The 72,089-nt window shown below is 37.4% G+C and overlaps 1 protein-coding gene and 1 pseudogene across 3 annotated transcripts; one reads left to right on the top strand and one right to left on the bottom strand.

Annotated features, from left to right (window-relative positions):
• The first annotated feature begins 20,194 nt into the window (after nt 1-20,194).
• Nucleotides 20,195-21,120, top strand: LOC123394012 (annotated as a pseudogene).
• Nucleotides 21,121-27,085: 5,965 nt separating this feature from the next.
• LOC123394025 (neuronal membrane glycoprotein M6-b-like) lies at nt 27,086-68,842 on the bottom strand. 3 transcript variants are annotated; one of them, XM_045087476.1, is made up of 6 exons: nt 68,404-68,842; nt 54,112-54,298; nt 39,721-39,892; nt 38,426-38,499; nt 37,214-37,279; nt 36,725-36,831 (listed from the first exon to the last, which is right to left on the bottom strand). In XM_045087476.1, the coding sequence occupies exons 1-6, from the start codon at nt 68,462-68,464 to the stop codon at nt 36,828-36,830; spliced, it is 564 nt and encodes a 187-aa protein (XP_044943411.1). In that variant the 5' UTR covers nt 68,465-68,842; the 3' UTR covers nt 36,725-36,827. The 3 variants fall into 3 exon arrangements, with proteins under 3 accessions (XP_044943412.1, XP_044943413.1, XP_044943411.1); XM_045087477.1 differs by lacking the exons at nt 36,725-36,831; nt 37,214-37,279 and adding an exon at nt 27,086-28,948 and having other exon boundaries at nt 68,404-68,839; XM_045087478.1 differs by lacking the exons at nt 54,112-54,298; nt 68,404-68,842 and adding an exon at nt 42,556-42,939 and having other exon boundaries at nt 35,760-36,831.
• Nucleotides 68,843-72,089: the final 3,247 nt, after the last annotated feature.

The raw sequence follows: 72,089 nt of genomic DNA, 5'->3' as shown, positions 1-72,089 counted from the left end.
TAGTCCAGCTTTCTTCTGATGTCCATTATTACCATGATAAATAGTTCTCCACCCCCTCACTTTCTATCTGGAGGTGTCCTCAGGTCTAAATGAGTCTCTTTAAACAGCATACAGGTGGATCTTGCTTTTTATCCAGTCTGATACCTTTTTTCTTTTGTTCAGAGCATTTACCCTATTTACATTCAGAGTAACTATTGAAATATATGAACTCCGTGCCTTTTTATTAACTGTTAAGTCCCTATTTCTGTAGATTGTCTCTGTTTCTGGTCTGTGTAACTTTTGGACTCTCTCTTCACTTAGAGGTTCCCTTTTAATATTTCTTGTAAGACTGGTTTGGTGATCACAAATTCTTTTAGTTTCTGTTTGTCCTGGAAGCTCTTTATCTCTCCTTCCATTCTGAATGACAGCATTGCTGGATAAAGTGTTTTTGGCTGCATGTTTTCCTCATTTAGCACCTTGAATATATCATGCGAGTCCTTTCTGGCCTTCCAGGTCTCTGTGAATATGTCTGCTGAAACTCTAATGTTCCGACCCCTGTAGGTTAAGATCCTCTTGTCGCTAGCTGCTTTTACGATTTTCTCTTTATCTCTGAAATTTGCGAGCTTCATTCTTACATGTCAGGATGTTGATCTATTTTTATTGGTTTTGGGGAGGGTTCTCTCTACTTCTTGGACTTGAATGCCTGTTTCCTTCCTCAGATTAGGGAAGTTCTCAGCTATGATTTGCTCAAATATACCTTCTGTTCCTCTCTTCATATTTCCCTCTTGGACGAATTCTACTATTGTTTCACTTAATGGTATCACTGATTTCTCAAGGCCTTCCCTCTTGATCCATTGTTATTTTTCTCTCTTTTCCTCATCTTCCTCCCTTCCATGGAGGGAACTTGTCTTCTATGTCACTGACTCTCTCTTCTGCCTTGTTTACCCTAGCTGTTAGAGCTTCCATTTTGGACTGCATCTCAGTTCAAGTATTTGAATTTCAGCCAGATTAGATTTTATTTCTGCATGGAGAGATTCTTTAATGTTTTTTAGGCTTTTATCAATCTGAACTATTATCTTTATAATCGTTATCCTGAATTCCAGCTCTGACATTTTACTTATGCCCATATTGATTAGATCTGTAGCAGAGACTCTTACTTCTGGTTCTTTTGTTTGTTGTCAATTCCTTCCTCCTTCTAGTCATTTTCCCCAGAGAGAAATGGATGAATGAGAGAACAAAATAAAAAAAATCAATCACAACCCAAGCAAAATACACACTAGAGATATCTCACTAGGTCAGAAACCAAAAATGAAAAGGGAGGGAAAAAAAAAAGAAACAGAAGATAATGTTCCTGGTGCACAAAACAGGTGAATCTTGGTCCTGGGTATATTTTGGTCTATTTGTTAGAAGACTCTATATCCCAAAATTGTAAAGGAAACTTATAGATGTGTGTGTGTGTGTGTGTGTGTGTGCGCGCTCGTGTTTATGGAGCAAAAAATGAAGAATATGTCTATAAAATGTAAATGTAAAAAGAAAAGTTTTTAAAAAAACACCTTAAAAATGAGGGTTGCTAAATAAGAAATTAGTTGAAAGGAAAGGAAAAATTTAAACTGAAAGGTAAAAAAGAATCATGAGAAAAAACCCTCAAATGCTATATACTATTTTCCACTAGAACTGGCATTTTGCAGTTCTATGTACTTGGTAAGCTTGATATTCATCTGATTGTCTGTCTGTCTTCTGGGGGATGGGTCTTTTGCACTGATTTTCAAGTGTCTTTGTCTGGATGGAGTTGCATTTCTCCTTTCCAGGGGGCAGGCTGAGTGTTGAGTGTAAGCTGCTTTCGGTTGTTCTGTGTGGCTTTTGTTCACTGGATGTTTCACTGAAGCTTTAGAGATGAAAATAAAAATTGCCTGGCCTGGGATCTGCAGCTCTGGAGGTGAACGATGTGACCCCCCTCTCTTCAGCAAACCCCAAAGGAAAAGCAGCCTTCACTTTTGTGTGTGCCAAACTCTGCAGACTCCTGTAGTGCCCAACCCTGCTGATCCTCCTGGGGAAGGGAGAAAGGTGTTTCTGCCCTTTGCAGGGCCCCAAAACAGAAAGGGGCCTGATCCTGCTGTGGTTTGTGGTTTGTGACAAATGTTGCTGAGAACCCCGTCCTCGACCTGTTGACTGCAGTCAATTTCCCCAATCCAATGCTGGGAATCTCTGCTGGCTCAGGTACTCTCATTCTTTTTGTGACCCTGGGGATTCTGAGACCACACTGATTAAGCTGGGATTCTGCCCTGAGCTCTTTTCACCCAGAGACATGTCTCACTGGAATAGATTTCTAAAAGTTCTGATTTTGTGGTCTGGGGCTATATTACTTTCAGTAGCTGGCTGAAGGAGTCTCCCTCCCCTTGCCATTTATCTTCTGATATCTCTCCCCAGATTCTCTTCTCTACACCTTCTACCTTGAAAAAGTGTTCCTATTTCTAGAATTCTAGGAATTCTTTTCTTACATCACAAGATGAATTCATATGTGTTCAAATGACTTGATAGTTATTTATCTAAACTCAAAGGACCAGATGAAATGAAGTCCCCTGCTCTTCTTCCATACTGTCTCCCTCACCCTACATTTTTTTGTTGTTGTTGTTTTGATCTCATATTTACATCTTGCTATTTTGTGTATCCATCAACAAATTATAGGTATAGTTTTTTATTTTTTTTGGTCACTTAAACTTTATACTAAAGGTAAGTGATTAGCATACTGCCATGTTACAGTATTGGAGTGTTCTGAATTTGACAATATATTTCACCAGTGTGAATTTTATTTTCATTTTGCTACTTAGCATCCTTTTATTTTGGCATGAAGGAATTTTCTCAGCATTTATTATGATGCAGTGTAGTAGTTTTGATCTCCCCTTTTCTTTTCTCTGGGAAAATCTGCATCTCTCTTTCATTGCAGAAACACCTTTCTACTGTAAAGTATTCTTATTTGGCAAAGTTTCTCTTTTAGTGCTTTACATATATCATCCTATGCAGCCCTGGGCTATATGATTTCTCCTGAGAAATCTACTTAGTCTTAGGAGGATTCCTTTGTATGTGATTTTTTTTCCCTCATTGCTTTTTATATCCTTTTATTGTCTGTGATTTTAGACAGTTTTATACTGTGTCTTGAAGCAGATCCTTTTGGATTGAATCTTTCTAAGAATCTGAAGTAGCGAATGAAAAGATTACTCTAGACACTTAAATAGGAGAAAGGAGAAGGCATGAGGAGCAGATGCTCTAGTGGCAGAAGTCCCAAGCCAAACTGCCTCCAGTTTTATTGTGAATGTTATCAATATATCAAGGGAATAAGAAACACAAAAAAGAGTGAGAAGCCTTAATACTCGGAGTAGTGACATAGGGAGTATCATGTGATTAGAGCAAGCTCTGCTTGGATGCAGGAGTACATGGAGTACCAGACTATGAAAGATAAATGTTTCTTTGAAACATTTACTCCTCAGATGAATGCATTTAGTTGCAACAATGGTCCAGGTGTTTTCAGTCCAGGAACTGCAAAGGAGGTCCAGTTTTCTGGACACTGCTTCTTTGCTTTTCAATTAGTCTCACTCAGGAAGGCATGTGTTTATTAAATCTTATCTAGCTATGCATTATGAATTCCCACATTTGTCCCTTTTTTATTCTTTGTAGACAGGAGGTCTCATCGTGCTCATACCAGTTATAGGTTCTAGGATTCTCCTGCTTGGCAAGGTGCTGTAACTCTGATTTTGCAGACTATAAAGAGAAGTGACAAATAAATAAGTAAAACAATAGACAGTCCAGTGAGTTTCCATTTGGTAAAGGAAAACCAATTTTTTGATTAAACAATTGTAGATTGTCAGAGACAATAACCCCCTTTATTTTATTGTACTCATTTTATTAATGGTGGTGAGAGAAGCTAAGAATTGTTCCTTTAAGTGGTAAATGTCTAAGGTTTGATGGTCATGAAGGGAGCCTTGAAGATGTTTCTTAGTATTTTCCAAGTTAGAGTACTATTCCAGGGAAGAGGGGTTACACAGATAGCTTTTTGGGCCCACTTACAGTGGAGACTGGCAATATGTCAAAGCTTCCTATTTTTCTTCCAGGTGTTTAACTGTTGCTTCCAACAGTTGGGTTCTCCCCAACAATTTTTGATTGATTGTCTGTTGTGGTTGAAGTTCCTGAGTTACAGTATATGCAATTTGATCAGCATATTGGACAGTTTGGATATAGGTATAGGTGAGGGCAGAGATAGAATGCTAGTGGCTGTCAAAATGGAGACAGTTGCTACAATACCTGTTATATGGAGGCCTAGAAACCTGTATGGTCTTTTTGTATTGTATTTCTGTAAGTTATCCATATCTTAACAGAAAGTTTTCTTAATCTGGAAGACCAAACATTGGGAACCAGCAAGGTTTTAAACAAGAGTTACAAAAAACTTTAACCATTTTTATAAATTCATATAGGCCCATATGACTAAGTTTTGTTTAATTTGAATGCAGCTTTTAGTTAGTTTTGGAAATTTTTACCCACTTTAGTTTCGATCTTAAAGATATTGAATACTTGTATTTATCTGAAACACCTTTTTAGAAAATATTTAAAATTATTTTTATAAACATATAATGTTTATAAAATATTGTAGCCCCAGGAGTACAGGTCTGTGAATTGCCAGGTTTACACACTTCATAGCACTCACCATAGCACATACCCTCCCCAATGTCCATATCCCCACCATCCTCTCCCTCTCCCCCCGGCAACCCTCAGTTTGTTTTGTGAGATTAAGAGTCTCTTATGGTTTGTCTCCCTCCTGATCCCATCTTGTTTCATTTATTCTTTTCCTACCCCCCAAAACCCCCACATCGCATCTCTACTTCCTCATATCAGGGAGCTCATATCATAATTGTCTTTCTTTGACTGACCTATTTTGCTAAGCATAATAACCTCTAGTTCCATCCACATCATCACAAATGGCAAGATTTCACTTCTTTTGATGGCTGCATAGTATTCCATTGTATATATATACCACATCTTCTTATCCATTCATTTGCTGTTGGACATCTAGGTTATTTCTGTAGTTTGGCTATTGTGGACATTGCTGCTATAAACATTTGGGTGCATGTGCCTTTTCAGACCACTACATTTGTATCTTTAGGGTAAATACCAGTTTAAACTCCTTTTTGTGAGTTTCTCTTAAGATGGAACATTAACTATGAATGACAAAAGACTTAAAAAAAAAAAGACTTAAACATCTCCAGATGTTTAAACATCTGATGAGAGGTTACATTATAGCTGGCAAGAAAATCTGGTAATTTTTGTGATATGTAACATTTTAATAATTACAATTTTAAAGAGTGGTCTTATACCAGAACATATTAAAACCTTAAGAATTGCATATCCTCTTTAGGATAGTTATAGCACTTGTCCAGATAATATAACCTAAGGCTTACCATTATTTTTTTCATGGTATTTTTAAAGTAACTTAACATACCAACTAAACAAGCCTAACTGATCAGAAAGACTTCATTTACAATCTAAATATTGTATAAGTTTATTAAAAACCTCAGTAATAAAGCATATGCCTAATAAAGCCCCAAACTTATGTATTTGTCCAAACTGACATCTTCCAAAGACAAATATTAGGGTTATGTAATTGTTAGCAAAACTTAGTTCCTTTAATACTAAGAAGTTTTAACTAAGTAATCAAAGACCTGAAAAGACAAAATATAGAAACTGATTTTTCTGGGCAGACAAAGAGAGAACATTTATTTATATATTTTTATCATGAGCAGACCAACAGTTTAAGAATACTTTGTTTTTTGAACAGAAAGAAAAGCAGAATTTTAATCTTATACCCACATATTTTAACCCCCTTTTTAAAATTTTAGTTAGTCTTGACCACTTGTTAAATCTTTTCCCAAAAATTTCTCTTCATAAACCTTTTACAAACTTTTTTTTCCTTGCATTTAGATTTTGTTCCAAGTAATTTTTTCCCCCTAAACAACCAGTTTATTTTATTTAGGATAAAATTATCTTTTTTTAAAACCTTTAGTAAAAATTCATTACCATTTCTTAAGTTGTTATATGTATTTTCTTTTTTTAATGTTACGTTAGTCACCGTAAAATACATCATTAGTATTTGATGTAGTGTTCCAAGATTCACTGTTTATGCACCACACCCAGTGCTCCAAGCAATAAGTGCCCTCAGTTTGTTTCTCAGAGACCACAGTCTCTCATTCTTTCCTACTTTTTAACATACAGAGTTAAAAAAAAAAATCAGTGCTAATTATATTTAGCAGAATTTTGTACTGTTTAGAAGCCTTAGTCTCCAGTGAAAATAAGCAGTAATCATGAACTGTTACACCAAAACTTTTTAGATAGCAATTTATGAATCAGTTAAGCACCAAGTCTGTTTACCAACAGACTTACATATTTTTAGGTTTTTTTGTAATAAGAAGTCAAAAGCATAAACCTTTGTTTAGTAGTCAATGTTTTAATACTTTATGCTATTTGTAAAAGAAATAAGTGCTCAATGAATTTAATTCCAATTTATTATCCAGGCAAAACTTGAACATTTTACCAAATGTTGAACAGTTACCAAAGACTTTGAAAGATTTTTGTAACAATTTTTTTTATGAAAACTTTGAGACAGACAAGATTAGCCATTATTTCAAGTAATCTTTTTGCCAACAAATTATAACAAAGATAACATGAGTTTATTTGAGCTCCAGTAAATCTTGGCAGAATAAAAGTTTTACTTTCAATGCTGATATGCTTTAAGATATGTTTATCTTAGTTAAACCAATAAACTTAAATTAGTTGAAGTATCAAATGATATTTCACCTGGATTTTCTTTCAGAAATCAATCAGTTTATTTTCCATTGTTAATTTTTAAGGTTTAGCCTTAGCATAAATACAGCCATCTTAACTCTGGAAGCCATCTCAGACCCCTGTGCCAAAGGGCTGAACTTTCCCATACTTTGGTTTCAGAGACCCCCCATCCTGCTTTAAACAGGAATCCCAACCCTGCTTTAGTTCCAGAGACCCCCACCCTGCTTTAGTAACAGGAAGCCCCACCCTTCTTTGGTTCCAGAAACCCCCACCCTGCTTTAGTAACAGGAATCCCCACCCTGCTTTAGTAATAGAAACCTATAAATCCCCCTGCCTTAACTAAGCTTGGGGTCCAAGTACCTACTCCGCTGTGTGTCAGGTATACCTGGGCCCAAGCTTAAGCTTGTTAAATAAACCCTTGTGTGTTTGCATTGGTGTTGGCTCCGGTCTCTCAGACATGAAAACTTGGGTACAACAATAAGGAGACCAGACTTTTTTTTTTTCCCCACCAATGTGGAAGTATATAGGCCATGTCAGGCCCGAGAAGACAGGGGACTTTCCTGAAACAAAGGGAGTTTCTACAGTTGCTTGGGAGTATTCCCTAAAGTCTTTGTCCTGGGTAGACCAACCAGAGATAGTGGTTTCTAATTGTAGCCATTAACCTGGGAAATGAGGAACAAGCCCCCATATCTGTTAGGGGTTGCTTTAGGACCTTAATATATTGTTCTTGTTTATTTGAGAGATGCTGACCCATTATAGAAAAACCCAAGCCTGAAATTTCCTTTGAACTCAGCAAGTCTCAGTGGGCTTAATGACTTCCTGCAGAGTCCTTCCATTTTTTGTTTTTTGAGAGCTCCACTGCCTATCAGTTCCATCTCCTCACACAGGACACCACTTCTGATGTGTGACAAGCAAACCCTGTGGTGGCAAATGAAAGGATTACTCCAGACACTTAAAGAGGAGAAAGCAGAGGGCTTGGGGACAGATGCTCCTCAGGGCAAACTCTGCCTCCACTTTTGCTGTGACTGTTATCAATACATCAAAGGAACAAGAAACACAAAAAGGAGTGAGAAGCCTTAATAATCAGAACAGTGACATGGGGAGTATCATGTGATAAGAGCAAGCTGTGCTCTTGCCGCATATGGAGGCAAGGAGTATGTGGAGTAGAGGATCACCACAGATAAATGTTTATCCTAAGCATTTATTCTCCAGATAATGTATTGAGCTGCAATGAGGGTCCAGGTGTTTTCAGTCCAGAAACTGCAAAGGAGATCCAGTTTTCTGGACACTGTTTCTTTGCTTTCCAATTAATCTCACTGAGGGAGGCATGTGGTTCATTAAATCTTATCTGTGCAGGCATTGCAAATTCCCACAGGAATTTATAAGCTTCATGAATTTAGAAGTCCAAATCTCTCTCCAGATTTGGGAAGTTGTTAGCTTTTAATTTTTAAAATACATTTTCTGCAATTTCTCTCTTCTGGGACTATGCAATAATGTGTAGGTTATTTCTTTTAATTATGTCTCATAAATCCCATAGATTTTCTAGTTTTCTTCACTTTTCATTCTTTATTTTTGTTCTGCTTTTACTGGATAATATTAAATGAGTAACCTTCAATTTCATATTTTTTTTTCTTATGGTCTGTACTTCTTGTCTTAGTCCTATTTTTTTTTTTTTTTACTTCATTCTTCATTCTTTAGTTCTGAAATTTTTGTTTGAATCCTTTTTTATGAACTTTCTCTCTGTGAAACTGGTCATTTTATCATTTTAATTATCATTTTAATGTAATTCATTAGATTGTTTTTCTGTGTTTTCTTCTAGCTCATTGAATTTTACACAAAAAACTATTATGAATTTTTTTTTTAGGAGATTTGTAGATCTCCATTTTTTCTAGAGTTTGTTAGTGAAAATTTATTTTGTTCCTTATGTGTGGTGTTATGTTTCCCTGATTATTCATGTTCCTCATAGTCTTGCATTTCTCTTTACACTGAGGAAGGAGTAACTTCTAGTGTCTTTGGAAGAGAAACAGCTTCTATTGGCTCTGCTAGAGAATCTGAAGCATTTTCAGACCTTGGATTTACCTGCTCCACACTTCTTGTTCTTTACTGAATCATAGGGTAATTCTACCTTTTTAAACTCTTGATTCAAATTCCAGATAGTTAACGTATGATATTATATTAGTTTTAGGTGTACTAGGTGATTAGGCATTTCCATATATCAGCTGGTGCTGATCACAAGAGGTGACTCCCTTCATCCCCATTACCAGTTTCCCCCATCCCCACCAAGCTCCCCTCTAGTAACTATCACTTTGTTCTGTAGAGTCAAGAGTGTCTTGATTTGCCTCTTTTTTCCTCCCTATGATCATTCATTTTGTTTCTTAAATTCCACATATGAATGAAATTGTATGTATTCTACATTTTCTTTATCCAACTTATTCTTTGACTTAGATTGTTTCCATATCTTGGTGTTGTCAACCATGCTGAAATGAACATGAGAATGTGGATATCTCTGTGAGATAGTGATTTTGTCTGATTGCTTTTGTTTTGTTTTTGAATTGCTTCATCTAGAAGTGGAATTGCTATACTGTTTTCCATATAGGCGATATCTATTTATATTTCCACCAACAGTGTACAAAGATTCTATTTCCTCCACAACTTTACCAACATTTGTTACATGTTATCTTTTTAGTAGAGGTTACCCAGACAGACGTGAAATGATAATCTAATTTTGACTTACATTTCCTTAATGATTACTGAAATTGATGCAATCATGTAACTGTTAGACATGTCCACTTTGAAAAAACTCTGTTTCTTTGAGCAATTTTTATTTTAGTTATTTTTTAAATTGTTGAGCTGTAAAAGTTTCTTACATATTTTCAATTTTAGAATATTTTAATTTCCTGTCACCTATGCGGTTTTCAAATATATCCTCCCATTCTGTATATTGCCTTTCCATTTTATTCTTTTTTTTTCTCTTCCTTTCCTTGCTTTTCTTCCTTCCTTCCTTCCTTCCTTTCTTTCTTTTTTCTTTACTTCCTTCCCTTCCCTTCTTTTTCATCTTTCTTTCATCTTTGTTGGTGCTTAGTTTTTTGTTTTTTGTTTTTTAAGACTTTATTTATTTGACAGACAGAGATCACAAGTAGGCAGAGAGGCAGGTGGAGGTGGGGGGAAGCACACTTCCTGCTGAACAGACAGCCCCACTTGGGGCTCAATCTCAGGACTTTGAGATCATGACCCCAGTGAAGGTAGAGGCCCAACCCACTGAGCCACCTAGCGTCTCACTTGGTTTTGTTTGCTATTTTGAGCATTCTGATTTTTTTTTAAGATTTTATTTATTTATTTGACAGAGACAGAGGTCACAAGTAGGCAGAGAGGCAGGCAAAGAGAGAGAGGAGGAAGCAGGCTCCCTGCTGAGTAGAGAGCCCGAAGTGGGACTCGATCCTAGGACCCTGAAATCATGACCTGAACCGAAGGCAGCGGCTTAACCCACTGAGCCACCCCGGCACCCTGAGCATTCTGATTTTTAACTAAGACTTTATTTTGTAGAGCAATTTTGTTTCACAAAAATTGAATGTAGGAACAGAGTATTCTTATATACTCCTTGCACTTATACATGTAATCTCTCCCCCATTTTCAACAACCTCCACAAGAGTGGTATGTTTTTTACAACTGATGAACCTACAGCAATACATCATAAGCAGCCAAATCTCACAATTTACATTAGGCTGCACTCCTAGTACTATAAATTCTATGGATTTGGACAAATACATAATAATGGCATAGATCTATTATACAGTTTTATGCACAGAATTTTCACAGCCCTGCAAATCTCCTGTGCACTATTTACTCCCTTTCTCCTGGCAACTACTGATCTTTTACTGTCTCCATTCTTTTACCTTTTCCAGAATGTCTTACACATAGAATCATACAGTTTTTAGGTTTTTCAGATTTTTTCACTTAGTAATACCTACTTAAGTTTTTTGTGTCTTTCAATAGCTTGATAGCTCATTTATTTGTACTGCTGAATAGTATTTTATTGTCTGGATGGACCATAGATTATCTATTCATCTTCTGAATGATTTATTTATTAATTCCAAGTTTTGACAATTAGGAATAAAGATGTAATAAGTGTGCAGTTTTTCGTGTGGACATATATTTGCAATTCATCTGGATAAATACTAAGGAGCAAAATTGATAAGTAAATGGTAATAGTGTGTTGCAGTCTACTAGAACTTGTTAAACTATTGTATAATGTGCTTGCACCATTTTACAGTCCCACCTCCAGTTCCTATGGCTTCACTACCTCATTAGCATTTGGTATTGTGGGCATTTTGGATTTTGACTCTTCTAGTGGATATTTTTTACCAAGTTGAGAAATTTCTTCTCTATTCCAAGTTGTTTAATGGTTTTTCATTAATACATTAATAAATTAATAATTAATTTTCTTATCATTTATAGATATTGCATTCTACCTGCATCTATTCATATGACCATGCAATTTTTCTTTCTTAGCCTTGGTATATAAGTCTTTTTCTACATTGTTGGATTCTATTGATGAAAATTTGAAGATTTTTCAAATCTTTGTTTATAAATGATATTGGTTTATACTTTTCTTATAACGCCTTTGTCAGTGTTCAGTGATAGGGTAAGGTGGCCTTTGAGAAGCAGTCCTTCTGCTTCTATGATCTGAAGAAGTTTGTACATAATTGCTGAATTCTACTTTATTTATTTTATTGTAGTTTTGTTAGTCACCATATAGTATGCTATTAGTTTCTGATGTAGTGTTCCATGATTCATTCTTTACATATAATACCCAGTGCTCCATGCAATACACACCCTCCTTAATACCCACCACCAGGCTCACTTATCCCCTACTCCTCCTCCCCTCCAAAACCCTCAGTTTGTTTCTCAGAGTCCACAGTCTCTCATGGTTCTTCTCTGCCTCTGATTCCCCCCCTTCATTTTTCCTTTCTTTCTTCTAAAGTCCTTAAAATTTCTACTTTAAATGGCAAATTCACTGGTGAACCAGCCTGGTGCTTTTTGTATTGAAAGGATTTTTGGAGATTATTGATAAATTTCTTGAAGAGATAAACCCATTTTAATCACCTATTTCTTCTTGTGAGGTTTTGGTAGATTGTATCTTTTAAGGAATTAGTCCATTCCACTTAGGTTATTAAGGTTATAGAGTTCACAGTATCTCTCTTTTATCCTTTAATGTCCTTGGGATCTGTAGTGATGTTATATCTTTCATTTCTTGTATTACTGATTTGTGTACTCTCACTCTTTATCCTTTATTCATTCCCTCCCTCTTTAATTAGTCTGGATAGAGACATCATGATTATATTAATCTTTTAAAAGTTTAGCTGATTTGGGGGTGTATGGGTGGCTCAGTGGGTTAAAGCCTCTGCCTTCAGCTCAGGTCATGAGTCAGGATCCTGAGATCAAGAACCACCCTGTCGCCCTCCCCCGCCTGCCTCTCTGCCTACTTGTGATCTCTGTCAAATAAATTTTTAAAAATCTTAAAAAAATAAAGTTTAGGGGCGCCTGAGTGGCTCAGTGGGTTAAGCCGCTGCCTTCGGCTCAGGTCATGATCTCAGGGTCCTGGGATCAAGTCCCGCATCGGGCTCTCTGCTCAACAGGGAGCCTGATTCCTCCTCTCTCTCTCTCTGCCTGCCACTCTGCCTACTTGTGATCTCTCTCTGTCAAATAAATAAAATCTTCAAAAAAAAAAAATAAAGTTTAGCTGATTTTATGAAATTTTTTGCTTCTCACGTGTCAATTGTTTCATTTATTTACTATTGGTTATTGTTTTCAACTTCGTGGATTTCTACTCTAATTCTCATTACATCTTTTTTCTACTTTGATTTTAATTTTCTCTCCTTTTTCTAGCTTCTTCGGGTGGAGGTTTAAGTTATTGATTTTAAATTATTATTCATTTCTAACATACACATTTTATGCTATAAAGTTTCCTTTATGTAGTGTTTTCCCCATCCCACAAATTTTTATAAGTTGTGTTTTTATTTTCATTTAGTACAAACTATTTTTTTAATTTTTATTTTTTAATAAACATATAATGTATTTTTATCCCCAGGGGTACAGGTCTGTGAATCACCAGGTTTACACACATCATAGCACTCACCATAGCACATATCTTCCCCAATGACCATAACCCCACCCCCCTCTCCTGACTTCCCTCCCCCCAGCAACCCTCTGTTTGTTTTGTGAGCTTGTCACTTATGTTTTGTCTCCCTCCAATCCCATCTTGTTTCATTTATTCTTCTCATATTCCCCTAACACCCCATGTTGCATATCCACTTCCTCATATCAGGGAGATCTTGTCTTTCTCTGATTGACTTATTTCACTAAGCATGATACCCTCTAGTTCCATCCATGTTGTCGCAAATGGCAAGATTTCATTTCTTTTGATGGCTGCATAGTATTCCATTGTATATATATCCCACATCTTCTTTATCCATTCATCTGTTGATGGACATCTAGGCTCTTTCAATAGTTTGGCTATTGTGGACGAAGCTGCTGTAAACACTCGGGTGCACAGGCCTCTTCGGATCACTACATTTGTATCTTTGGTAGTAGTATCAATTTGTAAATACTCATAGTGCAATTGCTGGCTCATAGGGTAGCTCTTTTGAACTTTTTGAGGAACCTCCATGCTGTTTTCCAGAGTGGCTGTACCATAAACTGTTGATTCCCATGAACAGTGTAGGAAGGTTTCCCTTTCTTTGCGTCCTCACCTGCATCTGTCATTTCTTGACTTCTTAATTTTAGCCATTCTGACTGGTGAGGTAGTATCTCATTGTAGTTTTGATTTGTATTTCCCTGATTCCGAGTGATGTGGAGCACTTTTTCATGTGTCCGTTGGCCATCTGGATGTCTTCTTTGCAGAAATGTCAGTTCATGTCTTCTGCCCATTTCTTAACTGGATTATTTGTTCTTTGGGTGTTGAATTTGATAAGTTCTTTATAGATTTTGGGCACTAGCCCTTTATCTAATATGTCATTTGCAAATATCCTCTCCTATTCTGTCAGTTGTTTTTTGGTTTTGTTAACTGTTTCCTTTACTTGATCTTGATGAAATCCCAATAGTTCATTTTTTCCCTTGCTTCCCTTGCCTTTGGTGATGTTCCTAAGAAGATGTTGCTGCAGCTGAGGTCAAAGAGGTTGCTGCCTTTGTTCTCCTCAAGGATTTTGATGGATTCCTTTCTCATATTGAGGTCCTTTATCCATTTTGAGTCTATTTTCATGTGTGGTGTAAGGAAATGGTCCAATTTTATTTTTCTGCATGTGGCTGTCCAATTTTCCCAACACCATTTGTTGAAGAGACTGTCTTTTTTCCATTGGACATTCTTTCCTGCTTTGTCGAAGATAGGTTGACCATAGAATTGAGGGTCTATTTCTGAGCTCTCTATTCTGTTCCATTGATCTATTTGTCTGTTTTTGTGCCAGTACCAGGCTGTCTTGATGATGACAGCTTTGTAATGGAGCTTGAAGTCGAGAATTGTGATGCCACAAACTTTTGCTTTCTTTTTCAATATTCCTTTAGCTGTTCGAGGTCTTCTCTGGTTCCATATAAATTTTAGGGTTATTTGTTCCATTTATTTGAAAAAATGGATGGTATTTTGATAGGAATTGCATTAAATATGTAGATTGCTTTAGTTAGCATAGTTTTCACAATATTTGTTCTTCCAATCCATGACCATGGAACATTTCACCATTTCGTTTTGTCTTCCTCAATTTCTATCATGAGTACTTTATAGTTTTCTGAGTATAGATTCTTGCCTTTTTGGTTAGGTTTATTCCTAGGTATCTTACAGTTTGGGCTGCAGTTTGTAAATGGGATTGACTTCTTAATTTCTCCTTCTTCTGTCTTGTTGTTGCTGTATAGAAATGCAACTGATTTCTGCGCATTGATTTTATATCCTGACACGTTACTGAATTCCTGTACAAGTTCTGGCAGATTTGGAGTGGAGTCTTTTGGGTTTTCCATATATAGTATCATATCATCTGCAAAGAGTGAGGGTTTGACTTCTTCTTTGCCGATTTGGATGCCTTTAATTGCTTTTTGTTCTCTCTTGAGGCTAGGACTTCCAGTACTATGTTGAATAGCAGTGGTGATAATGGACATCCCTGCCATATTCCTGACCTTAGCGGAAAAGCTTTCAGTTTTTCTCCATTGAGAAAAATATTTGCTGTGGGTTTTTTTCATAGATGGCTTTGATAATATTGAGGTGTGTGCCCTCTATCCCTACACTTTGAAGAGTTTTGATCAGGAAGGGATGCTGTACTTTGCCAAATGCTTTTTCACATCTATTGAGAGTATCATATGGTTCCTGTTCTTTCTTTTATTAATGTATTGTATCACATTGATTGATTTGCAGATGTTGAGCCAACCTTGCAGCTCTGGGATAAATCCCACTGGGTCGTGGTGAATAATCCTTTTAATGTACTGTTGAATCCTATTGGCTAGTTTTCTGGTGAGAATATTTGCATCTGAGTTCATCAAGGATATTGGTCTGTAATTCTCTTATTTGATGGGATCCCTGTCTGGTTTTGGGATCAAGGTGATGCTGGCCTCATAAAATGAGTTTGGAAGTTTTCCTTCCATTTCTATTTTTTGGAACAGTTTCAGGAGAATAGGGATTAGTTCTTCTTTAAACGTTTGGTAGAATCCCCCTGGGAAGCCGTCTGGCCCTGGGCTGTTGTTTGTTCAGAGATTCTTGATGACTGCTTCAATCTCCTTATGGGTTATGGGTCTGTTCAGGTTTTCTATTTCTTCCTGGTTCAGTTGTGGTAGTTTGTATGTCTCTAGAAATGCATCCATTTCTTCCAGATTGTCAAATTTGTTTGTGTGTAGAGTTGCTCATAGTATGTTCTTATAATTTCTTTGGTGTTAGTTGTGATCTCTCCTCTTTCATTCATGATTTTATTTATTTGGGGTCCTTTCTCTTTTCTTTTTGATAAGCCTGGCCAGGGGGTTATCAATCTTATTAATTCTTTTAAAGAACCAGCTCCTAGTTTTGTTGATTTGTTCTATTGGTTTTTTAGTTTCTATTTCATTGATTTTCCCTCTGGTCTTTATTATTTCTCTTCTCCTGCTGGGTTTAGGCTTTCTTTTTTGTTCTTTCTCCGGCTCCTTTAGGTGTAGGGTTAGGTTGCGTACTTGAGACCTTTTTTGTTTCTTGAGAAAGGCTTGTACCACTATATATTTTCCTCTCAGGACTGACTTCGCTGTGTCCCACAGATTTTGAGCCATTGTCTTTTCATTATCATTTGTCTCCATGAATTTTTTTCAATTGTTCTTTAATTTCCTGGTTGACCCATTCGTTCTTTAGAAGGATGCTATTTAATCTTCATGTATTTGGGTTCTTTCCAAATTTCATCTTGTGATTGAGTTCTAGCTCCAGAGCATTGTGGTCTGAAAATATGCAGGGAATGATCCCAATCTTTTGATACCTGTTGAGTCCTGATTTAGGACCCAGGATGTGATCTATTCTGGAGAATGTTCCATGTGCACTAGAGAAGAATGTGTATTCTGTTGCTTTGGGATGAAATGTTCTGAATATATCTGTGATGTCCATCTGGTTCAGTGTGTCATTTAAGGACAGACCCTTTGAGTATGATATAGTGTCCTTCCTCATCTCTTATTATAGTCTTTGGTTTAAAATCTAATTGATCTGCTATAAGGATTGCCACCCCAGCTTTCTTCTGATGTCCATTGGCATGGTAAATTGTTTTCCACCCCCTCACTTTAAATCTGGAGGTGTCTTCAGGTCTGAACTGAGTTTCTTGTAGGCAACATATAGATGGGTTTTTGTTTGTTTGTTTGTTTGTTTTTATCCATTCTGATACCCTGTGTCTTTTGATTGGGGCATTTAGCCCATAAACATTCAGGGTAACTATTGAGAGATACTAATTTACTGCCATTGTATTGCCTGTAAGGTGACTGTTACTGTATATTGTCTCTGTTCCTTTCTGTTCTACTACTTTTAGGCTCTCTCTTTGCTTAGAGGACCCCTTTCAATATTTCCTGTAGAGCTGGTTTGGTGTTTGCAAATTCTTTCAGTTTTTGTTTGTCCTGGAAGCTTTTTATTTCTCCTTCTATTTTCAATGATAGCCTAGCTGTATATAATATTCTTGGCTGCATGTTTTTCTCATTTAGTGCTCTGAATATATCACGCCAGTTCTTTCTGGCCTGCCAGGTCTCTGTGTATAAGTCTGCTGCCAATATAATATTTTTACCATTGTATGTTACAGACTTCTTTTCCCGGGCTGCTTTCAGGATTTTCTCTTTGTCAGTAAAACTTGCAAATTTTACTATTAGGTGATGGGGTGTGGACCTATTCTTGTTGATTTTGATGGGGGTTCTCTCTGCATCTCCTGAATTTTGATGCTCGTTCCCTTTGCCATATTAGGGAAATTCTCCCCAATAATTCTCTCCTATATACCTTTTGCTCTCCTCTCTCTTTCTTCTTCTTCTGGAATCCCAATTATTCTAATGTTGTTTTCTCTTATGGTGTCACTTATCTCTCGAATTCTCCCCTCATGGTCCCATAGCTGTTTGTCTTTTTTTTTTTTTTCAAACTGATGAAAAGTTTTATTTTTTACACTTAAGGGCTGATGAATAACCATTACTAATCCTATTAAAGAAAACCCAACATCTCATCAGAAAGGATAACTATATTTACTCATTAAATAGCATTTAAGTTTTTTACAACACAACTTGAAAATACCCAGCATGCATGTTTAATCTAGTACAATGGATTCAAGACAAGTATACATGTTACAAGCATCAAGGCTGGATTACAAATTATCATAGTCATCATCGTCATCATCATCGTCATCATCATCATCTCTCATTTTCTTTTCATTGCATTTGGTGATTCATTGGCAGTATTTTGTGATGACACCATGTTAGTGGTAATAAGAAAGTTTTTGGACCCAATTAATGATGGATTAATCAGAACACTGTGTTCCTTCTTCTCCACAGTTGGGAGACCACTCGTCAAACACTCTCCTTATGTTTTTTTTTTTTTTTTTTGCTCTTGATTTATTCCATAGTAGATTCTAGAAATGGTATATACAATGTTGTATCTGGTCTTATGACATCTTCTTCTTGAAAATGAATGCAACCCCTTCTTAGATGGTGATAAAAAGATAAGGTAAGATTTACTGAGCACTTTCTGTGTACCAGGTACTATTTATTTATTTATTATTAATTAATTAATTGTTAAAGGATTTTATTTTTTTATTTGCCAGAGAGAAAGAGAGAGAGCAGCAGAAACCTGCTGAACAGGGAGCCCAATGTGGGCTTGATCCCAGGACCCTAGGAACATGATCTGTGCCAAAGACAGATGCTTAACTGACTGAGCCACCCAGGTGCCCCCAACCAGGTACAATTTTAAAACTTAATTTTTATATTACCCATATGAAGCATATGTACTATGACCATCTGCATTTTACAGATGAGGTAATGAGAGGCATAGATAGGTTGGTGATTTGATTAAGGTCTCATAGCCATCAAGTAGCAGAGCCAGGATATATACCCCAATGGGAGACCAGTGCTGCCTCTATGCTGGGCTGTTCTGGAGCTTCTCCTGTGGAAGACATCCCATAACTTGCAGTAGGTCACCCATTGGAAATCTTTTTCCAGAGTGACCTTTAGAAACCACACAGAGAGGGGGAGGAGTCAAGATGGCAGAGATGTAGCAGGCTGAGGCTACATCAGGTAGCAGGAGATCAGCTAGATAGCTTATCTAAAGATTGCAAACACCTACAAATCCATCAGCAGATCGAAGAGAAGAAGAACAGCAATTCTAGAAACAGAAAATCAAACACTTTCTGAAAGGTAGGACTGGTGGAGAAGTGAATCCAAAGCGATGGAAAGATAGACTGTGGGGGGAGGGTTAGTTCCCAGCAAGTGGCGGAGCAGACTTTTAAAAGTCTGTTCCACTGAGGGACATTGCTCCAGAGGCTAAACCAGGGTGAAGCCCATGTGGGGTCAGTGTGGCTCCAGGTCCCGCAGGGTCAGAGAAGGATTGGGGGTGTCTGAGTGTCGCAGAGCTTGCAGGTATTAAAACGGGAAAGCTGGCTACAGATACACAGCCGAAAAGTGAGCTCTCACCTCGAGGTTACCTTGAACTGGTCACAGCATGGGTGAGCTTGGAGCACGGCCGGAGGCCAGGGAGATGAGAGTTATTGGGCACTATTCTCTGAGGGTTCACTGAGGAGTGGGGCCCTGAGTTCTCCACTCCTCTAGGCCAGAGACTGGGAGGCCGCCTTTTTCATTCCCATCCTCTGGAACTCTACAGAAAGCATTCAGGAAACAAAAGCTCCTGAAAATAAACCTGAACAGATTACTTAGCCCAGCACCTGGTAGGGCGGTGCAATTCCACCTGGAGCAAAGACACTTGAGAATCACTACAATAGACCCCACCCAAGAAGATCAACAAGAAATCCAGCCAGGACCAAGTTCACCTACCAAGGCGTGCAGGTTCAATACCAAGTCGAGCAGTGGAATTCCAGAGGAGGAGAAAGCAAAGCACAGAACTCATGGCTTTCTCCCCATGATTCATTAGTCTTGCAGTTAATTTAATTTAAAAATAATTTTATTTTCTTCCTCTAAATTGTTTTAAACTTTTACCCTTTTCTTTTTTAAAGTTTTAAACTAGTCTATCTAATATATATATATTTTCTTTTTTATATTTTTTGTTTTCTTTTTTTAAATTTTTTTTCCCCTGAACTTCTTTTTATCCCCTTTCTCCCCTCCCTGATTTGGGGGCTCTTCTGATTTGGTTAAAGTGTATTTTCCTTTGACACCCTTTCAGTATTTTACTTGCTCCTTCATACACTCTTATCTGGACAAAAGGACAAGGCGGAAAGATTCACCACACACACACACACACAAAGAACAAAAGGCAGTACTGAAGGCTAGGGACCTAATCAATACAGACATTGGTAATATGTCAGATCTAAAGTTCAGAATGATGATTCTCAAGGTTCTAGCCAGGCTTGAAGAAGGCATGGAAGATATTAGAGAAACCCTCTTGGGAGAGATAAAAGCACTTTCTGGAGAAATAAAAGAACTAAAATTTTTAAAAAGCTATTAATGAGGTGCAATAAAAAATGGAGCCTCTCACTGCTAGGATAAATGAGGCAGAAGAAAGAATTAGTGATATAGAAGACCAAATGACAGAGAATAAAGAAGCTGAGCAAAAGAGAAACAAACAGGCTTCCAAACATCCTGCTCACCGGTACACCAGGGGTTGGAAAAACCACACTAGGCAAGGAACTTGCATCAAGATCAGGACTGAAATACATTAATGTGGGTGATTTAGCTTGAGAAGTCTGATCAACGGATATCATGGAGTCTGGCAAGTTCTCCCAAGAGCATGCTGAAAGATGCACAGATGATGGCACAAATCCTGAAGGATATGGGGATTACAGAATATGAGCCAAGAGTTATAAATCAGATGTTGGAGTTTGCCTTCTGATATGTAACCGCAATTCTAGATGATGCAAAAATTTATTCCAGCCATGCTAAGAAAGCTACTGTTGATGCAGATGATGTGTGATTGGCTATCCAGTGTCGTGCTGATCAGTCTTTTACCTCTCCTCCCCCAAGAGATTTTTTATTAGATATTGCAAGGCAAAGAAATCAAACTCCTTTGCCATTAATCAAGCCATATTCAGGCCCCGGGTTGCAACCTGATAGATACTGCTTGACTGCTCCAAACAATAGACTTAAGTATTTACCAAAAAAGGCATCTACCTCTGTGGGAAGAATAACAGTTCCATGGCTAAGTGTTGGTTCAGTTACTAGCAGACCAAGTACTCCCACTCTTGGCACACCAACCCCACAGACCATGTCTGTGTCAACTAAAGTAGGGACTCCAATGTCCCTCACAGGGCAAAGGTTAACAGTACAGATGCCCACTTCACAGTCCCCAACTGTAAAAGCATCAATTCTTGCAACATCTACAGTTCAGAATGTTCTGATTAATCCATCATTAATTGGTTCCAAAAACTTTCTTATTACCACTAACATGGTGTCATCACAAAATACTGCCAATGAATCACCAAATGCAATGAAAAGAAAATGAGAGATGATGATGATGACGATGATGATGACGATGATGATGACGATGATGACTACGATAATTTGTAATCCAGCCTTGATGCTTGTAACATGTATACTTGTCTTGAATCCATTGTACTAGATTAAACATGCATGCTGGGTATTTTCAAGTTGTGTTGTAAAAAACTTAAATGCTATTTAATGAGTAAATATAGTTATCCTTTCTGATGAGATGTTGGGTTTTCTTTAATAGGATTAGTAATGGTTATTCATCAGCCCTTAAGTGTAAAAAATAAAACTTTTCATCAGTTTGAAAAAAAAAAAAAAAGACAAACAGCTATGGGACCATGAGGGGAGAATTCGAGAGATAAGTGACACCATAAGAGAAAACAACATTAGAATAATTGGGATTCCAGAAGAAGAAGAAAGAGAGAGGAGAGCAAAAGGTATATAGGAGAGAATTATTGGGGAGAATTTCCCTAATATGGCAAAGGGAACGAGCATCAAAATTCAGGAGATGCAGAGAACCCCCATCAAAATCAACAAGAATAGGTCCACACCCCATCACCTAATAGTAAAATTTGCAAGTTTTACTGACAAAGAGAAAATCCTGAAAGCAGCCCGGGAAAAGAAGTCTGTAACATACAATGGTAAAAATATTATATTGGCAGCAGACTTATACACAGAGACCTGGCAGGCCAGAAAGAACTGGCGTGATATATTCAGAGCACTAAATGAGAAAAACATGCAGCCAAGAATATTATATACAGCTAGGCTATCATTGAAAATAGAAGGAGAAATAAAAAGCTTCCAGGACAAACAAAAACTGAAAGAATTTGCAAACACCAAACCAGCTCTACAGGAAATATTGAAAGGGGTCCTCTAAGCAAAGAGAGAGCCTAAAAGTAGTAGAACAGAAAGGAACAGAGACAATATACAGTAACAGTCACCTTACAGGCAATACAATGGCAGTAAATTAGTATCTCTCAATAGTTACCCTGAATGTTTATGGGCTAAATGCCCCAATCAAAAGACACAGGGTATCAGAATGGATAAAAACAAACAAACAAACAAACAAACAAAACCCCATCTATATGTTGCCTACAAGAAACTCAGTTCAGACCTGAAGACACCTCCAGATTTAAAGTGAGGGGGTGGAAAACAATTTACCATGCCAATGGACATCAGAAGAAAGCTGGGGTGGCAATCCTTATAGCAGATCAATTAGATTTTAAACCAAAGACTATAATAAGAGATGAGGAAGGACACTATATCATACTCAAAGGGTCTGTCCTTAAATGACACACTGAACCAGATGGACATCACAGATATATTCAGACATTTCATCCCAAAGCAACAGAATACACATTCTTCTCTAGTGCACATGGAACATTCTCCAGAATAGATCACATCCTGGGTCCTAAATCAGGACTCAACAGGTATCAAAAGATTGGGATCATTCCCTGCATATTTTCAGACCACAATGCTCTGGAGCTAGAACTCAATCACAAGATGAAATTTGGAAAGAACCCAAATACATGAAGATTAAATAGCATCCTTCTAAAGAACGAATGGGTCAACCAGGAAATTAAAGAACAATTGAAAAAAATTCATGGAGACAAATGATAATGAAAAGACAATGGCTCAAAATCTGTGGGACACAGCGAAGTCAGTCCTGAGAGGAAAATATATAGTGGTACAAGCCTTTCTCAAGAAACAAAAAAGGTCTCAAGTACGCAACCTAACCCTACACCTAAAGGAGCCGGAGAAAGAACAAAAAAGAAAGCCTAAACCCAGCAGGAGAAGAGAAATAATAAAGACCAGAGGGAAAATCAATGAAATAGAAACTAAAAAACCAATAGAACAAATCAACAAAACTAGGAGCTGGTTCTTTAAAAGAATTAATAAGATTGATAACCCCCTGGCCAGGCTTATCAAAAAGAAAAGAGAAAGGACCCAAATAAATAAAATCATGAATGAAAGAGGAGAGATCACAACTAACACCAAAGAAATTATAAGAACATACTATGAGCAACTCTACACAAACAAATTTGACAATCTGGAAGAAATGGATGCATTTCTAGAGACATACAAACTACCACAACTGAACCAGGAAGAAATAGAAAACCTGAACAGACCCATAACCCATAAGGAGATTGAAGCAGTCATCAAGAATCTCTGAACAAACAACAGCCCAGGGCCAGACGGCTTCCCAGGGGGATTCTACCAAACGTTTAAAGAAGAACTAATCCCTATTCTCCTGAAACTGTTCCAAAAAATAGAAATGGAAGGAAAACTTCCAAACTCATTTTATGAGGCCAGCATCACCTTGATCCCAAAACCAGACAGGGATCCCATCAAATAAGAGAATTACAGACCAATATCCTTGATGAACTCAGATGCAAATATTCTCACCAGAAAACTAGCCAATAGGATTCAACAGTACATTAAAAGGATTATTCACCACGACCCAGTGGGATTTATCCCAGAGCTGCAAGGTTGGCTCAACATCTGCAAATCAATCAATGTGATACAATACATTAATAAAAGAAAGAACAGGAACCATATGATACTCTCAATAGATGTGAAAAAGCATTTGGCAAAGTACAGCATCCCTTCCTGATCAAAACTCTTCAAAGTGTAGGGATAGAGGGCACACACCTCAATATTATCAAAGCCATCTATGAAAAACCCACAGCAAATATTTTTCTCAATGGAGAAAAACTGAAAGCTTTTCCGCTAAGGTCAGGAATATGGCAGGGATGTCCATTATCACCACTGCTATTCAACATAGTACTGGAAGTCCTAGCCTCAAGAGAGAACAAAAAGCAATTAAAGGCATCCAAATCGGCAAAGAAGAAGTCAAACCCTCACTCTTTGCAGATGATATGATACTATATATGGAAAACCCAAAAGACTCCACTCCAAATCTGCCAGAACTTGTACAGGAATTCAGTAACGTGTCAGGATATAAAATCAATGCGCAGAAATCAGTTGCATTTCTATACAGCAACAACAAGACAGAAGAAGGAGAAATTAAGAAGTCAATCCCATTTACAACTGCAGCCCAAACTGTAAGATACCTAGGAATAAACCTAACCAAAAAGGCAAGAATCTATACTCAGAAAACTATAAAGTACTCATGATAGAAATTGAGGAAGACAAAACGAAATGGTGAAATGTTCCATGGTCATGGATTGGAAGAACAAATATTGTGAAAACTATGCTAACTAAAGCAATCTACATATTTAATGCAATTCCTATCAAAATACCATCCATTTTTTCAAATAAATGGAACAAATAACCCTAAAATTTATATGGAACCAGAGAAGACCTCGAACAGCTAAAGGAATATTGAAAAAGAAAGCAAAAGTTTGTGGCATCACAATTCTCGACTTCAAGCTCCATTACAAAGCTGTCATCATCAAGACAGCCTGGTACTGGCACAAAAACAGACAAATAGATCAATGGAACAGAATAGAGAGCTCAGAAATAGACCCTCAATTCTATGGTCAACCTATCTTCGACAAAGCAGGAAAGAATGTCCAATGGAAAAAAGACAGTCTCTTCAACAAATGGTGTTGGGAAAATTGGACAGCCACATGCAGAAAAATAAAATTGGACCATTTCCTTACACCACACATGAAAATAGACTCAAAATGGATAAAGGACCTCAATATGAGAAAGGAATCCATCAAAATCCTTGAGGAGAACACAGGCAGCAACCTCTTTGACCTCAGCTGCAGCAACATCTTCCTAGGAACATCGCCAAAGTCAAGGGAAGAAAGGGCAAAAAGCAAGGTCAAAAATGTGCATTTTTGCACACAAAATGTCTCTGAGGCTGACCATCCCCCTAGTTTGCCTGGACTGGATTGGTTTCCCAGGCCATTGGGATTTCATCAGATCAAAAGCTTTTGCACAGCAAAAGGAAACAGTTAACAAAACCAAAAGACAACTGACAGAATGGGAGAAGATATTTGCAAACGACATATCAGATAAAGGGTAGTGTCCAAAATCTATAAAGAATTTAGCAAACTCAACACCCAAAGAACAAATAATCCAATCAAGATATGGGCAGAAGACATGAACCAACATTTCTGCAAAGAAGACATCCAGATGGCCAACGGACACATGAAAAAGTGCTCCACATCACTCAGCATCAGGGAAATACAACTCAAAACCACAATGAGATATCACCTCATACGAGTCAGAATGGGTAAAATTAACAAGTCAGGAAATGACAGATGCTGGTGAGGATGTGGAGAAAGGGGAACCCTCCTACATTGTTGGTGGGAATGCAAGCTGGTGCAACCACTCTGGAAAACAGCTTGGAGGTTTTTCAAAATGCTTAAAATAGAACTACCCTATGACCCAGCAATTGCACTACTGGGTATTTACCCTAAAGATACAAATGTAGTGATCCGAAGGGGCACATGCACCCGAATTTTTATAGCAGCAATGTCTACAATAGCCAAACTGTGGAAAGAACCTAAATGTTCATCAACAGATGAATGGATCAAGAAGATGTGGTATATATAAACAATGGAATACTATGCAGCCATCAAAAGAAATGAAATCTTCCCATTTGTGATGACATAGATGGAACTAGTGGGTATCATGCTTGCACAAAATAAGTCAAGCAGAGAAAGACAACTATCAAATGATCTCCCTGATATGAGGAAGTGGAGATGCAACATGGGGGTTTAAGGGGTAGGAGAAGAAAGAATGAAACAAGATGGGATTGGGAGGGAGACAAACCATATGTGACTCTTAATTTCAGGAAACAAACTGAGGATTGCTGGAGGGAGGGGGTTTGGGAGAGAGTGTTGGGGTTATGGACATTGGGGAGGGTATGTGCTATGGTGAGTGCTGTGAAGTGTGTAAACCTGGTGATTCACAGACCTATACCACTGGGGATAAAAATACATTATATGTTTATAAAAAAAAAACAAAACACACATTATAAATAGTGTAAATGCACTCCTATGCAGCACCCACAGAGCTTCTAGAAAGGGAGGAGGAAGTGCATTTGCTGTTCCCATTTCTTCATCTTTGCACACCTGTACCTCACAGTCCATCGTTTTGTTTGTGGAGCATCCTGGAAAAGTTCTTCAATGACACTGCCAGTATAGTCACCAAAAAGTGCACACAAAATGTCCCTGAGGCTGACCATAATTTGCCTGGACTGGATTGGTTTCCCAGGCCATGAGACTAACCCATGGTCCTCTACCTCCTAACATGGGATGGGTTTGTCTGGTCTGTATTTTCAGTGAGGTCCCAGAGATCATTTCCCTGTACAAATACAGACTGGGGTAAATGGGTTTGTCCATCGTACTTATTAGGTCACTAATATCCATAGCAAGGTGGCAGGGGATTTCTTTGTTTTGTTATTGCTTAGGCTTCTAAGGAATTTTTCATTGCAGTATCCCTTTATTTTTTTTTTTTTTTATTTTTTTTTTTTTTAAAGATTTTATTTATTTATTTGTAAGAGAGAGAGAGTGAGAGCGAGCACAGGCAGACAGAGTGGAAGGCAGAGTCAGAGGGAGAAGCAGGCTCCCTGTGGAGCAAGGAGCCCGATGTGGGACTCGATCCCAGGACGCTGGGATCATGACCTGAGCCGAAGGCAGCTGCTTAACCAACTGAGCCACCCAGGCGTCCCGCAGTATCCCTTTAAAAGTGAAGAAATGAGGTGTCCAGGCATCATCTTTATCACATCTAGCATATCAAACATTGAGTCCTACTGCCACCAAGAACTTGACATCTTCACTTTCAACACCACCTCATAACATCTTAGCACTCTAAATTCACTTTCTCCTCATGTTGTATTTATATGGACTTATTTAAAAGACTTCTATTTTTAGTTTCCTCAATTAGTGGCAGATATTAAGTTTCTCTTCATTTCTATGGGCAAATAACTTTTGTGGGAAAAGTTAGTCAGAATTTTTTTTTAACTTTTATATAAATCTATAAAGTACTACTAGTATTTATGTAAAATACAGCCTGATGAATTATATTTTGTCAGATCTTGATTATGCATATTATTTAAAAGTGACAGCATTCTAAGACAAAGAAAGGTAGTATTTATGTATCATAAAAGCCAAGTAAATGAAGTATTCCATAATTGTTACTACATTTGCAACCTATTTCATCTAAGATGTTTGAAATAAGCATACACTAGTATTGACTGTTATCTGTAATATTTATTGTAACACTTAAATAGAAATCCTTAAACAGGAATCCCTAGGCACTGACAGAAGATACTGATTCAGTATCTTCAGTTAGGTTAGAAAAATTTACACATAGCAAAATTTAGTGCTTTTTACAAAAAAAAAAGTTAGACTACTTCAGAAAACTTTAAAATATTCTTAGTAATAGTTACCAGAATTAGAAAAGTAAAATTAGACTTGAGAGAGCGTGTCTTCTAGAACACTGGACTCTAACAGCACCTCCACTGCTGGAAAAAAAAAGTTAAGTCTGTCATGCAACCTGAAAACAAAACAAGGCTTTCTGGAACAATTGTTCTACATTGAAGAGAGCTTCTCCCAGTTAAAAAGAAAACAAAAAGATCCAAGTACACATTTTTAGTCATTTACCAACCAAACGAAATGATGAAATGTTGTAACAGGATTTTTCAATTTTAATAGGATGTTGATAAAAATATGCTTTTAAAAATTAAGACATCTCTATACACATATGTTTTAAAATCAGGGGAACAGCCAAATCACAACTCACTGTTATATATATATATAGTTAACCCTATATTATGCAGTCCTTTTTAAAAAGCACTAATGCATCCAACAGGTTTATATATAATTTCATAAAGAACAACACAAAGTTTACTGTCAGTAATACCCAGTACTTAGTCACTTACTGGTCTGGAACACAATGAATTAAAAACTACATTTTTTTTTAAATGGCCTAAACTTAAAGAGTTTTCTTGCTGGAAATAAAACATGATTATTCTAGAAAATGAAGGTTTGATAAGAAAAAGTGAAATGAATACTCTAAATTAAATTACTAAAGCATGATGAGCAGAAAGTCTGTAGTCTATTGGTAATTAGATTTTAGTTGGTTGATATGAAACCGTAAACTCACTATCCAGACTATGTATGAATGGATTAGAATAGTGATTATTTTAAGGTAATATTTCTTAATGAAGAAAAGCATTTATAATACAAACTTGTAAAGGCTTAGGGTTTACTATTGCAAATTAAATGCTCAGAAATTTAAAGCAAATACTTATTAAGGCAGAAATGATGTGGGTTTTTTTTTTCCAAAAGGACTAATGACATTGGGTTCTTTCCACCTTATTAAAATGAAATTTATATAAAATTGATTCCTGACAGCTTGTTAATGTGTAAAATTCCAGCTTATTTAGTTGTGTAGGTTTCAATAGGAGGAATAGGTTTCTAGTTTGCTGAAGAAATTTATGTATTCTGGATTTGAGAGAAACTCAGCTAAAAATTTTTTTTTTTGATTTAACATAAGCCACATTAAAAGGCAAGGCTTAATTCATGCCGCTGTCAGAGTTCCAGTTTATTCTCCATATAAATATAGAAAATTTAGCAGAGCACAGATAGCATACATGAGCTTATAGTTTATATCCCTGATAGTGATATATCAGAGCACCTCACAAAAGCAATGATACATTTGTATTGCTTGTCTTGGTAAGATTGTGAATATGCCCTGTATTTCAAAAAGGCTAACATGAAACCTCCAACATCTGCTCTAAAGAAAAAGATTGACCTGCTGGAAGGTGTTCCCAGAAATACATCCCAGCAGCTGAAGCCAGACAGTGAAGTGAATAGGCTGTTTGGTGGGGTACACATCTTTACTGCAGAGCAGCTGTCTCCTCAGTGGGCAGGGTTGTCAACGCGTCAGCCCGTAACACTCTGGCAAACACTTATGTGTACGAATTGAGTTGTTCTTTTGACCGAGACTGGATATCTTGCAGTTCCTGTTCTTCCTTTGCTTTGACATCCTGGTAAGCCTGCATTTTGCTTGCATCCTTTAAGAAAGCCCAGTTAGAAGACAGTATCATGAGGAAGTGGATCTGGAAAAGAAGGATGAGCATGATGGCTAGTGAGCATGTCAGAAGGCAAAGCAAGCTGCTAGGCAGTTAGACGGTCTGTGTTGTCAAAGGGGAGAGGGTTATTCAGATTAATACTCATTCCTCTGTCAGAGCCCTCAGACCTGGAAGCATGCTCTACTAGCATGCTTAAGAGTGAGAGGCTGAAGAAAAGTTAGTATACAAACACAATGAACTGAAGAAAAATGGCCGAAGTTGTTAAGAAAAAGCAAAAATGTAATAAATATGAGAGTGCTATTTACAATTTTAAGAATACTTTTTAAAAATTTTTTTATTTTTTATAAACATATATTTTTATCCCCAGGGGTACAGGTCTGTGAATCACCAGATTTACACACTTCACAGCACTCACCAAAGCACATACCCTCCCCAATGTCCATAATCCCACCCCCTTCTCCCAAACCCCCTCCCCCAAGCAACCCTCAGTTTGTTTTGTGAGATTAAGAGTCACTTATGGTTTGTCTCCCTCCCAATCCCATCTTGTCTCATTGATTCTTCTCCTACCCACTTAAGCCCCCATGTTGCATCACCACTTCCTCATATCAGGGAGATCATATGATAGTTGTCTTTCTCTGCTTGACTTATTTCGCTAAGCATGATATGCTCTAGTTCCATCCGTGTTGTCGCAAATGGCAAGATTCCATTTCTTTTGATGGCTGCATAGTATTCCATTGTGTATATATACCACATCTTCTTGATCCATTCATCTGTTGATGGACATCTAGGTTCTTTCCATAGTTTGGCTATTGTGGACATTGCTGCTATAAACATTCGGGTGCACGTGCCCCTTTGGATCACTATGTTTGTATCTTTAGGATAAATACCCAATAGTGCAATTGCTGGGTCCTAGGGCAGTTCTATTTTCAACATTTTGAGGAACCTCCATGCTGTTTTCCAGAGTGGCTGCACCAGCCTGCATTCCCCTTTCTCTGCATCCTCGCCAGCATCTGTCATTTCCTGACTTGTTGATTTTAGCCATTCTGACTGGTATGAGATGATATCTCATTGTGGTTTTGATTTGTATTTCACTGATGCCGAGTGATATGGAGCACTTTTTCATGTGTCTGTTGGCCATCTGGATGTCTTCTTTGCAGAAATGTCTGTTCATGTCCTCTGCCCATTTCCTGATTGGATTATTTGTTCTTTGGGTGTTGAGTTTGCTAATTTCTTTATAGATTTTGGACACTAGTCCTTTATCTGATATGTCGTTTGCAAATATCTTCTCCCATTCTGTCAGTTGTCTTTTGATTTTGTTAACTGTTTCCTTTGCTATGCAAAAGCTTTTGATCTTGATGAAATCCCAATAGTTCATTTTTCCCCTTGCTTCCCTTGCCTTTGGCGATGTTCCTAGGAAGATGTTGCTGCGGCTGAGGTCGAAGAGGTTGCTGCTTGTGTTCTCCTCAAGGATTTTGATGGATTCCTTTCGCACATTGAGGTCCTTCATCCATTTTGAGTCTATTTTTGTGTGTGGTGTAAGGAAATGGTCCAATTTTATTTTTCTGCATGTGGCTGTCCAATTTTCCCAGCACCATTTATTGAAGAGGCTGTCTTTTTTCCATTGGACATTCTTTCCTGCTTTGTCAAAGATTAGTTGACTGTAGAGTTGAGGGTCTATTTCTGGGCTCTCTATTCTGTTCCATTGATCTATGTGTCTGTTTTTGTGCCAGTACCATCCTGTCTTGATGATGACAGCTTTGTAATAGAGCTTGAAGTCCGGAATTGTGATGCCACCAACATTGGCTTTCTTTTTCAATATCCCTTTGGCTATTCGAGGTCTTTTCTGGTTCCATATAAATTTTAGAATTATTTGTTCCATTTCTTTGAAAAAATGGATGGTATTTTGATAGGAATTGCATTAAATATGTAGATTGCTTTAGGTAGCATAGAATTTTCACAATATTTATTCTTCCAATCCAGGAGCATGGAACATTTTCCCATTTCTTTGTGTCTTCCTCAATTTCTTTCATAAGTATTTTTTGGTTTTATGAGTATAGATTCTGTGCCTCTTTGGTTAGGTTTATTCCTAGGTATCTTATGGTTTGGGGTGCAATTGTAAATGGGATTGACTCCTTAATTTCTCTTTCTTCTGTCTTGTTGTTTGTGTAGAGAAATGCAACTGATTTCTGTGCATTGATTTTATATCCTGACACTTTACTGAATTCCTGTATAAGTTCTAGCAGTTTTGGAGTGGAGTCTTCTGGGTTTTCCACATATAGTATCATATCATCTGCGAAGAGTGATAATTTGACTTCTTCTTTGCCGATTTGGATGCCTTTAATTTCCTTTTGTTGTCTGATTGCTGAGGCTAGGACCTCTAGTACTATGTTGAATAGCAGTGGTGATAATGGACATCCCTGCCCTGTTCCTGACTTTAGCGGAAAAGCTTTCAGTTTTTCTCCATTGAGAAAAATATTTGTGGTGGGTTTTTCATAGATGGCTTTGATAATATTGAGGTGTGTGCCCTCTATCCCTACACTTTGAAGAGTTTTGATCAGGAAGGGATGCTGTACTTTGTCAAATGCTTTTTCAGCATCTATTGAGAGTATCATTTGGTTCTTGTTCTTTCTTTTATTGATGTGTTGTATCACATTGACTGATTTGCAGATGTTGAACCAACCTTGCAGCCCTGGAATAAATCCCACTGGGTCGTGGTGAATAATCCTTTTAATGTACTGTTGAATCCTATTGGCTAGAATTTGTTGAGTATTTTCGCATCTGTGTTCATCAAGGATATTGGTCTATAGCTCTCTTTTTGTATGGGATCCTTGTCTGGTTTTGGGATCAAGGTGATGCTGGCCTCATAAAATGAGTTTGGAAGTTTTCCTTCCATTTCTATTTTTTGGAACAGTTTCAGGAGAATAGGGATTAGTTCTTCTTTAAATGTTTGGTAGAATTCCCCCGGGAAGCCATCTGGCCCTGGGCTTTTGTTTGTTTGGAGATTTTTAATGACTGTTTCAATCTCCTTACTGGTTATGGGTCTGTCAGCTTTCTATTTCTTCCTGGTTCAGTTGTGGCAGTTTATATGTTTCTAGGAATGCATCCATTCCTTCCAGATTGTCAAATTTATTGGCATAGAGTTGCTCATAGTATGTTCTTATAATAGTTTGTATTTCTTTGGTGTTAGTTGTGATCTCTCCTCTTTCGTTCATGATTTTATTTATTTGGGTCCTTTCTCTTTTCTTTTTGATAAGTCGGGCCAGCGGTTTATCAATTTTATTAATTCTTTCAAAGAACCAGCACCTAGTTTCGTTGATTTGTTCTATTGTTTTCTTGTTTTTTTTTTTCATTGATTTCTGCTCTGATCTTTATGATTTCTCTTCTCCTGCTGGGCTTAGGGTTTCTTTCTTGTTCTTTCTCAAGCTCCTTTAGGTGTAGGGTTAGGTTGTGTACCTGAGACCTTTCTAGTTTCTTGAGAAAGGCTTGTACCGCTATATATTTTCCTCTCAGGACTGCCTTTGTTGTGTCCCACAGATTTTGAACCGTTGTATTTTCATTATCATTTGTTTCCATGATTTTTTTCAATTCTTCTTTAATTTCCCAGTTGACCCATTCATTCTTTAGAAGGATGTGTTTAGTCTCCATGTATTTGGGTTCTTTCCAAACTTCCTTTTGTGGTTGAGTTCTAGCTTTAGAGCATTGTGGTCTGAAAATATGCAGGGAATGATCCCAATCTTTTGATACCGGTGGAGTCCTGATTTAGGACCGAGGATGTGATCTATTCTGGAGAATGTTCCATGTGCACTAGAGAAGAATGTGTATTCTGTTGCTTTGGGATGAAATGTTCTGAATATATCTGTGATGTCCATCTGGTTCAGTGTGTCATTTAAGGCCTTTATTTCCTTGCTGATATTTTGCTTGGATGACCTGTCCATTTCAGTGAAGGGAGTGTTAAAGTCCTCTACTATTATTGTATTATTGTTGATGTGTTTCTTTGATTTTGTTATTAATTGGTTTATATAGTTGGCTGCTCCCACGTTAGGGGCATAGATATTTAAAATTGTTAGATCTTCCTGTTGGACAGACCCTTAGAGTGATATAGTGTCCTTCCTCATCTCTTATTATAGTCTTTGGCTTAAAATGTAATTGATCTGATATAAGGATTGCCACTCCTGCTTTCTTCTGATGTCCATTAGCATGGTAAATTCTTTTCCACCCCCTCACTTTAAATCTGGAGGTGTCTTTGGGCTTAAAATAAGTTTCTTGGAGGCAACATATAGATGGGTTTTGTTTTTTTATGCATTCTGATACCCTGTGTCTTTTGACAGGGGCATTTAGCCCATAAACATTCAGGGTAACTATTGAGAGATATGAATTTAGTGCCATTGTATTGCCTGTAAGGTGATTGTTACTGTATATGGTCTCTGTTCCTTTGTGATCTACCACTTGTAGGCTCTCTCTTTGCTTAGAGGACCCCTTTCAATATTTCCTGTAGAGCTGGTTTGGTGTTTGCAAATTCTTTCAGTTTTTGTTTGTCCTGGAAGCTTTTAATCTCTCCTTCTATTTTCAATGATAGCCTGGCTGCATATAGTATTCTTGGCTGCATGTTTTTCTCATTTAGTGCTCTGAAAATATCATGCCAGTTCTTTCTGGCCTGCCAGGTCTCTGTGGATAAGTCAGCTGCCAATCTAATATTTTTACCATTGTATGTTACAGACTTCTTTTCCCAGGCTGCTTTCAGGATTTTCTCTTTGTCACTGAGACTTGTAAATGTTACTATTAGGTGACAGGGTGTGGGCCTATTCTTATTGATTTTGAGGGGCGTTCTCTGAACCTCCTGAATTTTGATGCTTGTTCCCTTTGCCATATTAGGGAAATTCTCCCCAATAATTCTCTCCAGTATACCTTGTGCTACCCTCTCTCTTTCTTCTTGTGGAATCCCAATTATTCTAATGTTGTTTCGTCTTATGGTGCCACTTATCTCTCGAATTCTCCCCTCGTGGTCCAGTAGCTGTTTGTCCCTCTTTTGCTCAGCTTCTTTATTCTCTGTCATTTGGTCTTCTATATCACTAATTCTTTCTTCTGCCTCATTTATCCTAGCAATGAGAGCCTCCATTTTTTATTGCACCTCATTAATAGCTCTTTTGATTTCAACTTGGTTAGATTTTAGTTCTTTTATTTCTCCAGAAAGGGCTTTTATATCTCTCTAGAAGGTTTCTCTAATATCTTCCATGCCTTTTTCGAGCCCGGCTGGAACCTTGAGAATTGTTATTCTGAACTCTAGATCTGACATATTACCAATGTCTGTATTGATTAGGTCCCTAGCCTTTGGTACTGCCTCTTGATCTTTTTTTTTGTGTTGAATTTTTCCTTCTTGTATATGAAGGGGCAAGTAAAATACTAAAAGGGTGGCAACAACCCCAGGAAAATATGCTTTAACCAAATTAGAAGAGATCCCAAATCGTGAGGGCAGAGAAAGGGGATAAAAAGAGGTTCAAAAAGGAAGAAAGAAAAAAAAAGAAAAAGGAAAAAAAAAGATAAGAATTTTAAAAAAAAGAAAACACATAAGAAAAATATAAAAAATAAAAAATATATATATTAGATAAACTGGTTAAAAAACGTTAAAAAAGAAAAAGGTAAAAGTTAAAAAAAATTTTATCAGAAGGCGAGAAAAAAAAAACAAAAAATGAAAAAGAAAAAAATTAAATTAACCGCAAGACTAAAAAAAATCACAGGGAGAAAGCCATGAGTTCCGTGCTTTGCTTTCTCTTCCTCTAGAATTCTGCTGCTCTCCTTGGTATTGAAACCACACTCCTTGGTAGGGGAACTTGGTCTTGGCTGGATTTCTTGTTGATCTTCTGGGGGAGGGGCCTTGGCTGGATTTCTTGTTGATCTTCTGGGGGAGGGGCCTGTTGTAGTGATTCTCAAGTGTCTTTGCCCCAGGCGGAATTGCACCGCCCTTACCAGGGGCTGGGGTGAGTAATCGCTCGGGTTTGCTTTCAGGAGCTTTTGTTCCCTGAGCACTTTCCATAGAGTTCTGGAGGACGGGAATACAAATGGTGGCCTCCTGGTCTCCGCCCGGAGGAGCCGAGAGCCCAGGGCCCCACTCCTCAGTGCGCCCTCAGAGAACAGTGCCCAGTTACTCCCGTCTGCCTGACCTCCGGCCACGCTCTGAGCTCACCGAGCCTGCGACCGGTTCAAGGTAACACCCGAGCCACGAGCTTACTGTCGCCTCTGTCTCTGTAGCCAGCTTTCCCGTTCCAATACCCGCAAGCTCTGCGACACTCAGACACCCCCGATCCTTCTGTGACCCTGCGGGACCTGAGGCCACGCTGACCCCGCGTGTGCTTCGCCCCGGTTTAGCCTCTGGAGCGATGTCCCTCAGCGGAACAGACTTTTAAAAGTCCTGATTTTGTGCGCCATTGCTCCGCCGCTTGCCGGGAGCTGGCCCCTCCCCCTGGGGTCTATCTTCCCGTCGCTTTGGATTCACTTCTCCGCCAGTCCTACCTTTCAGAAAGTGGTTGTTTTTCTGTTTCCAGAATTGCTGTTCTTCTTCTCTTCAATCTGCCGATGGATTTGCAGGTGTTTGCAATCTTTAGATAAGCTATCTAGCTGATCTCCGGCTAGCTGAAGTAGTCTCAGCCTGCTACTTCTCCGCCATCTTGACTCCTCCCCCTTCAGAATACTTTTAAAGAACAATGTAGAAGTTAAGAAACACACTATGTTTTAGTTTTAAATAACTGTATTGCAAAGACATTTTCTCCTTAAAGACAAAAATCCATTTCTCCTAAAGATTTAAAAGTATGAACAATGTTTATTTTGAGTAAATAATGAAAAAACTACATGTTGAATATGGAAAAAATAGATGAATGTAAAAACAAGAAAATAACTTATAAGTGCAACATGCAGTCTCTATGTTAACAGATAGAGTGCAACTATGTATTACAATGTATAAAAATCCTTATGATTGTTTACAGTCGGTGTGGCAAACATTTTTTCATGTTTATTTTATTAAAAAATAAATAGGTACCTCATATATGTTATTTGTCATGTTTACTTTTTGACATCTTTTTGACATCTGAGAGTTTCAGATCCAGGCACAATTTCTCTTTCTATTAAAATGTTGTGTACAGTTTGGGAATGGGCTACTGAGGAGGAATGTTTCATTAAACACAGCAGTTTAAAGTTCTTGGTTTCGGGACTGTAAGAGGAATCACAGAATTATGCCCCCTAAAATCACACATTAATTAATTCTATTTTTGAAGGAAACATACTCATGCTTTTTTCCTTCAAATTCTTATATGATTCTTTAGCAGTATTTGTTATGGTAATGAGGCATATGATCACAAAGTATTTGAAATCAAAATATATCTGCCGAACGTTTTGCAGAAAAAGAGTCTGATAAAAGAAAATGCAGAGTTAAACAATTCCCTTTCTCTTTCATCTTTAACACTATATTTTTGTTACTGAAACTGGTTACTAAGTGAGCAAAAAAAATGGAAAATGCAGGTATTATAAAATTTTAATACTTCATTTAGAAATACTGCTTGAAAGTTAAGTTTCAGGAAATTACTCTTTAACATATGCTCACCAAGGTAGGTTCATAACTGAATCCTTTTCACAACATGGAAAGGGGATTATAGCCAGATCTCATTATTTTGTAATTCACTCAGAGTAAGTCATCTTATTAATCTACAATGCAAAATGAGTGGAATAAAGCTATTTACATATTCCTGTCACCAGACTACAGCAAACTGGCCTCAGCTTTAGGGAGATTTCAGGCTCCTAAAGAGCGCTCCCTATGGGGCTCCTCGTTGGCCTTAAGGAATTTAGAATTTAGTGCAGCAATCTTCCCGACTCTTAAACTTCAAGACGGCATAGTTATAGGTAATAGCCATCAGGTAGATCAGCTGGTGGAAGAGAACAGAACGGATAGTAAGATAATGGCAGTCAGGGGGGCTGCCCGCTTGGGACCCATGCATGGCTTCTTTCCCCTTTATAATCACAGCAGAAGCTAGGTTAACTGCTATTCCTGGTGAACACCTATTCCAGGTATTGATATCTCTCTTTTTCCAAAAGAAATTGAATTCTTTCCAAAAGAATTCAAATTCCACTCTATATCCTCAGGACAGGCAAGAAGGTCTGCCTGCACCCCAACGAGGGGGAAGTTTACATGGGTGAGATGGAACCAGGGCTCTGTCCTGGTGTTGGACTGGGGGAAGATAAGTCTGGCAGGAGAGCCGGGAGGGAGGAGAGCAGCACTAGGCCAGATGTGGAACTGTGGTTACTCACCAGGGCAATGACAGTGGCACCAGCTCCGGCACAGGCCACAATGAACAAGATATAGGACATGTAGAACTAGGAAAGAACAGCGCACTGGGTGAGCATTGATGGGCCTACACCTGTTATTTCTTCTCCAGAGCTGCTTTCTGTGAGGTTGTGTGCCAGTGTGCACTCCTTTCAAGTCTCTGTCTGAAGCCTGGCTTGCTGCAGAAAAGCATAACCTAGGCGTTTTCTAAAACTTTCTGATGCCTGGGTTATACCTTACACCAATTAAATCTGCCAATTTGGGGACTGGACCTCAGTCATAAGTATAATTCTCTTCTGTGACTATAGTGTGCAGCCAACTTTGGGAGCCCCTGCTTTAGTATGGATATACAAACTACATAATGAAGGAGGCAGTGACTGATTATTTCAGTGATAAATGAATCACACGCTTTGCAAAAGCATGCTAGGATTCTCTTAAATTTGCAAACTCTCACTAGTATATTTAGGACTTTTCCTTCACAAACACTTAAAAACTGATGTTTAAAAATATTCTAGAACTGTGATATTTTAAACAAGGATTTTAAATCTAATTAAAAACAAAGAGACATACCAGTGAATCACTATGGAAAAAATAATGAACAGTAATGGACTTAAAAATTAGTTTATGCACGGGTGCTGAGTGGTTCAGTGAGTTAAGTCTGCCTGGGATCAAGCCTTGCATTGCATGGGGCTCTTTGCTCAGTGGGGAGTCTGCTTCTCCCTCTCCGATTCCCCCTACTTGTGTTCCCTCTCTTACTGTCTCTGTCTTTGTCAAATAAGTACATAAAGTCTTTAAAAAATGAGTTTATACACAAATTCAGGGAAATCTTTTTAAGAAAATTAGTTTATATTTAATATTCTGTGACAAATGTCTTACTTTCAAAAAATATGTGGCAGTCAAAGAGAAGAAGCTACATGTGTTTTCAGATGTGCAGAATTGATATCAGTACATATTATTGCCAAAAGAATAAGATTTCTGATTGCTAAATATCCTTAATCAATAGCTGGACCAAATGGTCAAATGGCCATTTGCTAGATAAAAAATGGCTGAGTATTGATGATTACATACAATCTGGCACAAAGACCCGCTTTTCCTAGCATTTGTACCACCTTCTGCTCTTTCTACCTCAGAGAGCCCTTTCCACAGCCGGCTCTGCCAAGCACCCGTGTCCAGACACTGACAGGAGAAGGGTTTACCTCATTGGTGTTGCAGATGTTCCCGAGGGCTGAGCCATAGATTTTCCCCAGTAAAGCGTTCCAAGGGATGATACCTGTGAGATGAAGCCCAACAGAACGTTAGTTATTAGTACACACTGCAGAGCTCCATGCTCTCACTGGTCCTCACCACTTCAGGATCCAGTTACACTGTAATTGTACACTGTTCATCAACAGTTGACAGGTCGGCCCTCTGCAGACCAGGCCTTTTGAAATAAAAAGTAAGCCCCATCAAGACAACAGGGTAAGAGCAAAATAGAATAAGAAATTCAAACAATATGACTTTTTTCCTTTTACAAATAAAGCTTTATTTACTAAATATTTACCAATTTAGAAAACTAAAATTTCCCTAAACTGAATTTATGAACAATTAATTACAAATAAATAACTATAGTATGTATGACTCTCTTACAAAGCTATTTTTTACATCATATGTTATTATATTATACTCAGGTCAAATACCTTTCTATACAAATATCTTGGTTTGTCACCTTGCAAGTGAAAAAGAGGTGTTCACAACAAGATCTTTTTAGTCTACCATGAGATAAGTACCGAAATTGAGAGCATACACTCACAAAGTTTCATAAAAATTAGAGTAATTACAAATTACAAATACAAATCTGAATTTGTATTTTGTATGTATTTTACAATACATTTTATTATGTTTAAGTATTGGAAATAATTTTGGATTAAAAGACTAAGTGTAAATGTATTAGAAATCATTTTGAATTGAAAGTCTAATTGTAAATATTTAAAAAGAAAAACACCATTTTCATCCCAGAGGATGGACAAGCACAGTCTATAATGTGTCTCTCATGGTTACCCTGAGTTCTCTCTATACTTAACAATTGTTCATAGGCGGTTTTTCTTTTCCACTTAATTTAAAGGTAAGTGCATGATTTCTGCATACATGTGTACTTAAAAATTAAAAATAGCTCAAATTACAGTTTTCTCAGTATATAAAGAAGAAAGATCAAAAAATAAAATCTGCATATCCTTCCATCCTCCATATTCTTCCAGCCTGTTTGGCTCAAGTCATGATCTCAGGATGGTGAGACTGAGCCCCAGGTAGGAATCCCACTGGACATGCAGTCTGCTTGAGATTCTCTCTCTTTCCCTCTTTCTCTGCCCCTCTTCCTACTCACTCTATCTCTAATTTTTTTTTCAAAGAATATATGAAACTGATCACAATGATTAAAAAAACACCCTATTATAACTAAGGTGTGGACCTATACACAAGAGGATAAAAGTTCACTGGGTAGAATACAGGGAGGTACCATATTGTCGGATGTCCACGCAGATCTGCTCCACATTGGCTGTGCCATTGGTCTGCGGTGACTTGATGACCTCACAGGTTGACCAGATGTTGTAGAACATAAACACAGGCACCGCAGAGAAACCAAACACACCCAGCCAGGCCACTCCCAGCATGTAGGTGAGGAACACGAACTGAGCAGAAAAGGAGAAGGAGAAAGAATCATTACTGAAGGGGTGGGCAGGGTTACAGCACCTGGGGACAAAATGGTCACACAGCTCTGGCTGGATGGTGAACCTGGGGGCTGTATTCCCAGCACCGCGGACCACAGGAGTGACAGGCTTAGCCACAAGGGAAAGGGGAAGCAGGGCTGGTCCAGGGCAGGCATGCTCTCTAGATCTATATGATGGACAATGTGATTGCCCAAAGCCACTTAAGGGACTTTGTGCAGGTCCCTCTCTCAACTAACAAAGCCAGGAGACCCCACGTGGTAATTTCCCTTGTCCACAGTTGCAGACTGAATTAGAAAGGGAGGCAGCAATTACTAAATACTTACCATGGTGATTATAATGTATTGGGATTCTTTCACAGCACTGAATGATAACTTCATATCAGTTTCTCAAAAACTGCCTTTATTTTACACAACATATGGATAGTACAATAACAAATACTTCAGAAAGCTCTTTCTCAAAAGGAACTTGGCTAGTTTCATTGCCTTGTGAAATTAGTAAAAGCATTGGATGCTTGAGTCTTTATTAGAAGTTGAAAATTTGTATAATTTTCACATTTCAATTTCCAACATGCCTTGGCGGCTTGGTTGGGCAGCTGCCTTCGGCTCAGGTCATGATCCCAGCGTCCTGGGATTGAGTCCCACATCGGGCTCCTTGCTCGGCAGGGAGCCTGCTTCTCCCTCTGCTTCTGCCTGCCACTCTGTCTGCCTGTGTTCGCTCTCTCCCCTCTGTCTCTGATAAATAAATAAAATCTTTAAAAAGAAAAAAAAAAGAAGCTGAAAATTACTTTGAATAGAGCTTAATGAACACAGAAGAGAGAAATATCTCATTTCCTTTTAGTTTTCTTTCACACTCAGCATTCATAGCAGTTTTACAAACACAGCAATGGCTTAGGAAAAAATCCTCATTGTGTTCTTCTACACATTGCTATGAGCAATTTCAGGAAAATCATAATGATACCACTTCACTTTATTCATAACTTTCTGCCCGAATACTAATTTAAGAGAACTCTTAAAGACTATCCATAAACTGTTGTGGTATTTATATTCCCAGAATATATATCCTCAGAATGTGTGGCAAGTGTTTGGATTTCTTTTGGCTTGACTTTTATTTCTTCAACTGATCCTGAAGACCAAATATTTGAACCATAGGAGTTCCATTTGGTGTCAGACAGATCACTTCCTGTTGGTCACCCCAGAAAACTCTAGAAACAGATCACTTGTACTTGCAGGACATCGACACTTTCAAAAGTATTTCCATTGAAAATATCCAAAGAAGTAGATTTCATTACTTTCACATACCCTTTGTCGCGAGTGCTTATGGATACACTACTGCAAACTGGGGCTTCTTTTTCTAACTCTTTAAAAGAAAAGTTCACTTACTTTTCAATAACACCATAGAAAATTGAAGAAGAACTGGGTAGCTCCTTTATTGGTCAGCCCTGCCTTTCAATGATGGTCAGAATTCCAAAGTATAGGCCAGGGTCCAGTAGAAAGTGCTCCCCTTGCAGACTGTTCCTGTCATGGTGGCCTTAAGCATGCAGAGTTACTTCGTAGTGTCTTCCCAGGTAGAAGAATCCCATAAAGGACCAGAGAGTACCAGGGATTCTGGTGACAAAACTGAGTTTTGCTGTCCATGGTGGGCAAAGCTCATTTATATTTTAAACTTTATACAACTTCCTGTATTAGCATGTTCCTCTGTCAACGCCCTCCCTGTCACTTCTATCTTCCTAACATCCTCCAGAGCAGGTTTATTCAATGATCTTCTTGAATGTATCAACAAAAATAGTGTTAAGGATAAGTTACCAATGAGAAAATGAATAAAGCTAGTCCTGCACAGCAGTCTTTTGAACTTTTTAAAACAGAACTTTTTATATAAATAAATTAATGTAACAGATTCAACAGATAAAAATGACAGTGCTGGTTAAGAGGAAGTATTCCAGAAGCCCACTGGGCACACACATGCCTTCTGAGGGGAACCACTCGAAATATAGGCCTACATGTGAAAACTATACAAACTCTTGAAACTGTGCTGTATGACAACAAAACTCAAATATGACTTTGTATAATTTTCACATGTCTTAAAATGATCATCACATTTCCCCTCAAACATTTAAAAATGTGAGAACCGTTCTTAGCTATACAAAAACAAGATTTGGCCTGCAGGTTGCAGTTTGAAAGCCCTATCTTAGCTTATAAACTTTTTGAGCAGATGTATTTTAATCTTTGCACACTAGCAATCAGCAAAATTCCCAGCTGTATGCTTGATACAGTACATGCTTGATATATACTTCCAGAACAGTTATCATAAGTAATCATAGTACATGTATGGCTTTAGGTCCAATATGAATATTCAAAGACAGGACAGCACTGACAATAAGAAAAATTTTCAGTATTCTTACTTCCCATACATTGATAGGAGAAAGGTTCCGTACTACTAGCAATAGATTTTAATTTATTATCAATACTATGTTGAAAGTCTTTATTATGTCCCTGACTATAAAGTGGTAAGAACAATATTTGTGTCATGGACTTCATCCACCTTTGATTATCTCATAGCTTTCACCAAATACAAAAATACCCAGATATGTGGCTCTGGTTGTATATCAGACAGAGATTTGTACTAACCATTGCACTAATGCATTGGCCACAGGCACTTGTTTTAAATTCACCATGCAGCACCTTCACTTCACTTGTGGTATAGAAGCCTTCTGCCAACAGAATGATTCCATACAAGAAAAAGAAGGATGCAATCCCGTAGATGACATACTGCATCAGTTGTATTCTATGGAAAGGAACACAAGGTCCGGAAAACGGACATTGTCCACATGGTAAAGAGAAGATGTTTTCAGCCCCAGGAAGGAAGACATGAGCGATAGTGATATCCTGTAATACCTGCCACCCTGCTAATGGCTTCAGTGGCTAATGGGGCATTCCAGGAAGTCATCCCTGCCCCTGTACAGCAACGTGGTCAGGGGCAGAGAGGCTCAGTTGTCATCTTTCAATACTCACCTGCATCCTTTGCCATGACTGCTAGAATCCTTATTTTGCATGCAAGTAAACACAAACATTGAGAAGTTAAGTTACTTAAAGGTACAGAGTCACTGGCAGAACTACCATTTGAATTCTGGTCTAAGGACAACATGTTTTTTCTGCCATAGCAAAATGCTTTCCAACTAGGCTTACTAATTGTTATCCTTTTAGAACCCTCTACATAAGCACTTAGGACTTCTTTAAGGAGTTAGCTTGGGAAGATGCTTTTGCATTGAGATTTTCACTACACAAATGATAATATGTCAAAATACAGAAAGTTAATTCACACCTAACTTTGTCCTAATGAATATCTACAAAGACCCAGGTGACCATTCCATACCCTTTGGTCACCCATGAGAATCAGTAGAAGCTTTAGAAATTACAGATAGAAATTTCTATCTTCAGAGATTATGATTTAATTAGTTAGGTGAAGCATGGCATGGGGATTATAGAGCTTCCTAGAACCTTCCCAGATTTAACCTTGGTAAATATTTCTTGGTCTTCTTTGTACATTGTCCTCTTTACCACTCAGTAAATGTCTTCTGTCCATGATATTTCTCCCTTCTCACATCACTTATTTCCTTGGGTGACATTAATGGACAAATAAAAAGGAATGACATTTTTTCCCTAAGGACTCATCCAATGTTTTTCCAGTATAGTTCCAAAAATATTCATTCATATCTCTTTCTATCTAGTAAAATTACGTACAATTACAAAACAAAACAAAACAACCCAAAAAACAAAAACAAGCATTGTTAAACTCTGGGATTCAAAAAGAGAAAAAGAAAACTCTGAAGGAAATGGAGAAAAGGGAGAACCTATTAAACCTGGGTTTATATAGTTAGAGAATCAATGCATGGTAGTAGTTAAGACTCCACCGAGAATATTTTTAGAATGAGAAGGCAAAGATTTGGGACTAAACCCCTGAAACATCCTTCAGGTAAGGATGCCCAAGGAATTATTCTTCTGCCAGAGAGTGCTTAATATATTCTTGTAGACTTTGACTTGGGCTAAGTCTTCAATGGATTTCCAAACATCCCAGGAATGATTTCCTATGAGAAAACTAGAAGGTGTTATATCGATATGAAGATTGGCAACATCAATTTAACCTTCCTACATTCTTCCATGTCCACAGTTACTGTATACAGAATGACTTATCTGTACACTTGGCTATTAACAGATGAAATTCCACTGCTAGTCCAATACACCCCAGATTCCAAATAACAATCAGTGCCTTACTTTAATTTTTTCCCTCTTTCATAAACTTTTTTGTTATCTGCACACAGTGAACTTTACTTAAAACATCAATTTTTATGATACTGTTATGCTGAAAATAAATAAATTTAAAAAAATTTAAAAAAACCAAACATCAAATTTTTTTGTTGGCAGAAAAAGAAGTTTTTTCCTATTATTTTTATTATACTAATTATTATTTTTATTATACTAATATATTCATATTATAACTTGCTATCTAAATTATTTATAAGTAGATAGTTAGAGGTATTAATTACATTCATATTGTGCAGCCATCACCCTATCATTCTCCACATTTTTCAGTATAGAACTGAAACATTCTACTCTTAAAACAATAATTCCCATTTCCTCTCCCTCTAACTTCTGACAACCACCATTCTATTTCTGTATCTATAATTCTGTTTATAGGAACAAATTTCAGCTTGTCACCACTGAATATGGTGTGAGCTTTGGGTAATAGATGACTTTCTTATGTTGACAGATATTCCTGTTAAACCAATTTATTGAGAGTTTTTATGTTTGTGTATGTAATTTTGTACATTTATGTTTGTTGGATTATGTCAAATGCTTCTTCTACATCTATTGAGGTAATCATATACATTTTGTCCTTTGTTTGTTAATCTGCTGTCATATTGATTTGTGACTATTTAATTATACTTTCATACCTGAAATATATACCACTTAATTATGGTGACTAATCCTTTTAATGTATTATTAATTTCCATTTACTAATATTTTGTTGAGAATTTTTGTATGTTTGTTCACAAGAGATAGGTTTGTAATTTTCTTTGTTTGTAGTGTCTTTGTCTGATTTTGGTATAATAATACTGGCTTCATAGAATTAATTTGCAAGAATTTTATTTCAGGAATACTTTAATAAGGGTAGATGTTGACTCGTCTTTAAATGTTTGGTAGAATCACCTATGAAGTCATCTGGTCCCTCATTTTGTTTATTGGATTTTTTGAGTACTGATTCAGTTTTGTAACTAGCAGTCAGTCTATTCAAATTTTCTATTTATTCCTGATTCAGTTTTAGAAAATTATTTCTAGGAATTTGTCCATTTCTTCTAGGTTGTCCAGTTTGTTGGCTTATAATTTTGCATCATTGTCTATGTATTTATAATCCTTTGTATTTCTGTAGTACCAGTTATTAATTCTCCTTCATTCCTGATTTTATTTTTTGGAGTCCTCTCTCTTTTTTTCTTGATAACTATGGCTAAAGATGATCAATTTTTGTTATCTTTTCAAAGTACCAGCTCTTAGTTTATTTATTTGCAAGTCTCTTTTTATATCTTTATTATTTCCTTCTAATAACTTTAAGCTTTGTTTGTTCTTCTGTCCCTTGTTTCTTGGGTGTGAAGTTAGAATGCTTGAAATTCCTCTTGTTTCTTAAAGTAGGTTGGTATCACTAAACTTCCTCTTACAACTGCTTTCACTGATTCCTAAGGATTTTAAATCAGGTTGTGTCTATTTCAAGGATGTATTTTTTTCAATGTATTTTTTTCCCTCTTTGATTTCTTCATTGACCCACTGTTTTTTAGTAGCATGTTCTTTAGTCCCCATGTTTTTGTGTATTTTCCAGTTTTTTTTTTTCCTGGTAATTGATTTCTAGTATTGTCAATTATGTTGGAAGAGATGCTTGATGTGACGTCAACATTATTTAGATTAATTTTGTGTCCCTTTCTTTCTTTCTCTCTCTCTCTCTTTCTCCTTCCTTCCTTCCTTCCTTCTTCCTTTCCTTTCCTTTCCTTCTTCCTTTCCTTTCCTTTCCTTCTCCTTTCCTTCTCCTTTCCATTTTCCTTTCCATTTTCCTTTCCATTTTCCTTTCCATTTTCCTTTCCATTTTCCTTTCCTTTCCTTTCCTTTCCCTCTCTCTCTCTCTCTTTCTTTCTTTCTTTCTTCTTTCTTTTCACTATTTTTAGCCCCAAGGGTACAGGTCTGTTAATCATCAGGCCTAGACATTTCATAGCACTCACCACAGCACATACCCTCTCCAATGTCCATCACCCAGTTACCCAGCAATCCTGTTTGTTTCCTGAGATTAAAAGTCTCTATGGTTTGTCTCCCTCTTGATCCCATCTTTTTTCATTTTTTTTCCTTCCCTGACCCAGACAACCCTCTGTCCTGCCTCTCAAATTCGTCATATCAGAGAGACCGTGTGATAATTGTCTTTCTCTAATTTATTTTGCTCAGCATAATACCCTCTAGTTCCATCCATGTTGTCGCAAATGGCAAGATTTCATTTCTTATGATAGCTGCATAGTATTCCATTATATGTATACACCACATCTTCTTTATCTATTCATCTGTTGATGGACATTTAAGTTTTTTTCATAGTTTGGCTAGCATGCTAAACTTATACTGAAAAATTAGCTGATAGTCTTGTGGACTTTCCTTTGTACATAAATATTTGCTTCTCTCTTCCTTCTTTAAAATTTCTTTTTGTTTCTTTAGAAGTTTTTGTTATTTTAATTACTGTGTGTCTTGGTATGGAGTTCCTTTGATTGATTTTGCTGGAGGCTACCTCTGTGTCTAATAGATCTAGATACCTGTTTTTTCCCCGGATTAGGGAATTTTTCAGCTATTATGTTTTCAAGGAGGTTTTCTGCTATTTTCTCTCTCTCTTTGCCTTTTTTATGGAGATCTTCATAATGCAAATGTTACCATGCTTGACATTGTCCAAGACTTCCCTTAACTGATTCTCATTTATCATTTCTTTTCTTTTTGCTGGGTGATTTGATTGGGTGATTTCTATTACACTGTCTTTCAGGTCACTTATTTGTTTTTCTCCATCTTCTAATCTGCAGTCAATTCCCTTTAGTGTATGTGTGTGTATTTTGTGTGTGTGGGTGTGTGTATATTTTTAATTTCAGTTACTGAGTTTTTGATCTCTGACTGATTTTTTTAATACTTTATTGAATTTCTCACTGAGTTCATCCACTCTTCTCTCAAGTGTTATTAGTATTTTTTATGACCATAACTTTGAATTCTTCAATATGTTGATTATTTTTCACCATTTTACTTAGCTCTTTTTCTATGCTTTTGTCTTGTTCTTTCATTTGGAGCATATTTCTCTGTTTCCTCATTTTGTCTGACCCTTTATATTTGTTCCTCTGTTTTATGAAAGTTAAGCTACATTCCCTAGACTTGAAAGTAGTGGTGTTGTTTAGGAGACATCTTTTAGGGCTTAGGACTCAATCTCCCCTGGTCGCCAGAACAAAGCACTCCAGAGCTGCCTCCTATATGTGTATGAGTAACGCTATTGTTTTTAAGAGGCAGTGACTCCTCTGGTATGTACTCTGGCTCCAAGCCTGGGTGGTTGCAATGACCAGCTGTTACTGCTGTAGTGCACAGGTAAGGTCTGGCCTCTGGTATGGTTGACTAAGAGGCCTGGCTATAGTTGGTGTAGGTTGGATCCAGGCAGACCTGGTTGACAGGACAGGCTGTATCTATGGTGGGCATACAGGTGCATGGAGTTGACCACTCCACTTCTTGGAGCCATAGTTGCTTTGGAGGGCTACTATCTTCACTGGAGCTCCCCACTAAGTGTCGTTGTGTATAGATTACTTTAGAGAAACACCTCATGTAGGGGCATGTTAGGTGGGACAGATTTGTTTGGGAATGCCATAGCAGGACAAGAACTGTTCTCATAAGTGCTTTGCTAAAAGAGTAAAAAAAAAAATGGCATTCACCAGCACTTCTATTTCTGGATAAAACTTCTATAGATCCCCACCCAACAGATGCATGCCCTAAAATTAGTCAGTAATTCCCCTTCACATATAATCCTGGCAATTTTCAAATTATTGCCTTTGTGCTAAGTCTTGGACTGAGTGATATAGTGCTCTGGCCCTTTAAGAGTGGAGTCTCAATGTTCCACAACCATTTGGCTCTTCTGAAGTTAAACCTGCTGATTTTTTTACAGCTCCCAAAGTTAAGTCCTGTTGTTTTTCAAAGACAGATGCTATAAAGGCTTTCATATTCTGTCTAAATCCCTAGAGTTGCAAATGCCCAGTCTGGGGCATAATTCCATTGCTCCTCAGGGAGGGGTTCCCTTCCTTTAATATTCATCTCTTTTGTGGGTCCTCATGCTGGAGGTTTGGTCCCCAACTAGGTCTCTGCCCCTCCTCTTCTTCATAAAAAAAAAAAAAAATTGCGGGGCGCCTGGGTGGCTCAGTGGTTTGGGCTGCTGCGTTTGGCTCGGGTCATGATCTCAGGGTCCTGGGATCGAGCCCCGCATTGGGCTCTCTGCTCCGCAGGAAGCCTGCTTCCCTCTCTCTCTCTCTGTCTACCTCTCTGCCTACTTGTGATTTCTCTCTGTCAAATAAATAAATAAAATCTTTAAAAAAAAAATTGCTGTAGAAGATGTGTTCTGCTAGTCCTCAGATTGTTTTCATAATTAGCTCTATTATATGTAATTGTAGTTTCAGTGTCCGTAAGAGGAGGTGAGATCAGGATTTTCCTAATCTATTATTTTCCCAGAATTTCACTGTAGTTTAGATTTGCATTTCCCTACTAATGTTGAATAATGAATTACATTTTTATTGGCTACTAGCATATCTTCTTTAAATAAATGTCTGTTCAAGCCCTTTGCCCACTTTAAGAAAGAATTACTAAGTAAGTAAGTAAGTAAGTAACTTGAGACAGAGAGAGCAAGTGAGCAGGGGGAGGGGCAAACAGAGAGGAAGAAGCAAATTCCCCACTGAGTATGGAACCCAAATCAGGGCTCAATGTAGGTCTTGATCTTAAGACCTTGAGATCTGCTCTGAGCTGAAACCAAGAGTTGGATGCTCAACCAACTGAGCCATCCAGGTGTCCCAAGTCCTTTGCCCATTTTTGAATCAGGTTGTTTTTCAGTTGAACTTTAACAGTTCTCTGTATACTCTGGACATTAATCCCTTTACAGATATTATTTAAAAATACATTCTCCTATTTTGTGTTTTGTTTTTTCACTCTGTTGATAATACCTTTTTATATTTTCATGAAGTCCAGTTTGTCTCTTGGTTGCCTGCCTTTGGTTTCATATATGAAACATCATTGCCAAATCCAATGTAAAACTTCTGCCCTATGTATTTTTCTAAAAGTTTTATAGTTTTAGGTCTTATGGTGAAGGAATGGATCCATTTTGTGTTAAATTTTGCATATGATGTTAGGTGAGAGTCCAGTTTCACTCCTTTGTATGTGGATATCCAATTTTATCAGCAAAATTCATTGAAAAGACTGTCTTTTCCCAATTGAATAAATGATCTTGGCACATTTGGAAATCTTTTGATCATATATGCAAGAGTTTATATCTGAGTTCTCTATTCTGTTGTAGTCCATCAGTTTATATGTCTATCTTTATGCCAGTACTATTTTGTTTACTGTATCTTTGTAATCAGAAAGTGTGAGTCCTCCAGTTTTTTCTTTTTTTTAAAGGATTATTATGGTTACTTGGCACCTTGGAAATTCCAATAAATTTTAGGGTCAGTGTTTCTATTTCTGCAAAAATATCATCTTAGGGCACCTGAGTGGCTCAGTGGGTTAAGCCACTGCCTTTGGCTTAGGTCATGATCCCGGAGTCATGGGATCAAGTCCTGCGTCTGGCTCCCGGCTCTACAGGGAGTCTGGTTCTCCCTCTGACCTTCTCCCCTCTTATGCCCTCTCTCATTCTCTCTCTCTCTCTCAAAAAAAAAAAATCATCTTTCAGATTTTGGTATGGATGGCTTAAATTTGTAGATCATTTTGGGTATTACTGACAATAATGAATTTTCCACATCCTGAACATGAATGGCTTTCCATTTATGTACTTTTAAATTTCTTTCAGAACTGTTTCATAGTTTTCCTTGTACAAAGCTTTTACTTCCTTGGTTAAATTAATTCTCAAGTATTTTATTTGTTTGTTTTGATAGCACTGTAATTGGAACTATTTTCTTAATTTCATTTTCAAATTAATAACTAATATTCTATAGAAATCAATTAATTTTTAAGTGATAATTTTGAATCCTGCTACTTCACTGAATTTAAGTTCTAACTTTTGTGTATGGTGTTCCTTAGGGTTTTATATATTTATAGTATTTATATATATATAAAGATAATACCATCTGTGAGCAGAAATAAATTTACTTGTTACTTTCCAATTTTGATGCATTTTGTTTCTTTACTCACTTAATTGCTAGACAGGCCTTGTAGTAGCATGTTGAATAAAAGTGATATGAGTAGACATTCTTGCCTTTTCTTCATCTTGGAGGAAAAACTGCCAGTACTTCAGCATTGAGTATGTTTGGTGTTGAGTTTTCATTAAGTTTCATTTAAATTTTTTATAATGTAATGTCGTTCTATTCCTAGTTTGTTGACTGTTTTTATTAAAGAGTATTGAATTTTATCAAATGTTTTTGCATCACTTGAAATAATTATGCTTCCTCCTTTCCCCACCCTTTTTATGTCAATATGGTGAATTTTGTTAATAGATTTTCTTATGCTGAATAATGGTTGAATAAATCCTTGGTCATGGCATATGCAACTTATACAGCTGAATTCAGTTTGCTAGAATTTTGTTGTGGATTTTTGCTTCAATGTTTATAGAGATTAATTTGTATTTTTCTTGTAGTGTTTTTATCTGTCTTTGGTATCAGGGTATGCAGATCTCACAGAATGAGTTAGGAAGTGTTCCTTTCTGGTCAATTTTTTGAGAAAGTTTGATAAGGATTGATGTTAGTATTTAAAATGCTTTGAAGTGAGGTGCCTGCGTGGCTCAGTTGTTAAGTATCTGCCTTCAGCTCAGGTCATGGTCCCAGGGGCCTGGGATCGAGCTCTGCATCAGGCTCCCTGCTCAGTGGGGAGACTGCTTCTCCCTCTTACACCACCCCAGCTTGTGTTTCCTCTCTCACTCTCTCCATCAAATAAATAAATAAAATCTTTAAAAAAAACTTTGAAGAATTCACCAGTGAAACCATCAGGTCCAGTGCTTTTCTTTGTTGGAACATTTTTGATTACTGATTCAGTCTCCCTGATAATTTAAGTCTACTCAGACTTTCTATTTTATTTTTTGTGGGTGTGTGCTTTAGTCTCGGTAATTTTTGTGTTTCTAGGAATTTGTCCATTTCATCTAAGGTATCGAACTTGTTATCAGATGTTCGTAGTAGCTCTTTTATAGTACTCTTTATTTCTATAGAATTGGTAATATCTTCACTTACATCTTTGATTTTTTAAATCATTTTGTTCTTTTTCTTAGTTTCTCTAGTGAAAGGTTTGTCAATTATGTATCGCTGATTTCTCTATTATTTTTCTATTCCCTATTTCATTTATATAATCAAAAAATCTTTATTACTCCCTTCTTTATGCTAGTTTTGGGTTTAATTTGTTCTTGTTTTTCTAATTCTTTTTTTAAAAGATCATTTATTTATTTATTTGTTTGTTTGTTTTTGAGAGAGAGAGAGCAAATGAGCATGGGCACGTGCGAGCATGTATGAGCTGGAGGAGGGGCAGAGGAAGAAGGAGACTCCCCGCTAAGCAGGGAGTCCAATGTGGGATTGATCTCATGATCCTGAGATCATGACCGTGAGATCATGACCTGAGCAGAAGGTAGATGCTTAACCAGCTGAGCCAGCCAGGTGCCCCTCTAATTCTTTAATTTGTAAAGTTAGGTAATTGATTTTTCTTGTATTTCTTGTTTGTATAAGCATTTGTAGCTATAAATTTCTTCCTCAGTACTATTCAGACTGCATTCCCTAGGTTTTAGTATGCTGTGTTTTTACTGTCATTTGTCCAATTTCTCATATAATTTCTTCTTTGATCCATTGGTTGCTTGAGTGTATTAATTTTCACAATTTCTGAATTTTTCAGGTTCCTTTTGTTATTAATCTCTAACTTTATCCATCGTGCTTGGAAAAGATATTATGATACCTGAATTTTCAAATCGTTGAGACTTAATTTGTGATCTAACATATAGTCTATCATAGGAAATGTCCCCTGTCATTAGGTCTATCATAAGAAATGCAGGAGATCTGTGCACTTGAGTAGGGTGTACATTCAACTGTTGGATAGAATATCTAGAATACATTGGGCAGGTCTAGTTTGGATTTTTTGTATGGATTAAATCCTCTATTTCTATACTTATGTATATGGGATTACTCTATCTATTATTGAGAGTGTGGTATTCAGTCTCGAACTATTATTGTAAGACTTTTTCTACCTTCAATTCTATTTTTGATTTATATTAATGATAGATGGTTATAATTGTTTTAACCTTAGAATTCACCCTACTTAGAATTTGTTGAGTTTCCTGAATGTCTTTCATCAAATTTGGGAACTTTTTGGACATTATTTTTTTGAATTATTTGAATATTTGAATATTCATTACTTGAATATTCTCTTTGCCCCCTTTTCTCTCTTTTCCTTCCAGGACTCCCTGGTGTCTCATGAGCCCCTTAAAGTGTTCATCTTTGTTCATTTTTTTATTTTTGTTAAAAAAAAACTCAATTTCTTTTGTCCTTAGTTCATGTTTCCTGATTGTTTCTTCTATCAATTCAAATCTGCCTTTGATCCCTTTAGCAAATGTTTTCACTTATTGTTGTACTTTTCAGTTACAGAATTTTTTTTTTTTTTAGATTTTCTATCTCTTTATTGGTACTTTCATGTGTTCCAGACATTGTTTTCTTAACTTCCTCCAGATCTTCCTTTAAGACTTTGAACATTTTTAGGACCACTGATTTAAAGTCTGTGTAGCAGACCTGTCACTAGAACTTTTTAAGGAACAGTTTGTATTTTTCTTTCCTTTCCATGGAAACGATGCTTTCTTTATTTTGTATACCTTATATTTTTTGTTGAAAACTGTATATGTTAATCTAATGATGTGGTAACTTTAGAAATCAGATTTTTGTTCCATATGCTTCACTATGTTTTTGTTCATTGCTTTTGATTTTTGCAGAATATCTATGCTGAGGATCACCCTAAGATGTAAATTTAAGATCTTCTGATGTCTTTTCTAATCCTGTGTCTTCACCTGGGCATATGGAGTTACTTTCTACTTTCTCTCACATACATGGTTGTAGTCCTCAATATCTTGCTCCCAACAAAGAAAAGAGGAAAATAAAGGAGGGGGAAGATAAGCATTGGCCCTGGAAGTCATTTAGCCAGAGTGGGAAGGACTTAGAAAACTGACAAGAGCAACAGTGGCTGCCTGACCCTGTAATCAAAAGCAACACTCTGTAATTACAGAGTGGGCAGAGTTTTTGCCCACTCTGGTTGTGCCAGCAATGTGCAAGCTACTCAAGGTCTGTGAGGGTGAAAGGTATGGTATCAATAGATGCTACAATTATGAGGGCTATAACTGCATAAAATTAACCATCCAAGACTCTTCCTGTTAGTTGTAAGTCTTAAATAGAATCTAGAAGTCTAAAATAGTTGTATCAGACAGATCCTGCCAGTACAATTATTGTATGCATTGGAAGACAGTTGCCTCCATTTCATATTTAACCACGTTTCAATGACCTTTACTACACTATAGTTTTTAAGAAATGCCATGAGATTGTTGTATTTTATTTTTTTAATTTTTAAAAGATTTGATTTATATATTTGACAGAGAGATCACAAGTAGGCAGAAGGGCAGATGTAGAGAGAGGAGGAAACAGGCTCTCTGTCAAGCAGAGAGCCCAATGAAGGATTCAATCCCAGGACCTTGGGATTATGACCTGAACTGAAGGCAGAAGCTTTAACCCACTGAGCCACCCAGGTGCCCCAGATTGTTGCATTTTTAAATACATTTTTTTTTAAATTTTCAACTTTTATTTTTATTTAAGTTAATGTCTATACCAAACATGGGGATTGAACTCACAACCATAAGATCAAGAGTTACCTGCTCTACTAAGTGAGCAAGTCAGGCACCCCTTAAAAACACTTTAAAAGGTAATTAATACTTACACTTCACTGAACAAGGTGTGGTCACTGGTGTTGGTGCAGAAGTGTTGCTCAAGGATTGCCACAGTGCCCGCCAGGGCCACGTGCCCGCAGCCACAGAACAGGGCGACCCCAGAGAAGCAGAGGATAGTGGCGACCAGAGAGGCATAGGGGACCCCTCCCAGACACTTGATGCAGCATTCAAAGCAGCCTGGACCCAAAGAAGACAAAATGCAGCGGTTATGGGCAAGACCTCTCCGTCTTCATCAACACAACAGCTTTGCAGAGAGGGCTCGCCCTTGCCAGCTCCCATTTCATGTTCTGTGGATAACAGCTCAATATGCCAGTTTTGTGTAGCCCTTATCACTCTGTGGGTAGGACCCTGGCACTCCAAGAGGGAACATAAGTTAATTTACTTGGGATTAGTAGCACACCAACCAAGTGACAAAAAATTAATGGAGTAAGTCACAATTCTACAGCTTCCTCATTGACCTGGGGCTGGAATGGGAGGCTGCTCCAGCAACAGTGAGGAGCAATTGTTCACTAACAAAGTCAAAAGAGAGGACAGCAGTGAAGCTGCAGTTCCAGGAATAGTGACACTTCAACTTTATCTTGAGGGATTTCAAATACCTCTATTTCTTAGCAACCAATAACTTTCTCCCACTCTTGACCTCCTGGGCAATCAAAAGAAGCAGACATAGTAATCATACTGTTGTTGGGTTCAAAAAATATCAAAATAGTTATTTTGGAAAAATGAAGGGTCTTTTGGTCCATACAAGTATAAGGTCACCAAAATCCACTCAAGTTTCATTCATGTTAACATCAAATTCCCTCAACTTTTTAATAAAAAGGTCTCTCCAGTCTTGCCAACACCACAGTTTATTCCTGTCTCCTCATCCTCCCCAATTTCTACCTGTCTTCTCTGATATGAGTGTTCAGATTAAGAACCCATAACTAATAGGTGAAGTTAAAGGAATAGAAGAAAAAGAAAAGACAAAATGAACATCAATAAAGTGAAATGAAAAAGTTGAAATTCAAGCCAAATCTTGAGAAATACAGATGATCATTTTCAAAATAAATCTTTTACTTAAGATTTTATAAAGCTCTCTACCCTCTCAAAAGGATAGGGTCAGGTTATATTTTCAGTTAAGAGACATTTATGTTTCAGTTGAAGTGGCATTGGCTTTGGGGCAATGTCAGTACCTCTCCTGACTTCCATCCCTTGTTTAGGATTATCCAAACTTTTAATTGTTGTCAGAGAACCCAGCTGAATTCATTATGCTATTTAACTGTGATGAAGAATTGTTCAATACTTCAAGACAAGCACATTATGTAGCTAAATTTACTTTTCCTAAATGGTCTTTACAGTAGACAGGGAATGACTACCCAGCATAAAGCAGAGGTGACATAAACCAGATTTCTCTTCAATTCACTGGAAAACAAAATATCTTAGGCCTTCATATGAAAGTGTGCTTTGTTTTATTTCAAAAGATGGTTGACTGTTGTCATGAAGACCAACCTACCTAAAACGGATATATGAAACTACATATAATGCGAACCAGTGTACAATACAATTCAATTTTACCATCAGGTCCCTACCTTCAAGATCTTTGGAACTTGAGAACTAACATCATGGAAGATGGACTTCCATCTTATCCTGTCATACAAATTTCTTGGAAACAAGGTGAGTGGAGAAGGCAATCGAAAGTCCAAATTCTCCCCACACTCCCAAAGCAAGAAAAACTGTAACTCTTAGCCTTATGTTCCGCTACATAAAAAACCTGTTGATTTGGTGTTGTTCACCCTCTCACCCATTGTAGAATGGTGTGAAGAACTAGATATTGCCTGCTTTCCTAGCTAATGAAGTTACAGCTGGTCTTCATTGGACAGAGATGTGTGGCCTCGGGACTGTGCTATTCAGTATTATAGGCACTAGCATATGTAGTTATTTAAATTATATAAAATTAAATTTAAAAAATCAATTTAGTGGTGCTGGTCATATTCCATAGGTGCAATATCAGAGAGCATTCCATGACTGCCAAACAGTACTTTGTAAAATCACATTTTTGACTTGTAAAATAATTCAATTTTCATTGATGTGAGTTAAATAATAACTGGGTTCTCCTTTGAACAATACAATTCACACTTTTTAACAGAATTGGTGGATGCCCAGCACTGTGCTTGGCACTGAGGATACACTATGAAATAAGACATCTTTGTGTTAAAGGAGATCAGTGTAACACTAGAGGCAGGCAAACAACAATTATTACAGTAGCGTGATAAGGGCCAAAATACAGACTGCTGGAGAGCCAGTGATGGTGAGCAGAGAAGGAAGAAGATGAGGGATGATGATTTATACTGGAGGAGGTCAGAAAGAATTTTATGCAGAAAGATCTAGTATGCAGGATATATATAGAGCTGACATACCAGGACTGCCATATAATCTGATAGAATGCTCATTACTTCCTGCATATTTTTGGTGCACACACACTATAGTAAGCCCACTTCCTTCCTCATTGTTCTGAGTTAGGGTGAGGTGAGGTGGCATGCCATGCTTGCCCATTAACAACAGAACTCAGCCTTCCAAATGCACAGCTGCCACTTCAAAACAGTCTTTCATCCAAAGCTTTAGAGAATAAGATTGGAGCTGCTCCCCGGCTCAGAAAGACAAATGGAGTTATAAAAATGATGACATTCAGTCCCAGATTTAGCACTAGAAAAAGGTTCATATTTTCCTTTGATTTATCTCTCTCAGGATTTTAGATACCCCATTCCATGGATCTAGTTTTGGCAGAGAAAACCAGGGACTGAAGAATTTGGGATATCTCTTCTAAGACTCATACCTTCTCAGCTGATACAAAGCACTTCCAAAACTCTTGCATTTTTAGTAGATGATTTTATTTATAACTATAGGAATTCTGGCTCCCAGAAGTCAATATATTGATCATCTTATTGCAACAAATACAGAAAAAACTCTCATGGATCCTAACTGCAAATAAGACAAGAAACTTCTGTTATAATAAAGGGAAATATATGAAATAATATAGCAAAATGGAGAGCTTCTTTTTATTTTGTTGATCAGTTCTCTGCAGGTTTAAAATTGCTTCTGTAGTTCATATCTGAGCAGCCACATACCCCCGCTTTTAAGTTGTGAGTCTAGAAAGTATCTCTATCTGTAGTGTGTTAAGATATGTTTGAACCCAGGAGAATCTGGCTATATGCTACACCTCATTCCAAAAAAATCAAAATTGATGCACAGAGGTAACAAGAAAACGTTAAAGATATTGTCTAAATCTGATATTGATACTAGGAATGCTTCTAAATTTATAGAATTTTTGAACAGAAATTCATGTATTCATGTGTATCATATGTATGTTATAGACATGGTGCTAGAGTCCATGATGGTGTTCTTTTTTTAGGCTGGCCTCATGTGCATGTACATGTGCTTGTGGCCTGTTTATTCACATAGGACATATTTTCGTTTAACAACTGAGCCATTGAACGAGTCTTTGTTTTCTCAGTTTAATTATGTAAAATATTAAATAAGTTTTTAAAATTTTAATTTTTTAGAAGCCCTGAACATTATGTAGACATTCCTGGGTGTATCCTGGGACGGAGATGTAGGTTTTTATTTTAATTTTTTAGAAGCCCTGAACATTATGTAGACATTCCTGGGTGTATCCTGGGACGGAGATGTAGGTTTTCTTATAACGTATGTACATAGTAGTGTTCTGTTTCATAGTGTTAGAAATACAAGCCTAGAAATGCAAACATAATCTTCCCTACCATGTCATTCTGAGTACAGTGACCATCAGACTCTGTGAAAGTATTCCCCATGTGCTACAATTAATGATTTGTCCTTTGCTCTGAAAGTTGGCAACAAGTACTATTGTTACTCCTGACAGAATCAATGTTAAGTTTCTCCTAAAACAGTGGTAGTCAAACTGTAGCCTATATTTTTGTAAATAAAGTTTTATTGGAACAGAGGTATGCCTACTTACTTACAAATTGTGACTCTTTTTTCACATGGCAGAGTTGAATAGTCAAAAGAGAGTTCATGTCTTATAAAGCCTAAGACTCTATCTCTATAGTAAAAATTTGCAGACCCATATCTGGAAGCAGTGGTACTCAGAGTATGAACCACACACTAAAAGTGGGAAATCTTGGGCCCCACTCAAAAACAACTAAATCAGAAACTGGGAGTTAATCCAGTAGTCTGTTTTTTAATAAACCTTCTGTGTACTTTTGGTGGTGCTTAATTTTGAGAACCTCTGTTTCTGGTTTCTGACCAAAGTGGAATAACAGGGACCACATTTCCTCTCCTTCTTGAATCAGGTAAAAAACTGCACAGAATATATGAAAAGCATGGAAAGGGCACAAGCGGTCTACTGGAGCTTGATCACTCAGGGCTTTCTAAGTGGCATTAAGGATTCTGGTTTTAGCCTCAGAAGCAGGTGAAGCCTTGGAACATTTTTATGCACAGTGAATACTTTGTGTTGTACAAGAGCAGTCTGGCTGCTGTGAAAGGGACAGAGTAGATGTGTAGAGGACCAGGAGCACACTGTAATAATTCAGGTGAAAGATGGCAGGAGCCTGGACTGGGGTAGCGGCAAGGGAAGCTGAAGAAATGGAGAGTCTGAGAGATGTTTAACATGTCAAATGGGCACAACTTGGTATGGATTTGCTGGTGAGGCTGAGGATGGACTGGTGAGTACCAAGGAGGATTCTTAATTGTCTCGTGTGGGTAACTGGATGGGTGCTGTTCTCTTCCTTAAGCTAGGGTTGATCAGAAGAGGGCTAGGTTTGGAGAACCAAAATGATGAGTTCAGTTTTAGACACGTTGAGATTGAGGACACTGCACGTCATCTTAAGGGAAGGTTTCCAGTGGGTAACTGGATTCCTGTGTTTATAGCCCCAAAGAGTTAAAGTTGGATGCTGTCAGCTGCTGTTGGATGGCAACGAGAACTTTCAGAGACCAAGACAAGACATGAGTGGACCACTTATCACTTGAAAGTGACTCAGACCCTTTGCTTTGCAAAGCATAGTTTTTGGATGAGGAACATCAACTTCATCAGGGAACTTGAGAATAATGCAGTCTTGGGCCCTACCCTGGGTCAGCTGAATCAAAGTCAGCATTCTAATAAGGCATCAGGGGATTTGTGTCTGTAGGAGAGTTTGAGAAGCCCATTTTGGTCAAAATTCCCATCTCCCCAGTTCTTGGCGGGGGAGGAGGCATGTCCTGAGTCTATTTGAAAGGCTTTTGTGCTGAAGCCTGTTTTCAGTTTTCTCCTTAAGAGGCAGCCCACTGGACTTGCCACAATTTTCTACCCATTTGCCAATCAAATGGCAAGTTCCAAGATCTGCAAAGAAGACAACCAAATTGTTTAGCTATGTGAAAAGAATGTAACTGGTGCCATCTCTGAGCCACACATATATTGCTCCTCTCAGAAGAGCAAAGATGCTTTAGTGCTTTACCAGAGTAGGTCCTGAGAAAGGCAGCCTCACTGTCCCCTCCTCCATGGTGCTAAGGGTGCCTCTAGAAAGTAAATGGACTTGTGACTCAGGCTTTTCCCACTATGAAGAGTCATGGGTAGGGCTAATGTTTTCAAATGTGAAGGTGGTACTAAATATCAGCAGAGCAGCCTACTGTTCAAAGTTAATCCTAGCTAGGAACATCAATGCTTTCTTGGGTACACTTAGAAATCCACAGATGGAGTTTTCCCAAGCATCAAAGCAGCAATGGCAATATTAGTTAACATGAAATAGAAAAAGTAAGGAAAGCAGTTTTGATGATTATCTCTTCTTCATTTAAAATAAAACAAATATCAGTCTACTATATTTTAATATAAATTCTCAGTACGTCTCACCAAATATTAAAAATCTACATTGGGCTAATAATATCATAAGCCTTCATTTACCTAGTTTCTGGCTAAAGAGAATTTTAGGTTTGAATTCACACAAAAACTTCAGTGTGCATTAGCCTAACACAGTTCAAATATAAACTACATAGTAGGGAGAAAAAACATGGATCAGTGCCTCTAACTCTCAATGGCTACTTTGTCTCCAGCATTCCTGAGACTTTTTGTGCAGAACAACAAAATAAAACACATTTTGTCCTCAGGCTTGCAGATAGTTGTTGCCATGGCTATAAATTCACAAAGGCCTAATGATCTGCCCTAAGTGTCTCTAATCCTGGCAGCAGATTTAATGCTGGCTCAAAAGGAGGTCCAGGAGTTAACAACGGCTATATTCTTCCTTAGGGAACGAATGTCATACACACACACACACGCACACACGCACACACACACATCCCGATAAACAGCATTCCTATCTACTTTACTGATTTATAATGAGCCACAAAATTAAAAAGAAAACACGCCAAGTTTACATCTTTTAGACAACCAGCAACAGGAAAATAGAGGTGGAAAGAATTTGACATACAGAAGCAAAAGTGAATGTACATAGGCCTCCCTGATTCAAAATGGTCTACATGGCAGTTCTCAGTAGGGGTGAGTATGGCTCAGAGGACATTAAATAATATCTGAAGATATTTTTGTTTGTTACTTTGTGGCAGGGAATGGTGTTACTGGATGCCAGTGGATAAAGGTCAGGCATGCTGCTAACACTGTACAATGCACAGTATGGCCCCTACAAAAGAGAAGGTATCTCTAGAAAGGAACAGCATTCGTGACTCAGGCTGTCCCTGTGAAGAGTCACAGGCAGAGCTAATGTCAGTAGTGCCCAAGGGTGAGAAACTTTGCTCTGTTCATTCTGTACAATCCTTGTCTGAGATATTTGGCAGCACTGCCAAATGCTAATTTTTAAATAAAAAAAATGCTTATAACAAAATTAATTTCAAATAAAATGTATTAAAAATCAGTTCATTAGAATCATCTGGAGAATATTTTAAAAATCCTAAAGCTCAGGCTTCACCTTATCAATTACCTCAGAAGTTCTATGGACAGAATGTATGAGTTTGTTTTTTAAAGCTCTTCATATGGTTTCAATGACCAGTCATAATTAAGAAGTATTATAGAGCAGGAAGTGGCAAACTGTGATGCAGGGATCAAAACAACCCTGTCAAGAATGGTATTTGCATTTGTAAAATGTTGGAAGAAAAGGAAGGAAGAAAGAGAGGGAAAATGAAAGAAAAGAAAAAGAAAACATAAAAAAAAAAAAAGAAAAAAATTAAACTCGAGTAAGGAGAAAAATTCAAAAGAAGATCTTGTGAAACATGAAGAGTTTTATTGGCAGATAGTCACTCGTTTTTTTTTTTTTTTTTAATTGTCAATTGGTGCAGTTAAAAGGCAGAGAACTACCATAGATATTTACTATCTGGCCCTTTGTAAGAAAATTCTACAGGCCCCTCTGAAAGAACAGTGGTTCTCAAATTTCAATGTGAATATATATCCCTTTGGGATCTCATTAAAATGCTGATTCTATAAAAAAAGGCAGGTCTGGGATGCCTGGGTGGCTCAGTTGGTTGGACAACTGTTTTGGCTCAGGTCATGATCCCAGAGTCTCCGGATCGAGTCCTGCATTGGGCTCCCAGCTCCACGGGGAATCTGCTTCTCTCTCTGACCTTCTTCTCGCTCATGTTCTCTCTCACTGTCTCTCTCTCTCAAATAAATAAAATCTTAAAAAAAAAAAAAAAAGCAGGTCTGCATTTCTTACCTTTTCCAGGTGCTTAGATCCTGCCAGTTCCAACAACTCCAATTGGAGTCATGGGGTGAATTATACATTTTATCAAGACTGGGTCTCTGCAGCCCTATGAAATAGGTCTGTAACATCAAAACTCTTCATCAAAGTACTGGCATGCCCTCAGGGCGCCTGTGTGGCTAAGTGGGTTAGCCTCTTGCCTTCAGCTCAGGTCATGATTTCATGGTCCTTGGATCGAGACCCACATTGTGCTCTCTGCTTGGCAGGGAGCCTGCTTCCCCCTCTCTCTCTGCCTGCTTCTCTGCCTACTTGTGATCTCTCTCTGTCAAATAAATAAATAAAACCTTAAAAAATATTGTCATGTTCTCAATTTTTTCACTGTATTGCTTTTGTATAATAAAATTAGTTATGCTAATCTGAAGGGGCACATGCACTGCAATATTCATGCAGAAATGTCCACAATAGGCAAACTATGGAAAGAACATAGATGTCCATCAACAGGTGAATGGATAAAGAAGATATGGTATATATAGACAATGGAATACTATGCAGCCATTAAAAGAAATGAAGTCTTGCCATTTGCAAAGACATGGATGGAACTGGAGGGTATTATGCTGAGCAAAATAAGTCAATTGGAGAAAGACAACTATCATATGGTCTCCCTGATATGAGGAATTTGAGAGGCAGGGTTAGGGGTTGTGGGAAGTAGGGAAGGGAAAACTGAAACAAGATGGGATCAGGAGGGAGACAAACCAGACCCGAGTAGACAAGAAAGAGGCTATTTATTGGCTTTGATTCTTTCCTTCTCAAAAGTATCTACTGATGTTAAAACAGAGAAATATAAATCAGAAGGGCCAGAAAGACATTTGGAAGTACCCACTGTATTCTCAGAGGTAAGGTTACTGCTGGCACAGTTCTCAGCCCTGTGACATACATGTGTTAATACCCTTCTTCATTATTTCTTTGGACATTGGAAATACTCTGGTCAACTCAAAGACAAATCTCACTGTACACTGTTCCTTTAAGGTGACAAAAAAGGGAAAAGGGAGAAGATAGGTAAAAGATGAGGTGAAATGGAGAAGGAGAGAGAAAAAAAGTTCACTAAAATCCTTTAAGGGCCACTTCTGTCCAAACCCATATGAAATAGTTAATACATCAAGAAAAACATAAATGTGTTTATGTGCCATCCCAAATAACATTATAGCTATATAATATCTATGTTATATATAGATATATACAATGTTTGAAGCTAGCATTGTATCCCAGATAGGCATAGACTGTACTGGTCGTTCTTTGAACCTAAGTACATCCAGTGATTCCTGCACATTTCCATTTCAGCCCTGCTGTTCACTGCTAATTTCAGGTGGTAAAGAGTCAGTGTCTTTATATCCAGGAAATGTTGTATATTAGCAGTTTTATTTATTGTTTTGCCATAGAGTTAAACTAATACTGGCATAGATACATACGTTTGCTATCAAAATGCAGTCCTTTATATGAAGTTTCTTAACTCAGCATGGTAAATGGAAAATTTATTGAATCTCAACCTCTGATTTTGAATTTAAATTTATATAAACCATCAAAATGTTTTTATTTCATTTTTCCCACCATGCTTTCTCTCCTCTACTCCTAAAATTGTCATTTTAGGCAGACACTAATTCTATACTAAAAATTTCGTTTCTCACAATATTTTTCTTTATGCCTACTTCATTTTCAAACCAAAAGTACAATATAATTGCTAACTGATAAGAAAAAAATGAATAAAGGTGCACACTTCATAATGGTACTCAGCCCAAGTCCTGAAGAATGTGACAAATAATCCTGAAGTTTTCTGATTCTATGGTGAAATTGCTGCCTTCTTATCGATGTCTGCAATATTCTGTCACACCATCTGTCATACCCAGCACTTTGGAGAAATAAATATTCTGTCACACCCAGCACTTTGGAGAAATAAATGTACCTTACAGTCCTAGAATGTTATAGATTACATCCTGCTCCAGTTGCCTTTCAGTGTTATAGAAAAAAGGTTGCTGGTTTAGGGTTACACCATTACTTACTGAGATACACAGTGGCTTTGTGGAGTCAGGTCCCTATGTGATAATATTGTATTTCTCAATATTCAATGAAGATCAGGGAAGAAAATATTCTCTAAATTTGTTTAGGACAAAGTAGGTATATAGTAACTTGTTGATTCAAATCTTGAAATCCCTAAAAAACCATAAAGTTGATATGGCCAATTTATGTCTGAGAATCCCATAAATTCTGTAAGGGGTTATGTTCCTCTGCAGTGCTACAAATAGTAAAGATAAAAAAGATAATTCTGACATTGAAATGGGTAATTATTTCACGTATGGGTGAGCATATAACCCTCTACTGTGCACATAAGATCACTAAGAATAAGGACCTAACAATCAAGTGTCCTGACTCGGTATACTTAAAATCTCACAAAGCCTTTATCATCATGTTAAATGCACTGTACCTGTTTTTTTAGCTGTCATAACCACAGAAAGATATAGGTATGTCTATCATTCTATTTTTTACAAATGAAGAAACCAAGGGCAATGAGATGGTAAATCACTTGACCACAAGCATTCAGCAAAAGGGTAGAGAATCCTCGGTATGGACCTGGGAAATTTTGACTCCATAGTGCACACTTCTGAAAATACCATATTATATTACTGTGATTTGGACATTTGGTTCCTTTTTTGGGGTCAATAGTGGTTAGCTCAGCAAGAGTTTCTTTTGAGTTCCCTCAGATATGTTCTATGCTTCTGTGCCTCCTAAAGAAATAATCTAGATTCTAGTTCAGTAATGTCAATTCAGAATTCTAAAAACTTCGTAAGCCTCAACCTTCCCTAGATTTAAAAAAAATTTCTTGCTCAAGACATCTCTCAGATATAAGTTATGTAACATTTTCTAAAAATTAAGAAGTGGGCTAGTGCAAAGAACCAGAAGATTAAATTACCTTATGGTTTGATCTGACTTTCACTTCTTATAGTGGCTGTGAACCTCTCACACTGACCCTAACCAAAACGATTCCAAGTAACTGAATAGTTATTTTATCTGTAAAACTTTACCCTCATCTTAACAAGGTATTCTTACATACCCAGAACAAATAGATCTCTAATAAATATTAAGTAAATATTAGGTTAAAAGCAAAAAAGCAATAGTCTTATGATTGAATGTTACTGTCCTCCCTGAATTTATATGTGAAGCCCCAGCACCATAGTGATGGTATTTGGAGATAGGGTCTTTGTGTTTGGGGTTAGATGAAGTCATCAGGATGAGGCCTGGCGATGGGATTTATAGTCTTATAGTAAAAGACCAGACTGATTGTGTTATCTTTGCTTGACTGATCTGGGACTTCTCTACTGAAAATGGAACCATAAAACTCACTCTTTTTGGTGAGTTTGCTGACTATGGACTTGTTTCTACAATGTGCTACTGTTCCTGTTTATCTAAAGAAGACCATGACAATACTGATTCTGAGAAGTGAAAGTGCTACTGTAACAAATACCTAAAAGTGTGGAAGTGGCTTTGGAAATGGGGGAGATTCTGGTGAAGTTTTTGAGGTACATGTTTAAAAAAAAAAAGCACAGATTGCCATGAATGAATGAAATATGAACACTTGAAGACAATTCTGAAGAAAGCTCAGAAGGAAAAAAAGAAGAGCTATAAAGAAAGCTTCCATATTCTTAACCAATACCAGAGTATTGGTAGAAATATGTCAATAAGAGACTATTCTAGTAAGATCTCAGATGGAAATGAGGAACATGCTATTGAACAATACAGAAAAGACAATTCTTCTTTATGATATGCAAAGAACTTGACTGAATAATACTTATGTCCAGTGTTTGAGGAAGGTATATTTGATTCCTCCTGACTGCTTATAATAAAATGTGAGAGAAAAGAAATTGAAGGAGTTGTTAAATAAACAGGAACCAGAACTTTAAAATGTAGAAAATGTCCATTTTCTGTCCATTGTAAAAAAAAAAAAAAAGAGAGAGAGAGAGAGAAAGGACAAGTTTTCAAAAAAGAAGAGCAAGATTATGGAAAACATCTTGATAAGGAGGTGAGTATGTATATAAAGCACAGATCTAATAAACCATGTCAATGAACTCAGGAATACAGATAGGACCAAAGCCCCAGAAACACTACTGGTGAGAACTGAGGCTACAAAGTTGTTACCCTTCAAAAAAGGGAAAAAAGACCCCAAAGCAATTGATAGATCATCAGAGCTGTTATTTCACATTTAAATTTTCTAAACAGTAAAAGAAGATGGTATTACAACTCCTACTTATAACTGGTAACATCTGTCCAGCCACAGTTTTCTCTATGAGTCCATTGTTTAGATATTTTCTCTTTAGATGTCTTCCTTGGCATATGCTTACACAGTGAATATTATCAATCATTACTCAACCATCACATTTTGATTTAATTTAAAGTTATCAATTTTAAAACTGCCAGTTTCTTAGGGCGATCCCTAAGAAACCTTGTATCCTTTCCTTTCTTTTAAAATCCCTGAGTATCAACTAAGTAGTTACAAATTTTGGTCACCTACTTGTGTTCTGTGATGGATATAAAATTGTTTCAAACACAGTCTTTCTTCAGGACTTGGTACAGTTTTGGATTACAACAGGAAGTCATTCTGATGTATTTTAAAGAAACAGTTGTCTTAAATAGGTATCAGTGAACCACAGCAGTTAAGATATGTTGTTCAGACTAAATTCTTCAGAAAGGATACTAACTTGAAAAGCTGAGGCCAATTTATATCCAAAAGTTTAAATTATATCCTTATATATATTATATTCTAATAACTATCAAATGCTATTTATTTATAGGCTACAGAGTATTGCAATAACACCCCAAATTAAGAGAGTGGCATTGAATCTAATGCCAACAACTGAAAGAAAATGAGAAAAGAGGAGAGGGGAGTACATATAAAATTATGTGAGGTGATAAAATGTATAGGATTAAATTTAGTAGTAAAATTCCTTGCTGAAAGAAAAAAAAAAGAATATGAGTTGGGATTTATTTTAATGATCTGCAACAACACAGGTTGTAATCACAATGTGACCTACCAAAAATGCTGCTCTAGAGATTGGCTTATCTAATTGTCACGAAAACAAGTGTTTGAGTATGCTTGTCATTCCACCATCACTTCAGATTTAAAGTTTAAAATAAATGTTTATTCCATTGAAATTATCATACAAAGACTGTAACTGACATACTTTGATTTATTTTTAAATTTAAGATTAAAAATTAAATCTGAAGGAATAGTGAAGTGATAAGTCTAATGCCTACTATATGTACTGGTAATGAAAATGGGCTAGGAAACTGGGAAACCACAAAGATGATGATGGTGATGATTTTCTGCAATTACCATATTTGCTTGTCTGTATTTTTCAGTTTTGGTAGCTTTTAAAATTCTTTTTCCAGGAATTGCCTTTAACTTCTTCTTTTCGTGTTTTGCAGTAGATAGGTTTGATGCAAGAACTGGAATAAACTAACAATTTATAAATAAAATTGCTGTTTATAAGACATAAAGTCTTATGTACAGAAGAAATCCCATACAAAACAGTCTCTATAATGACATGCCAATTTGAGATCTATGTGAAATTGCTGTTTTTATAGGTGTAAAACTGTTGACTAACAGCAATTTCAGACAGTACAATGTACAGATTCATAAGTAAAACACACTTGTGCCTCCACCTTGAAGAATTACTATGTTTAGAGATGTTCAGTGTTTGCTGTAGCCTTGAGAAATAACCTTAATAATAAAGTTTCTGTGGGTATAGAGTACGTTCTTGTGCCTTTTGATAATCTGTAACTTTGGATGAGGAAAATAAATTCCAATGCAGAAAGATGCCCTTCACATAGCAGTGGCTGAGAAAATTCTATGTGCTATTGAGCTTGAAATCAATTATTACCTAAGAAAAGACATTAATTTTTGCTGCTGTTTTCTACCATTTTCTTACTGTAAACACTTCTCCAAAAAATCCACTTTGCATGTCAGAACCATGATATGTTCCAAAATTCTGTCTAAGGAACAGGACCTTTATCTATTTGCATTAATCAAATCTCTAAATTGTACATAGTAGAAGACATTCTCTTTTAAACTCTTTTAAACAGCAGTAGGTGACTAAGTTGATACTGTGTCTCTCAAGCTTCTAATGTAGTTACTATATGTCATAGTTAGAACTTGGATACACAAAAATAGCAATCATATTAGATAAGAAAATTAGAGAAATATAGAGAATCACTATAGCAATAGCAGAACCAAAGCATATTTAATAGTTCTTCCTTGTCATTAGGAGGAAACAAGGTATTGCACCTACTTGGAATATAACTCAGAATATCGAAATTAAGTTATGACTCATTCCATTAATGAAAAAAAAAAAGTTTCCCCATCTCAAGGTGACTAAGTGCATACATCTTTTTGGGAAATCCACAGTAGGTAAAATCTGGAACAGGACTGGGCTGAAGGAAGGCTGCTCTATTAATTTAACATCAGCCTACAGGCAAAAACCACCCTGAAAGCAAGACCATGCCAGAGGGATTGTTTCAGAGCTATTTTCCAAGAGACACAAAACCGGGCTACCCCTTTGAAAGCACCCCAGTCAAAAGCTGGAAACAGGCTATTGTCAGAGCGCTGGGTACCTTTTCTCTCTTGGCTTTGTTCAGTATTTTCCTCGGCTGCAGTTTCCATGGCTGGCTTCATACCATCCACCAAAAATGCTTTTCCCCGCTCCCCCAACACACACTTTTCCCCTCCTCTTCCTTTTCTTTTGGGCTCCCCTCCGTCTCTTATTTACACCGCGTGATTGAGAGGTTCTGTTCTTCCCTACAGTAGATTACAGTCCCTTCCAAGATGCAAAAGGCTCGGCAGCGTCCGTTTCCCCTCTGCCTACTGGTCCACAAAGACGGCTGCCAAGGAGCCGGCAGCCGCACGTCAGCGAGGATCCCAGTTAGAACGCGGCCATCCTGCGCCCAGTGCCACTGCGGCTCCCCGGGGGACGGCCGCGCCCCCGCCCGCCTGCCCGCGCCGCCGCTCGCTCCCGGCCAACTGCACCCACTGAATGCTAATCAGCTCTCCCAGGGAGGAACAGATTTGTGACATCAGAGGACGGGATGTGGAGGAGAAGGGGAGGGAGGGGGGGAGAGAGCGCGTGCGAGCCCCCTCCCACCACGTGACTCAGCTGGTCGGCTGTCTCTTCCCGCTGCAGAATGCCGGGCTTCCATTCCTGCAAACACCTCCCTCATTGGGGGACCCCCTCGAGGGGCATCACAGGCCGGCTGAAGTTCGTTGACCCCACCCCGAGGTCAGAGGACCAGCCCAGGATCTCTGCTGCATTCGCTTTCCTTAGTATTTTTCTTTCATGCAATGGATAGATTAACCAATTCATTCTAGAATATATACTAGATATAAAAACTTTTCCCTTTCCTTAAAAGGGAAACAAAATTCTAGGGGGAAGAAAACTCAAACGTGGATATGGCAATAGCAGCATACTAATTATTAGAATGAATATCTTGGTCGATAGCTAAATATGTGATTTTAAAAAAAGCTCAAGCCTAATTTCATAAAGAGGCACTGTCTCTTTTAAAAATAACCATAATATGCAACAATATGCTATCCCTAGCTAATATTTTGGAAGATTCTGGAATGACTATCAAAATATAGTGGATTTTCTCACTGAGCACTTTATTAACAGGAGCTCCTCATTGAAAGTCATCACTATGTTTTAACATTCTTAATGTTCAGCACAAAGATTGTTGTACTTATTCTATTATTTTGATGCTTGTTTTACAAGCTTTCTTTCCATCCAGGCATACCCAGATATTAAGATATCAAAGTGCTCAACCCATCCAAGCATATGAGCCTTTATTATGGTTTTAAGCTACAGCTTCCAAATTTCACAAATATCTGTTCAATATTTTAAACATTTTATTAACAGCTTACTTTTATACTCTCTTTTTCTTTATACTCTCTCTATATGTGTATCTACCAAATATGTATATAAACTCGAGTACATATACATATAAGCTCAAGTGACATAGTGGGATATTTAACTCAATATACTCAATATATTAATACTAGAATATAAACTCAGAATATATATTATATATTATAAATTATATATACAGTTATATGTATAATACAATTTATTGTATATATCTACTACATATTTTATATATTATATATTTATTGTATATATAATGAACTATTATATACTTATATATTATGTTATAAATTATATATTTTATATATCATACAATATTCGTCGCTCTCGCCAGCAAGAACGACCTGGAGACCTCAGCGAAGCAAGCTTTATTTCTGCATAGCTGTTGGGATTCTTCTCTCCAACCCCCCCCTCCCCCTGCATGTCTATATATACCAAGGTTGCACAACCAATCACTCGCAGCCATATAGATACAAAATCCTAAGTTCCACCTACTGGCTCGCATCCAGCCGCCATCTTAATGGCGTGTTAACTTTTGGGCACCGAAAAAGTCATGGGGCGCCCGGGCCCCCACGCGGGCCCAGCGGGGGGCCAGCCGGAGCTCCGTTGCCACCCGGTGGCAGCGGCAAGGGTTTGAGGCATCGGTGGCCCAGGCAACGAGCCAGCACTGCGGAGCCCAGAAGCATTACTGCGCATGTGCTACAAGCCGCTGGGGCACCAACAAATATTTATTTATAATATATAATATATAAATTATATAGATAAATATATATATTTATACTAAAGTTAAATGCTGGATAACCATTGATAACCATAGGCCAAACTATTCTTTTACTGTGAATGGATCTTTTTTGTTACTGTTGTTTTTCGAGAGGTGCTGGTGAAGAGAGGTACAGAATCTTAAGCAGGATCCACACCCAGTGCTCCATCTCACAATCTTGAGATCAGGACCTGAGCATAATTCAAGAGTGGGGCACTTTACCAACTGACCCACCCTAGCACCCTTGGATGGAATTTTTTAGTTGACTTTACTTAACTTCCATTCCTGGATGGAATTTTGTTCTCAGGAGCACTGTGCTGCCTAAAAAGAAAAGTGTGTAAAATACTAAATTTAAATTATATAGCAATCTGATCTTTTAATGTTTTAGATAGTCCTTAAACCCTTATGTTCAGTACCTCTGTCTGTTAAACCAAGAAGGAACTTTTGATATCATTTTGACTAATTTCAACATTTTCCTTAATTTTTCATCTTTATTTTTTCCTATTATTCAAGAAGACTATGCTATAATTAATTGGTCCCTTAAATAATAGTCTAGGAAATATTATTGTTTTATAGTGAGGAGATAGAGAAGTATGGTGAGCCTAAATCTGCTGATTTCTGAAAAATATTAGTTTGTGGTGTGACTATCTATACAGAAAACTAAATTATGTAGTCCATTAGAATAGTGTAAAAGTATTTTTGTAAATAGTACTAGGTCCATTTAGCCACAAAGATGATAAATGTTGGTTGGTGACAGAATGTATCACTAGTATTTCAAATGAGGATTAAAATCAAAACAAAAGTTAATTCAGTATTAACAAAAGTTAATTCCAAATTACCTGTTACTTATTTGTTTTCCTCTTATTTTTCAATTGACATAATTGGCATAATTTTTATTGATATATACTTGACATGTCACATTATATGGTTCTCTCTCATCCTGCAACTGGAAGATTTGCACCCCCTGCTGGTTAAGACACTCTCACAGAAGAGGGATCTCCCCTCTTGTGTTACAGGCTTCTGTCAAGTCCCTGATTTCCTCTTCTCTATATCCAACTTGCCTACCTTTCAGGCAGCACAGTGCTCCTGTATTTTATTTCAGGGACAAGGCTGGGTTTCAAACCTCCAGGTTTTAGTGACCTGGCACAGTGTGGACCTGTGCTGATCCTGTGGGGGTGGGTCTTACCATGCTGTGTCCAGTGACTCTTTGTCCCATAAAAGCACTCACAAAATCACACTGGCACTTGGAGTTTATTGTAGAGCCCAGCAAAGAGCCAACACCAACGTTTTTTGCCCTCAGCTGGTGTCTCTGCTCCTATGTTAAGGAATGGAACACCCACTGGTGCTGCCAGCTCTTGAGTCCCAAAGAGGTTGTCCATATCTCCTAAATATATTCCAACAAGGAAACTATTTTTCTCCAAATCCCAGGGGATCCTCAGATCATGTTGTGCACTCCCAGGGTTCCACCTTCTGCTCCTTGGAGCACTGCTAGGCCCACTGGATGCAATCCCAGTGATGGCGGCAACTTCTAAAAATTCAGACATTGAGTTCTGCTTCTTATAAAAACTTGTGGCAATCACCTGCTCTAGTTCTCCCAGTCAGAGGTTCTGGTGAAATGTTTCTCT

The sequence above is a fragment of the Mustela putorius genome, unplaced genomic scaffold (assembly GCF_011764305.1).
Source record: "Mustela putorius furo isolate JIRA1106 unplaced genomic scaffold, ASM1176430v1.1 tig00001149_pilon_pilon_pilon, whole genome shotgun sequence".
Lineage (NCBI taxonomy): Eukaryota > Metazoa > Chordata > Mammalia > Carnivora > Mustelidae > Mustela > Mustela putorius.
This window is presented reverse-complemented; position numbering and strand designations above follow the sequence as displayed.

What these genes read in the sequence shown, in the direction of transcription:
- LOC123394025 (XM_045087476.1), bottom strand. Translation starts at nt 68,464, where the DNA reads ATGAAGCCAGCCATGGAAACTGCAGCCGAGGAAAATACTGAACAAAGC. An exon ending in ACAAAGCCAAGAGAGAAAAG is followed by an intron (nt 54,299 to 68,403) that starts GTACCCAGCGCT and finishes CTTTGGGTCCAG; the next exon opens with GCTGCTTTGAATGCTGCATC. An exon ending in CGTGGACATCCGACAATATG is followed by an intron (nt 38,500 to 39,720) that starts GTACCTCCCTGT and finishes TTCATCTCACAG; the next exon opens with GTATCATCCCTTGGAACGCT.